General features: G+C 39.8%; 4 protein-coding genes across 5 annotated transcripts; 2 read left to right on the top strand and 2 right to left on the bottom strand.

Annotated features, from left to right (window-relative positions):
- Positions 1–20807: 20807 nt before the first annotated feature.
- Positions 20808–40336, bottom strand: wdr43 (WD repeat domain 43). Its single transcript, XM_085343092.1, has 18 exons — positions 40123–40336; positions 39090–39224; positions 38772–38893; positions 35285–35405; positions 34994–35112; positions 34781–34883; positions 34427–34491; positions 32705–32864; positions 30505–30591; positions 30226–30351; positions 28492–28638; positions 28140–28226; positions 27732–27763; positions 27042–27105; positions 26460–26573; positions 24594–24663; positions 22010–22068; positions 20808–21750 (listed from the first exon to the last, which is right to left on the bottom strand). Exons 1-18 carry the CDS (start codon positions 40327–40329, stop codon positions 21616–21618), a joined length of 1953 nt encoding a protein of 650 aa, XP_085199218.1. The 5' UTR covers positions 40330–40336; the 3' UTR covers positions 20808–21615.
- A 2286-nt stretch (positions 40337–42622) lies between these two features.
- trmt61b (tRNA methyltransferase 61B) lies at positions 42623–46197 on the top strand. Of its 2 annotated transcripts, none has more exons than XM_085343165.1 (8): positions 42623–42704; positions 42788–43611; positions 43707–43809; positions 44740–44930; positions 45053–45144; positions 45697–45899; positions 45973–46044; positions 46137–46197. In XM_085343165.1, exons 2-8 carry the CDS (start codon positions 42859–42861, stop codon positions 46169–46171), a joined length of 1449 nt encoding a protein of 482 aa, XP_085199291.1. In that variant the 5' UTR covers positions 42623–42704; positions 42788–42858; the 3' UTR covers positions 46172–46197. The 2 variants fall into 2 exon arrangements, with proteins under 2 accessions (XP_085199291.1, XP_085199292.1); XM_085343166.1 differs by having other exon boundaries at positions 45976–46044.
- Positions 46198–46823: 626 nt separating this feature from the next.
- Positions 46824–48767, bottom strand: spdya (speedy/RINGO cell cycle regulator family member A). Its single transcript, XM_085343297.1, has 6 exons — positions 48554–48767; positions 48405–48463; positions 48239–48324; positions 47924–48095; positions 47492–47702; positions 46824–46882 (listed from the first exon to the last, which is right to left on the bottom strand). Exons 1-6 carry the CDS (start codon positions 48765–48767, stop codon positions 46824–46826), a joined length of 801 nt encoding a protein of 266 aa, XP_085199423.1.
- A 1907-nt stretch (positions 48768–50674) lies between these two features.
- On the top strand, positions 50675–55100 carry pcare1 (photoreceptor cilium actin regulator 1). The gene is made up of 2 exons (XM_085343670.1): positions 50675–54030; positions 54977–55100. Exons 1-2 carry the CDS (start codon positions 50699–50701, stop codon positions 55098–55100), a joined length of 3456 nt encoding a protein of 1151 aa, XP_085199796.1. The 5' UTR covers positions 50675–50698.
- Positions 55101–72089: the final 16989 nt, after the last annotated feature.

The following is a 72089-nucleotide window of genomic DNA, read 5'->3' on the forward strand; positions in this document are numbered from 1 at the left end:
TGTGTGGGATCACGTACAAAGCAATTTTTTTCTGATCTTTTTCATTAAATTGCCTCATTTTTGACAGCAGAGGTGATGAAACACGAGGCAATTTGTTCCGTGCATAAACAGGAATGTGAAAATAGTCTAAAATGCTAATAATTACCTATCAAAATATAGAGCTACAGGTTTTATTGACTTACCTTACTACAAATTGATATCTACAGTCAGATGCTCTATAACATGGCACTTGTATCCATTTGTGGCTGGTGACACAAGTAGACCTACCCACAGAATTTCCAGCTAATGAGCTGCTGGGCAGACGAAGAAGAAAAAGCATATTGAAGAGAAAGCAAGCACAAGGAATTTTCAGTCACATATGGCGAACAATAATATTTTGAAGTACAAAAATATTATTATTATTGAAGTACAAATTTTATGTGTAACATATTTAAGCATATTTAAGCACCCGGCATTAGACAGCCTCTGATTTTTTTTTTAACGATACACTACAGTTAACACGAAGTACCAGGAAACATCATTCGAAGGAGATGTAATGTCTTTCACCAGGTATGGATGTTGGGTGAAATGTAGGGGTGAAGACCCAGATGCAGTATGGAAGAGGTTGTCTTACAATTAAAAAGGTGAGCTTTTAAGGTGGACATCTCATTCTTAATCCATAAGGTTTAATATGATGTCAGCCTACCCAAACTTAAAATCAACCGAACACATTTGAAACTTAAAGGGGTTTTTATGTCACAGGACGATAGTGTCAGGGAGATTTAATGTGTGATAGCTTAGTAAAGTTAGTAATATATTAATTGATCGGCTAGTGAGAGACCGTATTAATTGAGTTTATGAGAAACAGACTGTGATAGTTACATTATATTGCAGTGCATTTCACTGAATTACCAATGAAATGTTAATACAACAGAGGAAAATTAGCATTTTAAACACATTACATTCACAGCTTGCCATCTTTAACAATCTCACAGTTTTTTCTTGCTTTGTTGTTTGGGGGTTTCTCCAAATCATGTTGATGATCATAATTACTGTTTCACAAAACCTCACTTTGCCCATCTCTAACTGCGACAAGGACTGAGGGAAAAACTGAACTATTTATATACAGGGAACTGCTTAGGGAATAAGACACAGGAGAAAGTAACCACACACATGTTAAGATAATCAGGATAATTAGAGGTAGAGAGACATGAGACAGAACTATGCCATGACAATCCATCCATCCATCCTCAGGGTTGCAGAGGAGGGACCTATTCCACCTGCCAGAGGGTAAGGGGCGAGGTGCTCCCTGGACAGGTTTGTTTCAGAGAAAAGAAACCTACAAGAAAAATATTAAAGTGTCACGGTGACGGAGGGAGCGCGGACGGCAGAGGTGAATGTTTAACAAAAGGTGAGCCTTTACTGTTGATTGCAAAAACACTACAAAACACAAGGGAAACAGGGAACTGAGGAATACAAAGAAAACCCTAAACTGGAAACAGAACTGCAAAAAACCTGGAAAAGCAGGGGGGGGAGCTACACGGGGCTGATGACCAGAAGTAACACAGGGGAAACCACAGATGATCCGACGCAGGACAGGGGGAAACACACGCTATATATACATACACAAGGCAACGAGGGAAATGCACAACAGGAGGGAGACACAGCAGAACCTAATTAGACATGACGAGACACGGAGGAAGCAAAACAGAATACAATGACATAAGACACAGACTGTCAAAGTAAAACAGGAAACAACAGAGACGCAGATACCCGACAATTCTACTTAAGTACAGTAACAAAGTATTTTTTCTTCATTACCTCCCACCTCTGACCTTAGCACACAAGAACATCAAAAGATAAACATAAAGAACAAAATAAAACAGAACAAAATAATATACCTATCACCTGTCTATCAAATTTCCCTGTTTCATTTATAGTGTATGAGTTCACCACAAGTGCTCTCGAGGCACTTTATATTGCAAATTAAACCCCTTCAGCCTTAAAGAGAGAAATCCAGCAATTAGACATTTCCCTAAGAATAGCACTAGGCAATGGTGGGAACAGGAAGAGACTTCTGGCATAACGAGGCTCAGGAAACGGCAGTCAACGGCTGTGACTTGTTGGGGGGATACTGGGAAAAGATAGAAAAAAAGAGAACCTACAGAGTTAAAAAAAAAACAAAAAAAAAACAAATGAGCACAAAATACACAAGAGAGGAGATAAAAGTTAATGGCATTCAATAGCAGCATATAAACACAATTATAATGAAAATAGCTAAATGAAAAAAGTAATGTTCACTGCACTTTGGGAACTAGCAGATTGTTCAGGTTCACTAGATGCAGTCTTATCAAAAATTAAGGTTGTTTTCAAATTTTCAAAGTAGAGAGAGTCTGTGTCCTAAACCCAAACTAGGAGGTGGTGCAAAAGGAGAGGGGCTTGAAATCTTTGGAACCACCAGTAGGCCTGAAGTCTGATGGCTGAGTTCTCTATTAGGATAATATGGTACTATGAGGTCTTAAAGGTAAGGCTTCCTTGAGAAGGGCTTAAAAATTAGTTTCAAATTTAGCAGGGAGCCAGTGAAGAGACAGTGATATAGAATATGATGTCTCTTTCTAGTCCCTGTTAGTACTCTGTGATGTGAAATCTTAGGACAGTCTGTTAATAAGGAATTACAATATCCTAACATAGAAGTAGCAAACTGATGAACTAATTTTTCAGCATCACTCTAAAACAGAGTGTTTGTTTGAAAAGTAGCTTCAGGTTTCCACACACTAATGCTAAAAGCAAAGCCATTCAGAGTGTCTATCTAGTTAGTTTCTGATCCAATTACCTCACTTTTGTCAGAATTTAGAGGTAGAACATTTTAGGTCATTTAGGAATGGCTTTAAGACATTTCTGTAGTTTATCTAATTGATTTGTATCTTGCTTCATAGATAAATATTACTGAGCATCATCTGTATAGCAATGGAAATATATTCTGGGGTGTTTTTTTAGCAATACTGCATCAGGGAAGCAGGTATAAAGAGGAATATTGGTCATAGAACCTTGTGGAAATCTTTTGTGTGTCAGGAAGCAGAAATTAAACACAACCAAAATGAGTAATGGATTCAATATCGAATTATTAAGAAATTTAGTTTCCATCAAACCTATATATCAGCAGCTGCTGATTAAGAATTAGGCTATTGATTAAGATTATGAAAACAGGGCTTGTTATTTTTAATGCATCAGGACACTCTTTCTTGAACATTCAAATTGGAAAACGTAAAAACTGGATCTCAGCCGAATGAGGTTTTTACTGAAAGAATTTCTGACACCTGACAGTTCTGCCTTCAAGAAATATTTCTACAAGCTGTTTGTTTTCCTGGATGACACAATCGGCCCATCCTGTCTGTAAGAGCAAGTGAGATGGCAGTTCTTCTGTGTGGCATTTATCACACATACACATATTATAGTTCATATACACACACACACAAATACATACTGATGCAGTTCACTGAGTCTCTGTACATTTATTTGCACTCCTCCCTTCTCTGTCTTCTGTCCCTGTTCTCCTGTGGCAAGTTGAAGGGATCAACAAACAAATCAGACTACAAGATCGCACAGACCTTCAACCCATCCTCCTCTTTCCACCTGCATGCTACTAATTTGTTTTTGTTTTGTTTTTTTGCTTTACTCTTAGGACACAGTATTTTACACCAGTAAGTTTTCACTATGACTATGGCCACCTTAGCTAGTCAGCCAGGCAGCTAGCTAACCAACTTTTGTAGAGCAAGCTTCCATGTCAGTACAACGCAGTTGCAGTGTTTGAACTACACAGAGTTCAAAGTGTATGTAGCTGACATCAGTATTGTGACTTTGCCTGGCAGTTAGCGTTTCCACAATATAAAAGTTTTGGTTTGGGAACTGTCAAAATGAGATAACACTGCCACCACAAGCCCAAATTGTTAATTGCAACATTTAACTTTAACTTTGAGCACTCGTTTTTCAAGCATTCATTATAAAAATAAATAAATCAAAAGAAGCTCTTAAATATGAATTTCATGTCTACATACATCATGTTAAGACTGAAACAAGAGTTAAATGTTCGGGGTATGCAGAAAGCAAATTAAAGAAACTGCACTGGTTTTGCAATGCAGTGCAGACTAATTAGTCTTACTTTTTTTTAAGCTTGTATAATAAGCTTGGTGAGCTCAGACTCTTTCATTTTAATGTAACCTTGTGTGCATGTGGTTTCAGTATTATGTTTCTCTTCAGAAACAACTTGTATACACAAAATTCTCTTGTGTAACTTTGGCTTGAGGGCAAATTTCAATAAATTCAGTATAGTGCACTTTGTACACTACACCTAAACTTTTATACTAAACTAACGAGCGAGTGTTCTTGAGAGGAGTGAAGAAATGGTGAACTAGTCTGTCCTTTAAATATGTCAAAGCAAAAATCGCCTGCAGGTGCAATAGAATAAATCCATTATCTGACAAAAATAACAAAGTAAAAGTCATATCAGCATTTTCTGCTTAATTTCCACTCTATTGTTATTTTCCCATTAGCCTGACAAAGCACTGGAACTGAAAATTCTCTTTTCCTTTAACAAGAAAACAAGTCTTTTGCCCTCATTCGTCTCTCTGTGTGCATTTCACCCAGGTATCTGCACTAATTGGGATAAGACAAACATGAATTTGACATAATGAATATATTCATTTTGGTGACCCCGAGACCTTTAATGCAGTCCCATCATCTGTCCAAATGTACATGTCTTCATGCATTATTCATTCATCCCTGACCCATTCCTTTTAAATGAACAAAATTCTATGCACAGTCATGGCTGCAGAAAGACATTTTAAAAAGAAACATCAAACATTTCTGTCTCTTTGCAGGAATCAAAGATGATAAAGTCTGTTTTTTAGATTATTTACTTTTGAAAAATCCTTGGGGCATGAACAAGGACTTGTTGATGTACTTTTGATGGAGGTTCCTTACTATATTTAATGTGTGATATTACAGTGGTTTGGACTAATTATTTCTATTTTTGTATTATAGTTAACTCATTTTCCTTCTCTTCTTCTAATGTATATTTTGTAGTTTATTTTATATATATTTATTATATACATTTATTAAGGATGTGCATGACTAGTTGATTAGATGTTTAAACATTAACTCACTAAAATGTGTTGCAGCCATCCTCCATTAGGCAGGGCTGCAGTGCTGGCACACGCCCGCACCCCTGCAGCGTTCTCTCTCTCTGTGTGATGGAAAGTTGAACACAAAGACAAAGTGGAAAGTAAGACAGATTACAGCAGTAATGAACGATTGTATTTAGCCTTTGTCAGAGCAAACTGTTACATAGCCAGGCATGTGGACATGAACCTGCATAGGAAGAAGGGTGCTGGGACTAGCATTGCTAATGATAGGTTGTCAAAAAAAGAAACTACAACTGGGTTATTCAAGACTCTGACTGACAGTTTAAAATAGCCCTCAAATTTAAACACTTGCACAGTCTTTAAATTTACCCATTAGACTGCGCTCAACTAACTGTTTAGTTGTTGTTGTTAGATTAGCTTTTTTGAATTAAGTAGTATTAGTTGATAAGTAGAAGACAATGATTGGATGGATGGATGGATGGACGGATGAATGGGTCAATAGTGGTCCAAAACATGGGTTGCATGTGTGGTGATAAGTGTGTGCTATTTCCTCCACTGGTGTGAAGACATATCTCCCAGCTATTATTAACAGTCTCCATTGGCTGATACTCTTTATATGTATGGCTAGACTTGTTTAGTTGTTTTCTACTTCATACATTCACATTCATGATGTTGTTTGCTACATGTTTTATGATGACTACAACCAAAAACTCTGACTTAAGTTGGAGTGGAACCACAAGGCCACTATATGTGACTAACTATATAATTGTGTTCTCTGCTTGGATTAATGATGACATTACCAGCTGAGCGGCTGATTAGGCCTTGTCGGCAGTTAACCTACTACAAATTGCTTTCAAGCTAGCTTGATTTTAATGCAGTTATTTCAAGCAACAACAGCAAAGAGGATATGTAAAATATTTTTCAGCATTACTAGAAGGCTCTGAGGATCACAGCCATACATGGAGTGCAGAATTATTAGGCAAGTTGTATTTTTGAGGAATAATTTTATTATTGAACAACAACCATGTTCTCAATGAACCCAAAAAACTCATTAATATCAAAGCTGAATGTTTTTGGAAGTAGTTTTTAGTTTGTTTTTGGTTTTAGCTATTTTAGGGGGATATCTGTGTGTGCAGGTGACTATTACTGTGCATAATTATTAGGCAACTTAACAAAAAACAAATATATACCCATTTACATTATTTATTTTTACCAGTGAAACCAATATTACATCTCCACATTCACAAATATACATTTCTGACATTCAAAAACAAAACAAAACCAAATCAGCGACCAATATAGCCACCTTTCTTTGCAAGGACACTCAAAAGCCTGCCATCCATGGATTCTGTCAGTGTTTTGATCTGTTCACCATCAACATTGCGTGCAGCAGCAACCACAGCCTCCCAGACACTGTTCAGAGAGGTGTACTGTTTTCCCTCCTTGTAAATCTCACATTTGATGATGGACCACAGGTTCTCAATGGGGTTCAGATCAGGTGAACGAGGAGGCCATGTCATTAGTTTTTCTTCTTTTATGCCCTTTCTTGCCAGCCACGCTGTGGAGTACTTGGACGTGTGTGATGGAGCATTGTCCTCCATGGAAATCATGTTTTTCTTGAAGGATGTAGACTTCTTCCTGTACCACTGCTTGAAGAAGGTGTCTTCCAGAAACTGGCAGTAGGACTGGGAGTTGAGCTTGACTCCATCCTCAACCCGAAAAGGCCCCACAAGCTCATCTTTGATGATACCAGCCCAAACCAGTACTCCACCTCCACCTTGCTGGCGTCTGAGTCGGACTGGAGCTCTCTGCCCTTTACCAATCCAGCCACGGGCCCATCCATCTGGCCCATCAAGACTCACTCTCATTTCATCAGTCCATAAAACCTTAGAAAAACCAGCCTTGAGATATTTCTTGGCCCAGTCTTGACGTTTCAGCTTGTGTGTCTTGTTCAGTGGTGGTCGTCTTTCAGCCTTTCTTACCTTGGCCATGTCTCTGAGTATTGCACACCTTGTGCTTTTGGGCACTCCAGTGATGTTGCAGCTCTGAAATATGGCCAAACTGGTGGCAAGTGGCATCTTAGCAGCTGCACGCTTGACTTTTCTCAGTTCATGGGCAGTTATTTTGCGCCTTGGTTTTTTCACACGCTTCTTGCGACCCTGTTGACTATTTTGAATGAAACGCTTGATTGTTCGATGATCACGCTTCAGAAGCTTTGCAGATTTGAGACTGCTGCATCCCTCTGCAAGATATCTCACTATTTTTGACTTTTCTGAGCCTGCCAAGTCCTTCTTTTGACCCATTTTGCCAAAGGAAAGGACGTTGCCTAATAATTCTGCACACCTGATATAGGGTGTTGATGTCATTAGACCACACCCCTTCTCATTACAGAGATGCACATCACCTAATATGCTTAATTGGTAGTAGGCTTTCGAGCCTATACAGCTTGGAGTAAGACAACATGCATGAAGAGGATGATGTGGACAAAATACTCATTTGCTTAATAATTCTGCACTCCCTGTATTTAGTGTTCAGTGATAACCGCTGTCACCGGCCAAATAGAGGGCTACACCAAGAAAAGGCAAGGTTACTGAGCTCCAACAACTGACTCAAAAAAAAGACATGTGCGCACTCATCACACACATCAAAATACTGACGGTAGAGACATGTTGCTGTAGCTATCCTCGGGCAGCTCATGCAGAGAATCTTTCAATTCTGGTCACTCTGTAACTTGACCTTCTGCATTGTGGCAGCTGGCTTTATTTGAATGAAATGGCCCTGGGTATTCCAGTGCGACTGTCACATAATGCTGCAAACAATTCAAATTAATAAACAATATTCATTAAAACTGAGTAAAGTTCCAATCCCAGGGAATTATGCACGTTAAAAAACTAAACAATATTGACATCTAGTGGTTTAATTTTAATTAATTTACTGTCAATTGCAATTTAGAAAAGTCATTTATAATATAATTAGCACACAGTTTGGCCTGGATGTGATTGGAGAAAATTTAGGCAGGAAAAAAAACAAAAATATGATGTGTCAGAATAAAACCTTCATCCATCCATTTTCTTAATCACTTATTCAACCAGGGTTCAGTGGGACTGGAACACAGCTGACATTGGGCAAGTAGTGGAGCGCCCTTTGGACAAGTTGACAGCCCATGAAAAGGCTAACACAAGTATTTCTATTCATCCCAAATAGAGCTGTTTAAATATATGACAACTAAACAACAATTACTATTACACATAATTAAAATCTTCTACAGTAAAAATTACAGAAATTATGTTAGCTGACATCTGGCAGCATATCCTCCTTCTACTCATGTGATGTAAATGCATTTCTGCACACACATATCAAGTCTTTTACAGGAATGTAACTAACAGCTGAGGCTGATAGTAATACCACCAATTAAGTAAGAAAGCAATAAGTAAAGTTATTTTTGATAGTGTTTTTACACAGTAGTCACAAGGTGCTGTATAATCAAAAGATAAAAATGTAGGAATAATTACAATGCAATTAATAGAGAATTTAAATTCAGTTAGTAGCAATACAAAAAAAAAGTTAAAATACAGAACAATACAGAATATAATAAACCTGAAAACAGTTAACATCAGCAACAATCTAACAATCAATTTAACTGATTTTTAAATGAGTCAGCTAAGCGAGTGCTGGAGTGGGAAACTGTTGGTGCCACTGACTGAAAGGCTCTGCATCCCCAGTTCTCACTCTTGCATGAGGAACAACCAAATCAGAGGAGATAAATAGTCGGAAACTTTTCCATTTAGTGCTCTATATTTAAGTATAATAATTTTAAAACCAATTCCAAAATCTACTAAAAGAAAAGGAGTAATGTGAGCGTGCTTAGTATCATGTGTATGGGTCTTGCACCAGCATATTTTTATAGCTTGGAAACATAAGAGACGATCTAACTACACTGGTATATAGAGCATTACAGTAATCTAGGCGTGATGACACAAATGCATAAACAATTGTCGTCCGTTCAGCTGACTATAGCTGGCTGCTTAGAAATGTTCCAGAAGTTTGACTAATTCTAGATTGTAGTTCAGGAGGAACTACAAGACCAAGACAATACCAAGACCAGAGGGTATTGAGACCAAGACCAAGACAGACTGAGTCAAGACCAAGACAAAGTCGAGGCGAGACCAAGACTGAGACAAAAAAGTCTTTAAACTGCAGCCAGATGCTGCTTCGTTTAAGGGTGTCAGGCATATTTATGTGTTTTTGAATTATGTGTTTTCAAATTCGATACAACCTGAGTTGTTGACATTGTATCAAATTTGCATATAGACCAAGCCTACATTTGAATTCTGTTTTTATATTTCATCTTTACTTGCTATAGATTGTTTAAAACCACAGATGCTGCAGCTGAAAGATCGAAAAATCTTAATGAAATACTCGATTATAATCCATCCGAATCTCCCATGTCTTAATAATAGATTTGTGATATTGATCAGTCTGTTAACTCACACAATCTACATTTTGCCATTTCTTTTGTGCCTTCAAATAGACTAGACTTTATTATTACTCTGATTCTTGGCCATTCCAACAAGTTGATCCTGTTCATCTGGACGTAGTATTTTCAGTGGCAGAAATGTTTCTTCGCTCATCCAAGTCACTTCTTCACTCTCAGCTTATTGCCAGTTCTAGATCTTGGCCAGTTTTACTGACCAAAAGCGCTTAAAGTGCACACGCTTTCTTCCCATTATTAGATTATTCTGTTATTATATGTTACCTTATATATGTAATCAAAGTAGTTGAATTAGAATACTGCTGTAGATCACATTATACCCTTTAATATAGAGTGTGTGAGCTGTATGTAGTTTAGTTCTCATTATACTTTTGAGTTAACAGAACATATTCACATATTAGTTCATTAGATAAATGTGCATCATTCTGTATCCTTGATCGGCTGTGAATGTCTTATACTGTTTTCTTGACATGCTTTACTGCTGAATCATCAAAAGAAGGTTGTAAGCAGGAGACTTGGTGTCTAGGGAGATAGACAACATTCCATACCCCCACCTTTGCAGAGAGCAGAAGGAGCAAGGAGCCGAGGTCATAATTTAGGCGCCGTAAGAGAGAAAGAATGTGAATGTTTAGACTTTTACGACTAGGTGGGGGCCACTAGAGAGTATAAAAAGCTGAGTAACCCGTCACCATTTTGAGACATGTGCCTGACCCTCTGGTAGCATCTCTCCCGTCCGGACGTTGTAATGCTCTGACTGTTGAATTGTATGGAAATAAATGATTGTTGATTGAGCATTGATACACCGAGTATTGTCCTTCCTTCAGCCCAAAGATTCAAAGAATTGGGAGATTTCAACAACATACACACTCATGCTGCTGATTTCTCTGTAGCAGTTGTCTTACTTTTAGCCTGTATTATGCATTTATCCTAATACTTTCTAATATTATAAGTCAGTACACTTACCATTATTTGTGATTGCTCAGATCCTGTCATTGCCATCACATTCACAAGAACTGGAGGAAATCCGAGACTTTTGAAGTTGATTCAGCCACTGAAAAAATAAAATAAAAGTAAAAATCTTTGTTAGTACCGCTGCATGCTCCTCTAACCAATAGAATAAAACCTGAATCTTCTGGTTGAAGTAGTAATCACTGTTCCACCATGTTGCCCAAGCATGTGGGAACAACAGTTTTTACTGCCCAGAACTGCCTGAGTGAAAAGGCTCACCAAGCAACACACAATGAAAAATAACCTCACCAATACATTCATCCAATCACCAGCATGAGTTCCATTAATTCATTTAAAATGCTAAGTATGCACAGCACCTGCAAAAGGCTTACCAGACTGCAGCCATCGTTAGTGTTCAGTTAATCAGCTGTTCCTTTTCTTCTTTGACCTTGAAAAGGAATTCCCATTAGTTGACAGCTTCAGTTTAAATCTTAATAAATAAAGTTGATGATTTAAGGCACAGCTAATAAAATGCTTAGTTTGATTACCTTCTTTCTTTAAATATGAGATGATACATAATATGAACTGAAGTAAATAAGAGCAAAGGTCTCGATGTGAAGCGGGAAATGTATTATTTTTAGATATACAGCTTTATTAACATGACAGCACTTCCTCAACAGTGTTAGATTACTTTAAAAAGTAGTGTTAAATTCTACTATGGTATCTCAGTGTACAAATTAAGGCCTTGCACTGTACTAATTAATGGATTTTTAAAATGTCACTGTGACAAATACTGAAAAAGGATCGTGCCTTCAGAGTGGTTTGAAGTGTAAAATCACAGTAATTTCTGTGTCACCAAAATGCTTCAGCTCAAGCTGCCATCGCTGAAGATTTCCTTTAACATGCACAAACCTGCTGTGCGATGCTGTAAACACTTCTAAAAGCTAAGAAAGTGTTTACTGTTGCAGGAAATGACTTCGGGTGACATTTAGCACCTATAAAAAAAGCTAATAAATTGGACAGTTCTGAGTGAAAACCCAGAAGTACAGCATATTTGTAGGGATTTCAGACTAAAATGTAAAATATGGAATTAAAGGAGGACAATTATTCCTGCCCCTGACAGCGTAGAGTGATGTAAATAATAAGTGGGATGTTGAGATGTCAGACTGAAAGTAAATAATGTAACACCTTTCCTGTTTATGACTCTTGATGTTGACTGAATTACCTGAGAGATGCAATGAAATATGTAATATACTCTTGTCAAAATGTCTTCAAGCACTAGATGAGACATTTCTCAGGTAGCAGGAGGCTCTTTCTCACGTCACGCATAATTCCCTATGGATGGGGGTGGGGTAAGTTTGCTGCAGCCGCCATCGCTTGTCAAGACACTCAAGAGGCTATTTGTTATTCCTTGTCTGTGAGAGGGACTGACATTTCCCATTGGCAGTTGGAGCACATCTAGCAGCGCCCTCTGCCCCCTTCATCTCTTGTGGTTTGCTCAGCTGAAATGGGACGAAGCTTGCAGGGGCTTATAGAAATTCACCGGGGAACTCTGGCAGGACCACATCCATGGATTTCATGACAGATGTGCTTTGGTATTGTTGTGCTATGATCGCCTCCGGACACTAGTGGATCACCTTATTACATACATTTACACAGGAAATGGAAGCATGAAGATAATATTTGAGCCCAGCGAGCAAGTTAAAACTTCTCCATGCTTCCATTCCATGCATGGACAGAAGCTGGGAAAAAAGAGCAGTAGGTACAGTTTGGATATTGCTGTATGGATTGATGCTTTTCTGGGCTTTATTATTGAATGGGAACGTTCTCTAGTGGCATGATGTATTTCTTTTTTATTGTGTTACTGAATACCTATTTTACCTGTGTTACTTCAACAGATGTGTTAAGACTGATAGACCAAAAATAGAAAACATCAGGTAGAGCTAATCAGAATAAGCATAATGTATACATGCTAAGTGCACAAATGTACTTTTATGATTTTTTTAGTGGTTGCACTTGGCTCTCTCTCATTACAGTTATATTTTAGAAATTGTATCTGCTGTGGCAAAAAGTACATGAAGTGAAGTAGACCATGCATTCACATACAGACCAGGGGTTAGTAATACAGGAACCTACTGCAAAGATATGTGGGCTGCAGTTTTTGTATAGATGGAAGAAAGACCACTCAAGGCTACCAGAAAGCACCACTCTGCCAAACAGAAATTGAACAAATCACTACATTCATAAACAGCCTTCGAGTCAGTCGAAAGTTGTTGCGGTCACCGGAGGGAGTTTAGACATGCAGAGCGAGATATACAGCCTGATCTGCTAGATGCAAAATAAGAAGTTGCATGAATCTGACACACTTCAAGCATTAGCGTATGAGAACTGCAAGTTTAGTTTCCAGATAGGCACCGGGTGTGGTCTTCTGCTTCAAGGTCTTTGTCACACTTTCAGAGATCCTATTTTATATATCTTGATTGTAACAAGTATCATTTTTTTTATTATTTGAGTTACTGTTGCAATCAGGGTTTGCTGATTAATTATTTGCATTAACAAGCAGTTATTTATCTAATAAGCGTACCTAATAGAAGTAAGTGTAGACATTAGTCAGAAATAACAGGAACAATACATAAACCTCTATTAAATGATGGAGGCTTAAATCATGTAGCTTTTACTGTATGCAGACTAATCCTGCTCACTTCAGTGAGTCACCCCCGAAACACTCCATCTGAGCCAGGAAAAAACTCGGGCAGTAATGGAGCTGCAATACAAGCCTAAGTTTATATTTTTTCACATTCAGGAAAGCCAAATGTTCTATTCCTATTAAATACCATTAAACCAAAGGTGTCTTGGGAGGCCTGAGATTTCTCAATTAAAAAGAAAACAGAACACATATTTTCTCACTGAAGCGAAACTCCCTCAACAAATAAGGGAGCTAACAAAAACCTGTTGGCAACATTTTAATGATGTAATAGTTCTTCAGCCAGAGCAGGCGGAGTCAAAAGTAGTTAGAAGTGGGGTCACAGGCTAAAATTTAATTGATCCATTTTCTTTTAAAGTTTTAAAATTCCTCAAATCCGGTCAATCCCAATTCTCAGCAGACACCTCATACCTAACACAAACAATTTCATTATTTTCATGATATGAATTTCTTTAACAGACCAAATCTATGTTTTCCCACCGAGTTCTATTCAAAACCTTCTCCACATATTTCTACATAACATACAGGTCAGTTCAAGTGGTTGACCAACCTCTCTTCTCTTACCTTGGTGGAGCAGATGCAACACAGTGGGTGGACTGGTACTTTTGCTCTTTGATTCCTGCATACCATTTGCATCATGTCAAGAGCCCTGACTCCAGGTCAGCGCCCACGGTGCCTGTAAAAGCAGGTTTGTCGGTACACCTTTACCAAAGTCTGTAACAGTGGGAGATAATGAGATGACAAAACACTGGCTGCCTGGTTTTCATTGCTTAAAATGTTGCTGTGCTGTTAAAAAGTTTGAACTATTGTAGCTATGAATTATGCATGTTATTCATTATTAATGCACACTCATAAATACATTATTCAGTGTGCAGAAAGCCTAGTGTTCATTCACACAATTAAAGCATTAGTGGAACAATGACATTTTATATAACATTTCATGAATGGTTAACCACTAGTACTGATGACTCCGGGTAACCAGCAATCAACGATCACTGAGAGGAGGACGGGGTTTTCTCTTTCCCCAGCTGCAACCATCTACAGTTCAACCACAAGCTCTGTTAATGAGCTAACATCTCCTCTCTGAATTATCTACACTCTTATAGGCCTGAAGTGGTGTCAATACCACGACAGGAAGACGTCTCTCTTGGGAGCTTTTAATGAACAGACTGAACAGCTCTCCCACATCTTAGAGACCCTGCGGATAAAGCAGTGTGGCTACTAACCAGTAAATCTGGGGAAAAAAAGAATCACATGAACCCATGGTGACTTCCACCAAGATGGATTTTGCTTTAATGAGCAGAAAAAACTAAATTATAGTTAAAGTTCAGTATATTTTAAGAGATAAGAGAGATAAGATAGAACTTTATTAATCCCTCGGGTGGGTTCCTCTGGGAAATTCGACTTCCAAAAAAAGCACAGCAACGACCGAAGTTACAGTTACAGAATTGTTATATATATATATATATATATATATATATATATATATATATATATATATATATATATATATATACACACACACACACACACACACACACACACACACACACACATATATAAATACAGAGACAAATATAAATAAAATATACAAAGGGGATAAATAGAATAAATAGGAATAAAAAATAAAAATACAAGTGAATTGCACATTTCAAGTATTGAGTCTATTGCACTGTTGACTATTTACAAAAAGTATTGCACAAAAGGTATTGTACAGTGAGGTGAAGAGGCACTACAGCTTAGTTGTTCCCCCCTCCTTTGTCCTCCTGTTTCCCCTCCCTCTCCCCTCCAGAGAGGAGTTAAACAGTCTGATGGCGTGTGGGACAAAGGACTTTTTCAGTCTGTTAGTTCTTGTCTTGGGGAGAAGCAACCTGTCACTGAACAGACTCTTCTGATTGTTTATGGCCGTGTGCAGAGGATGCCCAGCATTGTTCATAATGTCCAGCAGTTTCTTTAATGTCCTTTTCTCTGCCACTGTCACCAGAGTGTCCAGCTTCATGCCGACCACAGAGCTAGCCCTCCTGATCAGTTTCTCCAGCCTGGATGAGTCCCTCTTTGCTGTGCTGCTCCCCCAGCACACCACAGCATAGAAAAGTACTCCAGCAACCACCGACTGGTAAAACATCCTCAGGAGCTTCCTGCAGATGTTAAAAGACCTCAGCCTCCTGAGGAAGTACAGTCGGCTTTGGGCTTTTTTATACAGGTGCTCTGTGTTGCATGACCAGTCCAGTTTATTGTCCACCCACAGCCCGAGGTACTTGTACTTGTTGACCACCTCCACCTCCTCCCCCTCTATCTGAACCGGCAGATTCTTTAACCCCATCTTTGTGACTATTATGGTTCCTTCCCAAAAACTCACCTTGGTTCCTCTTGCTCTTGGTTCCTCAGAGGACCCTGTGCTTTCTCTTGTGTTGCTCCTGGGTTCTAAAACAGTTCTCTCTAATAATGGCTGACAATGTTTTCAGTTTTAAATACACACATATTTTATAGGTTAATATTTTTGCTGTCAATATTTTTGTATTACTGTACACTTCTTGTGTTGATTTGTTTTTGTTTTCTAATTTATTTTGTTTTTTCTTTTCAAAATTCATTTTCAAACTGGAAATTTGCCCAATTACGCATGATGAGCCTAAGTGTAGAATGATGAATATAATGTTATTATTATACTATTATAACTACTGTATACACTCGCCAGACACTTCATTAGGTACATGCATTTAGTCACTCATTAACACAATTATCTGATCATGTTGCAACTACTTACTGCTGAAATACAAACTGAGATGAATGAGAAAGAAACACAACTAAGTCTTGATGCTTTCATGCTCAATCATCCAGGTTCATCTGTTCATCTGAATGTAGGCTGACCAGTCACAAGTTGGTCACCAGTATAGCAACCAGTTGCTGACCATATCCAACCCTTTATGACCAGAATGTACCCATCTTTTAATGGCTATTTCGAGCAGGATAACACACCATGACACAAAACTCAGATGATCTAAAACTGGTTTCTTGAACACAAAAATGAATAAACTGTTATCAAATAGCCTCCACTGTCCTCAGATCTCAATTCAGTTTGAGGGGACTAGAAATTCCCATCATGGATGTGCAGCCAAAAAATAAGGAGCAACTGCAGGATGCTATCATGTCAGTACATACAAACATCTGTTGTTTCCAGCACCTTGAATTTGTGTCAAAAAGAATTAGAGCAGTTCAGATGGCAAAAGCAGACCCAACCTTGTACTTGTACTAATGAAGTCACTGGTGAGTATAAATAAAAGTGTCTACCTGTAGTAAACATGTTATTCCACCTTTCCTTAGCTGGAAAGGTCATTTGCGGCAACAGAAAACACACATCTCAATAAATGAAAGAGCCCAAATAAATAAATGTGAAGGAGAAGGTGAATTTTTATTTTTTTAGAGGACTCTGGTAGATGGTCCATTGAGTTTTAAGATACATTTAATAATGTGATAAATCCAAATGTAATAATTCCAGACTAACAAGCACAAACCACCACCATGGCAGCTGACTCTCACTCAGTCTTTACTTTTAAGGGAAAAATATGATATTTTCTAAATATACATTTTGTTTTCTTTGTTCCTTTCAGACGTACTTTACGAGGTCTGTAGTGCAATAAAATAACACATTTTGGGATCAACTTTAACAAAAGGCATATTTTAAATGTCAAAGTGAGATCAGGTCAAATGTGACATAATATTTGGATGTAAATTATAGTGTGATATTTAGAATCCCATCTACCAGTATCATTCTTAAATGTTACCAGTACAAATAAAAGCAACAGAAGTCTGAGCAGAGTTTTAAAAACAAAAGACATTTTATGAAAGTTTGACCTTTTATTCTGAAAGACTTGATGCTGTTTCCCACAACCACTAGAAGCTGCTTAAAAATTAAGCATAATGGTGGATTATGGATTGTTAATGAGCTGCTAGTATAAACAATCTAATGGTGCCTTTTTCTTTTTTTTATTGAGAGGAGTCTTTACAACAGCAAGATTCTCTCTGCCTAATCAAAGGCTCCTTCACTGAAAGGATAAGACCTGACCTGTATCCAACAAAAGACATGGCTGCACTTTCTCATATTCGGTTTTGTGCTTATACAGGCTATATACAGTACAGTATGCAGCTCAAAGCCTGTTCACAGAAGAACTAAAAACACCAGGTGAATTTATGATGGATAGTCCTCCCGTGGTGTACAATATGACCAAGACAAAAGAGGCACTTTGGGGGACTTTCAGAGCATCCCACCTGTCTTGTCGGCTTAAATCACAAAGTGACTGCGGCAATAGAGAGCGTCCTCCACTTCAGACGTCATAAATTCACTCCATTTTCCAAATTAAACTCTGATATTGTACACAGTCTCTAAAAGGGAGGTACATTTAGAAGAAACAGAGAGATAAAACTTAGGAATAAAAAAGAAATAAGAGCAAAATGAAGGCCAACAAAAATGCAAAACAGGTACACGTATCCAAACCATGTGATCTGTCGGCTTATAAATATTTAAGATACCACTTTTTATTTCACCGTTGATTTATTTGATGTTATAATACAACCACGACAATAAATCGGAAGGTTTTTATGAGATTAAACCACTTCCTTCTTGCTTTCCCTGAAACTTCTTTGGACAACTGTTGTTCCTCCAGGCCTAATTTAATGAAACTTGCTGGAAAGGTAGAGCATGAGTAGGCCAAAGGAAGAAGCGGTTAAAGTCTGGCACAATCAGATGGCTCACTCTCTTTATTGTACCTTAGGGCCACAAGAGAAGACCACAGAGACCTCTTTCTGGTTGTTACTGTAAACCAATATAGCCAAACAAATAACAGACGTGCTTCTCAGCTGTCTCACTTTTACCAGAAGTAATCAGGAGGAACACTAACAGGTGGAGTAAATAATAATAATAGTAATGACAAATTAGTAATCTGAAATGAGTAAATGAGATTCTGTTTTTAAAAAATGCAGATTTACTCTTGAGTTTAAGTCAAACCTATTTTGAGTACACTATACATTATTTCCAGTGTTTTAAAGTAATAAGACACTTTGTTTAAGCCAACCTTTTTCCAGCTCCCCTCACAAACAGAAGTGCTTTGTGGCTAAAAGCACCATATTAATGATATCCTTAATATGGTGAGATCCCTATGACGTCATACAGACTGAAGAGAAGAAAAATTGGAAGTTGAGCACTCACAGTAGTTAGAAGTTTCCAGAGGTGAAAGTTATCCATTCTCATAAGGTTAGTTATGCTGTAGTAGTTTGGTTTTACCTGTCCAAATAGAGGAGAACCAGGATATCTTTATAGCCCTGATATTCCTTATTCCATTCATACTGCAAGGGGCCATGGTGATATGAACAGTACACTGTAAGTGTAAACATGTGACCCACTAAAACATCTCTATCTTTATAACACCTCAGGTTATATTAGGCCACTGTGAACAGGGCGGTGGAACTACCTCGGGGCAACTGTCAACTGTCATTCTTTCTTGAGAGAAGTAAAGATCTCCTTCAGATATTCACTTCAATGGATTAGCCAAAAAATATACCAGATCATGAAATTTTTTAAATATTTATAAAAGTATAAATACATCAATTTTGAAATTTTAGACAGGATAGGATGTTTCTCAACATCACATACTCCAACTGCGAACCACCGAGCTAAGGACTGGACATAAAGAGGATGTAGCCAGTGTGATGTCATTTGTTTGTGAAGTCTTGTTTTGTGGCCTCAAGCTCAGTATTATAGCCATCCTGTTGCTTTGAAAGCAGACCTCATAGGTCAGTTAGATGTGACTGAGGTGCTAAGAACACTAAACACACAGTAGTGTCTGTTCACAAAGTAACCACAGCATCTTGCTGATCATGATCTTAATGATCATAGTGTATGTATATATGCATTCTATCTCCTCTGTAATGGGTGGAGGGAGCTCAACAAAAATTAGCATCGTCACACATACTACAACTATTAACATTTTTTTTTTTAAACAAATCCCAAATCTTTAGATTTTCAGATGTATAGTAAATTGCATCATGCCTCTGCAAATGTGATGTTCTGCATTTGTTTCAGGTGTCATATTCATTGTCAGTCATCCACATGTACCTTTAGCACCACAAAAATTTCTATCCGCAAGAAGATCTTGAAAAAAAACACCACAGCCCTGCCAGTACAGACAAAACACACAAGAGCAGTAGTGGGGCAGGAGGTAGGGTACACCCTGGACAATCCACCAGCCTGTAGCACTTCCAAATCATTTATACTTTGTGACCATAAATAAAGGCATATCAACTTTCTCCAGTAAGTTTCTCATTACGTGGAAAAGCTTGAACTCCGCTGTCTATAATTGTGGTTTGCATTGTCAGACCTTGTTCTGCAGCATCTGTGAGCTACACATGAAACAGTTCTCCACCTGCTGCAGGTTCTGGAGTCACCCTCCAGTTCACAGTAGATCTCTCCACAACAGAAGAAACACCGTCATCAGCTGTAGGCCAGTGGTGTAGCTGAACTCTGTTACACGGCAGGGTAAGAGCCTTTGGGGATTTCTACGATAGTGACATAATCAGGATACCAGTAGTGAAATAGAGAAGGGGGAGGGGTTACTAGGTAATTAGTTGTGGGTGAGATTTTAAAATAAGGGCACAGGAATTTTCCAGTGGGAATTAAAATCTATCATGTACCATAGCTTTTAATGATGTAGGTTTGTAGTGATGGTATCACGTGTGATAGTTACTCTCACTGAGCGAAACCGATCTCAGGTGATTCATGATCCAGGCCTTTTTTTCCTTTTTCTTTTGAAGCACTTTTTTGGCAATCAAAATGAATTGCTTTGTCTTGTTTCTGCAGTCTGTGTCATGTTTCTATTTATTCAATGTGTAGCTCTTCATTTACTTTCTGGTCCTCTTAAAAAAAAAAAAGAAAAAAAAAACTGTCTATAACCCTGGCCTAACACATACTTGTGAATTCTTCTTTAAACTGGGAGAGTAAGCATGTACTGATGGTTTAAGTCTTTTCTGTAGCTGCTCTGGTTTGTGCGCCCCGGGCCATTTGCTGCTCGTCATTCCCTCACTTTCTTCCCACTTTCAAATAAATGTCAAACAAATGCCTTAAAAGGCAAAAATAAATTATGTTGTATTCAATAAGACTTGAAACTAGCGACTGAGACCGTAAACCCATCAGAAAATTTTTACTTGGGTCATAAATCAAGTGAGCTGTAGGACCGTTTTCTCTTAGACTTTTATAGAATCAGACAATTTTCTGTAACCGGAGCTGCTGCCCCCCCTCTAGGCTGGCCATTAGAAAAAAAATAAATAAATAAATGCAAGTTTAAGGCACTTCCATATTTGCTTCATTTTACAGAAATAGAGGCTACATCAATCTTTTCTTAATGAGTGTCTATAAAAGATACCCATCTCAACTCTGAAGCTGCCTACATTTCTAAAATATGTCCATGACCCTGGAAACCACAAGCCACTTTGAAAACCCATTTATTCACCCACTCGAGCAAAGTTCACAATTTCTTGTCCTCTGTTGCCCCTGTCACTATGGGTGGTAGGCAGTGGACATAAAGACATGTCCTGATATTAAACACAAAAAGAACACATTTAAAAACGAGAAGGCTGCAAATCTGAAACAAATCTGAAGGCGGTAAAAAAACAAAAAAGAAAAAATAAACAGCATTTAGGAGACTTTACAGGAGTTCATTTAATCCCAAGGTTTTCTGGGGGTGGCTGTAGAGGGAAGAGCTCATACAAACACTTCACTGTACATACAGATTTACATTGCGGGGGACATGATGTATGGTCCTGCCTGGCAATGCCACCTCTGGTATGCTGCACAAACACAGACCCCGGGATGGGGGGAGCTACATCCAAACTCCACTCCTGCTCCGTGTTTGCATTTCTGCAGGTGTTTCAAATAGCCTACAGAGTTGAGTTAAAATAAACCGATCGCACAGTGCTGTAAATGAAAAGTTGAACATGCATACTTATACCATTTTAACATTATGACATCAAATTTGGAATGCAGGTTCAAGAACGTAGGTCAACTAAACACAACCAAATTAGCCTGGCAGTCAATGCAAACACATCGGGGTGTAAAGTCGGAGTGCAGATGGACGAAATCAGTCGAGGAACTTTCAGTTTTTAGAGACAAGCTCGACAATTCCAAACCCACGGCTGAATTGAGCTGCAGCGAGGCAGGGGGGCCATCTGGCCTCGTTTCAATGTGTCCCTTGATTCTGCAAAATTGCATTCTACTCCAATAATAAAATCAAATGCATGAAAATAAAATGAAAGTATATGTAACTCTTTCAGGTCCGTTTTATGTTTGATTGGTGTTTGTGTTCTCATTCTTCTTCACTCTCGTTTTCATGCTCCATATCCTCCTCGCCGTTTGCTTTGGATTCTGTTCTGCTGCCGGGATCCTCGTCTTCCGATTCCTCCTGGTTGTCTTCTGTCATTGCCTCATCCTCCTCCCAGTGCTGAGGACACAAATATAAGACTTCAGCTTAACTCAGAAATGGACAGCCTGACAGCATGAGGGGTACTAATCTACTTGTTTTCCTTCCCAGCACCAGTGTTGCCTAATATCTGCAAAGCTTCTACAAAGTCATAGATGGCACTGGCTGATATTTGTTTGCTGTGTCTCATCAAATTTACACTGCCTTAATGTGCAAAAATAGCACGAGGAAGAGCTGGAAAAACAGTTCATTAAGAATGTAAATTTCTAGTCTAACTTACATCAGAGTCTTCATCGGGAAGACCTTCATCACCAGATGCCTCATCTTCATCAGATGACTCTGAAAAGCGCAGGCAAAGGAAAACAAATCATTCAGCTGACAAAGCCAAACAAGTTTTTATTCCACACAAACACAAACCTTCCACAAAGGTAATAAAGAAAGAAAGGAAGGAAAGAAGGAAGGAAGTGTTTCATGCTTCAGTTCTTTACATTTCATACAGAGTGAAGGAAGGTATTTGCATTTCAACACTACAGCAGGGCCATTTAGTTGTGACAACAATATGAACTTTATGATGCAGGAGTGTTGGAGGTCATTATGATTTGATGGTTCTATCGGTCCCATTATATCAGCCAGCCACTGTCTGCTGCCTGCACACTGACCAGCCAGGCTTGGTTACAGACCTCGCTAAACACTCTGCTGCTATATGTCATAACTGTAAATATGCTTACATGCTGTCCAACAGTAAAACCAGGCAGGAGTAATCACCGTGAATATATGGGACACTGCGAGGGCGACATCATAAAGAGGGTTGCTGCCTCATTTTAAAAAACAAAAATCGATGCTTTTTAAAGCCTCGGTAAGTAAAAATTACAACAGCACAATGTCAACATGGTTACATCAAGTTATATTCAGGATTTTATAAAATAAGCCATTAAATGCTTTTACAGTATGTAAGTGTTCAACAGCGCAAGACAGCATCTGACACTCTCCTGCAATTCACAATGCGATGAGATGAGATGCTGCACAGTTACACAGCAAAGTCTGCATTATTGAAGAATTTGATTAATGGTTTCAAATACCTTTGTTTAGCCCTCCATCAAAGGGTTCTCAAATGGGCAGCATACCCGACTTTATCCTCCTATTTGACTCAATTACCATATTTTAAAAGATAAACATTCCGTTTCATGAACTGAAATGAACAACTCAGACCATAAACTGGTCAGAAAAGATATCACTGAGGTCAGATTAAGTAAGATAAAGTTCAAGAGCCATTGTCCCCAGCTGCCCAGAACAAAGGGTTAAGGCAATTCAGTACTGCAGCATTTTTCTTAGCTTCATCCATCTTTTATGTACAGTCTAAAAGGCCAAGTAGTGAGAGAAGCTGGTCAGTTCTTCGGTAATGACGCCAGCTGACATTAAAGAAAGCTCCATTTTACAAACCATGTAAAGAAAAGTGGACACAAATTGAAGTGCACGATCATCCTTGTAAGATGCTCTTAGCCAACGGTCTCCAACCCCTGGGCCGTTTGGTACCGGGCCGCGAGAGTTGAGGCTCGGGTGTGAAATGTATGGTTTTCAGGGTTTTTATTGGTTTTTAGCGTTACTTTGTTATCGTTTTTTATCGTTAACTCTGTTTTCCTGGGTCTTTTCACGTGTGTTATGAATAAATCTTATTTTTTTCTGCACCAGTACTAGTTTTATTTTGTTGTATTTATCCGCGACACCTTAAAAGCCGGTCCATGAAAATATTGTCAGGCATAAACCGGTCCGTGGCGCAAAAAAGGTTGGAGACCGCTGCTCTTAGCCATTCTGTGAGCGTGTGTTTGGAGCCAGGGATAAAAAGTTGTTTTTTTTTTAAAGAGTTTTGCCACTTGTGAAAATGCAGATTTTATGTAACAAAATGACAAATACAATTTTCTAACTGGCAGTGTTATCTGCATCGTGCCTGGGACTAATCAATGTATAATTAATGTTACTCACACAAACAACAATTAACACAATTAGGTAGCAGAGAGATGGCTTAATCATTCCTGTTTCTGACTAGTCTGGCAGTTTAAAGCTTCCTGTCAGATTCCCAAGTTGGACCCATAATAAGCTCAGAGCACAGCATCATTCCTGACACTACGAACAAAGTTCTGCTTCCTGTTCAGCGGCTTCTTTTATGAACTTTTTTTTTTATTTTATTTGTTCAATGAACCTTCACATCCTGGACCACTGACGAGGATATTGGAACTCAAGGCGCAGGTTAATTATTTCATGAAAGCCAATTTTCTATGTGGCTCAATAAAGCGTTTTATACAGTACGGTAATGAGAAATGAGAGCGAACAGAGCGGGGCCTTGTTGTTCCCTCAAAGGGGAGGATCTGAACGCTGCCGGTCAGGTTGCCAGGCAACAGGAGTCATGTTTCCGTGCAATGCATTGCCAAGAGTGGCTGCATGATGGCCAACGCTGTTTTCATAAATCTTAACCGATTCAGCGCAGTCTTCAGCCAGAGTCCCAGATGAGTTGAGGTGAAATGACAAGATAATGAATGCCAGTCAAAATAATGAGAAGACAATAGCGTAGCAGTGCGGAGACTCAAGCAGGGCATCGATGTGACCTGTTGCACTCCATCACCTTCAAGAAGTCAATCCAGTCAATCACCCATTGAAAATGTACAAGAGATAGAGTACAGGCTGAAAAAACAATGATTATTTTAATACAGCTAGCTACCACACCCTCTGCTCGATGGACTGCATTATTCACAGGTAACAATGATCTGCATGAAATCTGAAGGAACTGATGCCACAAGAGAGGTAAGTTTGAGAGGAGAAAGGTGGGATTGGGGAGGTTAGTGAAACTAAACAGAAGAACAAACACTTACCGTCTTCATAGACCAGCTTAGCTGTGTGGTCAACATCTGAAACCACGTTGCTGCTGTCACTTGTCGCCATCTGGTGGTGAAAGGGAAAACAGTTTTAGATACAGCACAAGACTTTTTTTTTTCAACTCAACATTAAAAACATGACTAAAAATACATGGTTGAAACATGTTTTCTTGTTCTATCTGCAAGAAAAATGTTTTTTCACTTAAACAGTTTTCAATATCACATACTTATACAGCATTACTATGTGTGCAGTTTGTAATTACAACTAGACAAAAAAAAGGGGAGGGGGGGGGGGGGGGGGTTTATTGGTTTTACTAAAGAAACAAAACTAAAAGAACCAAACACACCCAGCACCAGAAACCTACAAACTAAACTCAAATCAGTGTGTGCACATGTTTTTGCCACATTGGGATTTATACCCTTCCATTTCAGCTCATAAAGAAACTGCCATAATGAGCAAACGTCATCTTATTACTGAAAGTGTACACTGCCAGAGTGCTCATTATATACTTTCAGGAGCTATTATGGATACAAATAGCATAAACTGTTCTGGTGTATCCAAGATCAGACTGCTTGATTGGCTGTGTCTGAGAGAAATGTCACACTGCTATGGATATATTTATCTCAACTATATGCAACCTATTCTTATACTACCTTACAGTTGGCTGATTATTTACTAGACTGTGAAAAATAGCCTTAAAGGATGCAATTTTTTCATATCTGCATAAAATTGTACATGCATAGTGTGACATCTGTTTGTTACAGTGTAGTTACACAGTCTAATCTGTCTGCTTTCTTATCTTGTTTGGGTAATTTAAGTTCCGGGATTTTTGGTTTGCATTTAAGGCTGCTGTGGCAAAATAATTTCTCCTGAGGGATAAATAGAGCACCTTTCACGATCAAACGCTGAACAATACAAAGCCGAGTTCAGTTTTACAAAACCGATCACCTGGAGCTCTCAAAGCAGTCACCAAATGTTTAGAAACAACATTCAAACTTTTCTGCCTGCGTCTTCACAGCCTCACAGCTCCCAGGTGTGTACGAGCAGAAGTGGGGAGAAGACAATGACATGCGTTCTTTGTGTGATAAAGAAAGCTCCTGTGAAGTCAGACTGTCGTCCTCAAACACTGATTTGAATGATGCGTCGCATTTCTAATGTATGTATAAGGAAAGACCCTTTGTTTTGGACAGCCTAGTCTCCATTTTATCATGTCATTTTTGTTACTACAGTTACATGTTTCCAATGTTTAAAGCTTCTTTACAAATCTACACACAAATGTTGTGCAGCTACTCAATAATAGGTTGAAACATAACACAATCATTCTGCATACATCGGCACATTTGTTATTTATACACAGCCTATTTAAAGAAGTCTTTCCCTCAAGGAGTAAGCTGTAATATTTACTAGTAAAATGGATCTTCATTATGTACACATTACTGGAAGAACATAATGTAAAACTGACATTGCCTACAGGAGCATAACTGCAGGAAGGGGGGAAAAAAAAAAAAAACACTCCATTCAAACTTTCCTCTCTAAATAAATCTAAACAGAAAAGCATTAGGCTTTTATTGTTTTGACACAATTCACTATATTCATCCTTTACTTGTCCTCAAATACAAACCATGCCTCTATCTCACACCGGATCCTGGATTTGATGTATTTCACAGTTAAACGTCAAACAAGAGTGAGCGGGGAGGACATTCTGCATTTTAAGGGTGCCGCTAAACACAGCAGCTTCGTGAGGGAAGCCATCCAAGTCGTCCCTGACACACGACTCACCCCTCGAACACTCAAAATCCAGTCATTTGAAAATACTTAAAGCTAATGATACTGTGCACAACACTGCATATGTTGGCACTTACCTGTGTCATTAGGAGATAAAGCTTCCCATCCAGCTTTGTTAGCTTGTGGAACATCTTCACTCTGCTCTCAATCATGTGATAAAGGACTCCCAGCTGGGTAACAAGGTCTGGCAGCTGTTGGATACACAGATAGATCAGCTGAAGGTAAAAACATTTCAGCAGACAACAAGAAAGCACCCAAAGTGGCTTCTGCCAAAGCTTTGTCTCCTCTGCTAACCATTCCTTTCAGGTGATATTTACATGAAGCATGCCAGGCTTCAGCTTACATTTAAAATTATAATGACATTCCAGCTGTTTTGTGGAAGCAGAAGGGTCAACAAAAAGCTAGTTTTCCTCTTGTTTAGAGTGGTATGAACAGCAGGTTGGAAAGCTGAATGTCAATCAAAGCACCTCCTGCTTGTGAGGATATTTTTAGTCAGAGCCACACTGATGGTCAGACAACACGAATCTACATCCCAATATGCATTCATTAAATATGAATGGCTGCTTTCTGGCCTTATGCATCAATAAGCACTGTTGGCGTGTGTCACTACACAAATGACAGTGCAGGAATTAAAGCGAGTGCAGGCAGAGTGAACTCACCGATGCTAGGTATGATGTGTGGTGCATAAGTACAGCCTTGAGCCACCGTACCATTAAGGCTGCCCTGTAAGAAAGAACAAATGTATATGCTGTCAAGCAAAGGGAGCAGGCCAGCTTCATACTCGGAGTGAGGCAGGGACAGTGATTTTTGTTCACCTTTCAGTTAGTTAGCAATTCTTCCACAAGCTCTGTGGGATATTAAGGTTTCACTTGAATATTTTGTTCAGCAGGATAATCTACAAACATTTTTGAAGCATAAATGTAAAATGCCAATGTTATGCTATAATCAAAATACTTCAACCTCCATATAACTCTCCCAACAGTTTTCCATAGTTTCATTTAGATGTTTGATAGCAAACACCTTTAATGTATTACACCTTAACTTTAAAATTCACATGGGAGGAATTTACTTGTGCATTCTGTGTATTGTAGCACAAAAGCAAAAATGTCTTAAGCTTGTGTTGATCATCTAATGAAATGTTTAATGAGACCAACACAGTTCCAAGATGTTAGCTCACTTCTTAGTTTTGGCCTCATTCTTGCAGCACTCACTATGATGCCATATGCCAGAGGCACGCAGAATAAAAAGCAGCAGTACAAATAACTGCATCAGTGACTAATGTCTGATGTGGACAAACACTGAACTCAAGCTAATTAAATGCCGAGCTGATCCGTCAAGCTTTCACTTACGTAAACGGGTGCCCTTGGAGCCTCTTCGTGAGCTGCAGAGGAGATACGGGGTTTATTAAAAACTCCAGTTAACATGAGTTTACTTACAAATCCTGACAACAGGACAAAACATAGATGCAGGTTAATGTAGCTTTGTAGTAGGAATGGGAAGTTCAAGACTCTTAGCTCTTAGATGCTACGGCACAAAGATTAAAAAAAAACAAAAAACTGAGAGCCAAAAACTTCTAATATGCCACACAGGTTGTGCAACATTTGTCTAGTTTTTGTATTTTGATTGTGGAGCCTAATATGTACTACCAGGTGCTGATATAAATGTTAAAAAGTTGATGAAAGCTGAAAAATCCTGACCATCCCATCCCTTCACAGGAACACAAAATGTTGCTTTTTGACCATAAAGGGGACACTTACTTCTTCCACTAATGGTAGAACTGCAGAGAGGGGTAACCGAGCCACCGTCTTCTTTATTACCATCTCTTTGCGAGTCTGGAAAACTTTCTTTAGGAGCAAAGGGGGGAAAAGAAGTTTGCACAGAACAAGTTAATGTAAAACCCAAGACGTGCCAGAAGAATTGGCTCCATTTATTTTCACCTCGCATTACTGTGGGAAGTTGATCAAAGTCAACACTTTCACAGATGGTTTCAAAGATTTTTTTGAAAGATGTTTTGGGGATTGATATTGAATTTTATCACCGGAATCAACTGAGATTGTTTTCAACCTCAAAGTTTTAAGCCTTTCATCAGACTCTGTAAGGAGAACTTACGTTCAGGATGCTAGCATCATTGCTCTCCAGGCCCTGCACCAGCAGAACTGCAAAATTGTCTGTCATTAACGAAGCCGTCCCTTTAGATGCTCCTTTCTCAGAGACTGTAGACAGATCAATTTCACCAAGTCGCTCTGCTATTGACATCTGCAGAGAAGCAGAGTTATCTTTTAGCCAGGGGGGTTGCAAACTTCAAAACAGAGTTTAGTACCAAAACTACATCAAAAACAGAAACATCTATAACACTTAAAATACCACATATGCATAAATTTTAGTGTGATTAATCTTTGAGAGAGTTTCTGAACCTTTCAAATGAATGAACAATGTCGAATGAGGAAGCAAAACTTTAAGAAAAAACAAAGAAACCCTCTACTGCAGAATGATAAATGATCAGATGCAAACAGGCTTTTGAGTGGGTTGGATGAGGATGTATGCACTTTCACTGTAACAATGTCCTTCTCATAATAAATCACCTGTTAACATATGGGCTCAAATTGTGGTCATAAATATTTTGTACTTGTGAATCAGGATTTGTATGTGTAAAAAGAATTTGTGTGTGCGTAAAAAAAAAAGATTTGTGTGTGGACTTAGCCAAAAAATACGTGTGAAACGTTGTTTCAAGTACAAATTTTGACACTATTTTTCTTCCTTTCTTCTGATTGGCCAATGTCATGTCAATCACAAATTTAACAATCCAATCAGAGAACAGATGGGTTTGGCTATTGGAGGGGTGCTTTATGGAGCTTCAGGTCCTGAGGGAATAAATGCCCTTTTACATCCCAGCCCAGCGTTTTCCTTCATCACCACGAAGGAAAACAGTCTGTGGTGGTCCGAGTTTTTATTTTTATTGAACATTTGAAGGTAAAAAAAAAAAACAAAAAAAAAACAAACCTCCCACAAACTCTTGTAGAGGACATAAAGTCAGAGATAGAAACGACAAGGAGCAGGTGCATGTAGTACAGGTAGCGCTGCCGCAAAAACCCACAGAGCCCAGCAGCCAGCGCAACAAATTCTGGATCCTTGGCTTTTAGTTAGCAGTTAGCATTAGCAGCACATGCTGCGTCCGATGTGAAAGTACCTTTATGCTGCGCACTGTGACTCACAGCAATGGTCGCGGGTCAGCCCTGACTTTGTGTTAAACTAATCCTAAAGTAATAATGGTATTTCTAACCACTGATATACCACAACTTTATCCTTTCAACAGCTACTGAAAGTTAGGGGACCTAGCTGCTATCGGATATTTATACAGAGATCATCCAGCTTCAAACTGTATTACCCTTCAAGGACCTGCAGTTCAAAAAAGCGCCCCATCGACAGCCAAACCCATCTGTTCTCTGATTGGACAGTTAAATTTGTGATTGACATGACATTGACCAATGTCAAAATTTGTACTTGTAACTTGAAACTTGAGAGCAGAGTTTCACACGTATGTTTTGGCTAAGTCCACACACAAATCTTTTTTATGCACACAAATTCTTTTTACACATACAAATCCTGATTCACAAGTACAAAACTGATTCACAAGTACAAAACTGATTTACAAGTACAAAATATTTATGACCACAATTTGAGCCCATATTAACAGCCTCTCTTGACTGATTGGTGTGTGACTAATCACTGAGCCAACAATGTGGTGGAGACATTTATGCTCATTTAGTCGTTTTGGGGCCGAAGCCAAAAAGCTGTCAGAATCAGAGAGACTGACAGATGCACTCATCCGGAGGCTGAGCCTACCTCTTTGGTGTCTGTGTCTTTTTTCCTCTTCTCTGATCCCTGTGAGGTTCCTTTAAGTGGGGCTTTGTGACCAGGAAGTCCTGGGACCAGCACTTTGCTCTTGGCATTCACAATTGGAGTTTTCACCTGGAAGAAGCAATTTCATAATTTTTTTTTTTCACCCTCCACTTCTGTGGCTCGAACTGTTGGGAGTTTATCTAGAGTGCACATGGACTGGCAAATAACCTGTCCAGACCAGTCTTCTTGACATAGTGAAGAAAATGAAGACTTGATTGTTACCTTGGAGACTGTGGTTTCCATGGAAAGGGACAAAGTGGTCTGAACATCCCGGGTCAAACACACATGTCTCTCTGCTGTGTTGATCTCCTGCACAGATGAGAGGAAAGAAGGTTGACAGGTAAGTGTGAGCAAACCTGATGAATATTACGGACAAAAACAACACTGTATTATTTATCAGCTGTACACTGTCAGGCGCTCATCACCTCCAAGTCCTTTTTTCAGACGTGAGATATGCAGTAATCTGTTAAATCAGTGGTCTGTCATTTATATGTTATCTCTTAATTAACAAAATGTGCCAGTGTATGAGGTACATGCTACCGGCAGCCTTATCAGCCTAAAGGACTTATAAACAAAGATAAAAGGCAATTACTTGGATTGTATTAAATCATTTGAACATCACATTTTAGAATGAAATGATAACCAGAGACATGTGTGCACCCGCCTATAATTACATCAAATGGTGATAGCAGCACATGAAATATTAATGAATAACTTATGGACTTCATGTCATGAACAAAAATAAACAATTCTAATCAATAAATCATTTTTTTATTTTAAATGAGAGAACACTGATCATCCAGCTTAATGTTGCCATAACTAATACTTTCATTGGACCCTAGAGCCGGACGAGATGTGCCTTGCTGCCTTTTTGCAAAGTTTACTCCAGCTGTTTGGCCAGCCTTTTTAAGAGAACGCAGCCACACAGATGTTCTCTTTGAAGATGACGGCGTTTGTAATTTGAGCTCACTACTTAAGAATTAACATTCTCTATTTGTAGAAAGACGCAATGAAATTCTGTTTGGAGAGGATCAACCAACAGCAAAGGATAAAAGTAGTTCTAAAAGAAACAAAAAATGGTAATAAGAAAAGCAACTATAAAATCACGACAAAAAGCTCTCTACTGTGCTCCTAAAGAAATTCACCCGGTGAGTGCACAGCCTGATGCAGCTTCCTCAGAGAGAACAGTTGGATGTAAACACACAAATATTTGATAAATGATGAAGAGGTGAAAATCGTGTTATGTAAAGTGTGGATTTTGTGGCCTTTGCAGATCTTAAGGGCACAATGACATATTTAGTCTTAGGGCTATTCAGCATAAGTTTATCTTTCACTACACTACTCTGTGAGACATTTAACCTCCTCGTCGTTGGACAAATGTGTAGTAAATGTTCAAATGAACCAAATCAGCCCTAGCAGTCTCCTGTTGATGGACAAAGTCCAAATCTGTTTCCACAGGTGCTCCGTTCTTGTGCTGCCAAAGAATTATTGACCAACCCTGTAAGGCTAATGATGCCATGCTTTTCTTGTTCTGAAACTAATCCTAGTGATTGTCTGACCAATGAGAATTTGGCCAATCTTGAGACTACGGCTTTAGAAGGTATAGACACCAAGCTTGACCTACCCATGTCCCTCACATACACTTTATGAAAGTGAAGGACCAAACTTGGAATTAATGAAATGCATCACAGTGCAAATTAGAAACAGAGCTGTCAACATATAATGGTATTTGTAGAGGTTATTGGTCTTAATGGCCCTATTCAAAACAAGCACCGTTTTTAGTGTTAAAGAAACTTTGTTGTAGAGACACTAGGCAGGTACTGACATGTGTGTATCTGTTAATTCTAGTACATGTATTCATACTGATGTAGTCTTTAAAGTAATATTTTAATATAGTTTAATGGGGTCCAATAAGAATGCTACCATGACTCTTGTTCAAGTGATCAAGGTGCTCATTAAAACATGCAGCTCCTATCAGGTTACTGGTAGCCCACGCATGACTGTGGTGTTAATGTGAGCATGAATTCCACTTCAGATGTTTTGCCAGTTTCTGTATAGTGGTTTACGTGTTTGCCTAATAAACGAGAGATCCCCAACTTGATCCTTAGAGGAGACACAAATCTCTTTGGGGCTGTGCCAGGAAGGGCACCCAGTGTAGATTTAAAAAAAAAAAAAAAAAAAGTATATTTTATTAATTATACTGTACAAGATGATATACCAGGACATCAACTTACTTCATTAAATTTCCCAGATTAAATAAAGACTGTAAATTAGTTGAAATTTTTCCTGTATAAGAGGAAAGAACTGTCCTATTGGCTATTAAAACAAACAAACAAAAAACACACACAAAAAGAAAACACATGACTGTCCAGGTTACTTATTATATAACATTGTGTATTTCGGTTTCCTTCAGAAGACTCACCACTTTCTCCATTACTGGCTGCAGGTGGTTGCCGTACGCCAGCATCACAGTTCGAGTATCCGCTCCAAGCACCGCTGCTAGCAGTGGGATTGGGATCGGGGACTCCTTTGTGTCTGACATCTGCACCGTACATGATGGTGACAAGGGCTTCTTACAGGGGCTGAGGGGACAAACCAACCATTAGCATAGACAGCATACAAAATTGCTGAACATGTACTTGGTGGTATTTAATATATACAACCTGAAATCCATGTGACATACATTTTAAATTTTGTAGTACTGCGATTAGATTTTTTTGTGAACTCTCCCGACTCATTGAGGGGTGCCAATGACCAACCAATCGGTGGCGTGCTGTCTGACGACGTCACATTTTAGTACCTGCTCAGGTCACTTGGAACCCTGGCCGAGCAGGTACTATTTTAGTACCTGGTACAGGTATTATGACCTAATGGAAAACCCTGAAAACCTTGGCAAGTAGGTACTAATGGAAAAGGGGCTCCTCAGCTACAAATGCACCAATTTTCAGGGTTCTAGACTAATTTTTCAAAAGGATGGCACTGGTGCCACAAAGTCTAGATAAAGTGGAACAGCAGTCTGTTTTCTATTGAAAGGGCCATTTAGGCAGTCTGGCTTGCTTGCTGTAGGATCTCTTTTAGATGTGGTCCTTTTGAGGGACCTTGAAAAACTGCAGGGTGGAGATTGACGCTGACGGGTGTAACTGAACAATTAGCAACAGAAGTTACACAAAGTCCTCTGTGAGCCAGTCTTCTCTCAAACATCACAACCAATGACTTGGACAAAAACAAGCTGCAAGAAAGCAACCGGCTTTTGGAGGGTTACTTGGACACTTAATGTTGAGATTACAGTAAATCCATTCATTGTTGTGCTCGTTTTAGTGAACAATAAAAGCTCTTGTAAAACTGACACCTTGTGGGCTGGTGGATCCTTGATAGATCCTTGAAAGTAAAAGTCAAGTTCATCCACCACGGAGTGACTAACTGCTTTTTTGATGACTATTAGCAGAAAGGGGGCCGAGACAATGTGAGCTCTCCTGTGATGGCCAGAAGGAAAAACTGAACAAATGTATGTATTGTATCGTTTAAGAATTTCTGATCGGAAACATTTAAAACACATCTTTCTAAAGAGTAGAATTTAATGTTTTTTATGCTTAAATTTTGCTTGGCAGCTCTCCAGTTTGCACTATTTGTGCAGTGCAACTCATTCTTCTCTTTATTGCTTTCAGCCAAGGACACTCTGCTACCTGCTCGTGTCAAACACACATTTATTTATTAATTTTTCATGCTGCCCTTCCGTTTCACCCTGTTCTCTCTTGCTTTCTCTGCATCATTTTGGATCATTTTATTTTTGGCTGTCTCACTTTTACTAGCTTTTTAATCTCAGTGCTAGTGTTAATGCACATGCAAATGTTGGTCTTATTACGCTGCAGTCAGTCCATACTTTCCTGCCTACCCATGGCTCTACTGCAGTCTATGGTTTGATAAATGCAGTCAGGATTTTTTTTTAACCTGTCCACTTTGCATTTGTATAAGATCAAAGATTGTAGGAAGCCACTTGGATGTAATAAACAATGTTATAAACAATGAAAAGTGCAACACAGCCTCTCTTGAGCAGAAGATGAATGCTTATTGCCGAAATATTTCATCCCATTACCCTGCACTGCCGTACATTGTCTTGTATAAAACTAGTGTTTTAGAAACCTACCCATTTAAAAAGTGCTCAAAGAGGTGCAACTGCCCATCCTTACACACCACTGCCAGCCTCACTGCCTGTAAAACACACAAAAAAGCCCAAAATGTTCACACACGAGAACTAACATGAAAAAATATTTAAGAACAAAAGTTCTAACAGAAACGCAGTACAGAAGACACGTTTTAGCAAATGCTTTGAATCATTAAATTCTAAGCGTTTGCTAAAAAAAACGTATGAATATTTTCTCATTTCCTAATTAAGAAAATTATCAACATAGAGCCTACGACTCTGTTTCAAGTTATTATCTTTTACCCTGTTAAAGACCGACTGCAAGTAATTTAACATACAGGAGAAGTAATGCATTACCTCTTCCTTGCTGTTGGATGTAACGAGGTCAATGTGCTGCGGCTCATCCGTCAGTGTGAAGGACACCACTGAGTTCTTGTCTTTTCCATCTTCTCGTACTTGCCTTCAGTAAGATAGCTTTGAATTAAGTCATGCAAATCTGACTGCAGTGCATTTTCATACATGCACTTAATTACACAACATCAAACATACTAAAATCAACTCTGCACTTACCATACACTGAGCAGTCGATCATGGGCAGCACCTGACAGAAAGTAGAGGCCATTGCTGTCAGGGGGTCGTGTGGTGGCAAAGCGCAGGGTCGTCACAGCCGTGGAGTGGCCTGTGAACTTCTGCAAGGAAAAAGACAAAAACAAAAAAAACAGCTGAGTTCAGGTCTAAGTAAAGCACTACTGACTCTTCTGGAGTGTGACTAACATATCTGCATTAAAACCAAGTTTATTAGGTGACTTATGTCTAATAATAATTTTTTTTTTTTTTTAAAGAATCTGGAATTTAGCTCACCCTGTAAACTTCCTTGGTGTCCAAGTCCCACATCTTTATTATGTGTCCAGCTGACAGCAGCAGTTTACCATCAGGGCTCACACACAAACTGGTCACCGCTGCATGGTCTGCCTTCCACTTACTGTGAGAGAGACGATGACAATTTTAGGTTCACTACTAGCTTTTCCCATAAAACAACTTAATCGGGGCAGGCTTCCATGATATATTAACATCTACCACACACATCTAGTGGCTCATTTTGGCACTCCCCCCTCCATTTCTTAGACTTTTTGTTTTGTAGCTGTCCTCATTCAGCTGCTTCTCCAGAGAGAATCTTGTCCTGCAGTCATACATATTTCAAGTCCCGTATTTAGGACTACATCTTCTAGTTCTCAATCCACTCTGGAGAGCCACTGTGAGCAAGGCCACTAACCAGAACCTGCATGAGGCAGAGTACTGTCATGTGTGAGTATGTGAAGCTCGCTGAAGAGAAGAACAAGACCAACTGCAGTCCAAGGCAGTGAAGCTTGAGCTCATCTGCAGGGTGAAAGACTCATTGGAGAGGCAGCTGACTACATCTCCTAAGTTTAAGTTTTTTTCATGCTTTCTTTTTGATGTCATAGAAACCACATTAAAGCACTTTCCTCTCCTCTTTCCTCGTGATCAGCTTTAAATATCAGCAGCCCATTCAACCTTTTAAAAACAGCAAGAAAAAAACAACAACACCCTTTTCTTATCCCTTAAATCACAAACTGCTCTAGTGAGCACAGAGTGAAAAACCATTTAAGTCTGAATGAAATTGAAGTCTTTTTAAGGTTAGCAAAGATCGATGTGGAAAGCTGGACCTGAATGGCACTTGCACCACTTTGACAACCTTCAGACAGCTGGCCACACAACAACCAAAGTAGAGATGGCACGATACCACTTTTTTATGTCCGATACCGATACCGATATCATAAATTTGGATATCTGCCGATACCGATATGAATCCGATATAGTGTTTTTTAATCAACAAAACTGTTTTTTAAAATATCTTGCTGCATTTTGCAAGTCTGCAAGTTCATACTCAAGTTTAAAACAACAACTACACTAAAGCTATTCTGTTATACCTGTATACAAAAAAAATATTTCATAGTTCAGCAATACTGATCAATCTAATAAACTTAGACCTACACCATCCTCCCTATTCTGGTATTTTAAAGAGTACTTAGCGTAAATATTAAGCAACCTAACTAATAGGGCTCCAACTCCCAGCAACAACAAAAATAAATAAAGAAAAAATAGGGAACCACCCCTCACGCTCCACCTCATGATGCTTAATCAACGTAATCAACCTTAATTTGATGCAGTGTGAAAAAAAATGCACAGAAATCAATTATTTTTCAAGAAATATTAAATAGATTCAACATCTTTCTTCAGCAAAATTGCAGACTGCACAGATGGTACCTTCCCAAAGGAAAATGTACTATAGCTTACTAGGGTATATATATTAGACTTAATAGTCACTATATACAGTAATTGACTTCTATTCATTTTACATCAAATTAAAACTTTGGGTGTCAGATAATTATTTATTAAAAGCTCGACATTTTAAATGAGAATAAGAAAGAAAAGTATGTCTTTGTGCCCCCTTTTCCCAGTTAATGCCCTATCGGCCCCCCTGGCTAAACTTTGCTAGATCCGCCCCTGCACAGTTACCAGCCGTCAGCTACGTAGAAAAAGATCCTGGTGTAGAAAGTAATATTAAATAAATTGTAACAACAGCTTATCAAGCTTAAACGTGCTGCTGTTGTTCAGCCGCTGGTTTCCTCTTTCTGGTGCAAAGTGGACCAAAAACAAACGAGAGACAGACTCGCGACAGAAAAGCCGATCAGCTGATCATTAAGCAGTTTCACGATTGAAGTAGCAGCCGGAGAGCGAGAGGCAGTCGCTCGTTAAGCTTAACGTGGGAATGCTTTACAAACATTCAGAGATGGACTTACACACTTGCTTTACTTCTCTCGGGGATAACTTTGTCGGAGATGAAATGCCAGGTTGCTAGCGAAGCTCCAAATGCTATCCAGACCACCGACAGGTCCCGCATGCCACAGCTGCTCTATCACGTGATGCATACTGCTCCGACATGCTAACGTTCTGAGGTGAGTTACGGCGTGTTGCAAGTTTTGTGAGGTGCTTTCGTGATATTTAATGGATCGGATTACATTTTTTATTTTTCTCCGATATCCGATCCAGTAATTTAGGTCAGTATCGGACCGATACCGATACGTAATATCGGATCGGTCCATCTCTAAACCAAAGTAGAACTCGTTTGGTTGATGCAAGCAGTTAAACGAAATGCTCCACTAACTGCACCAACAAAAAGAAGATAATGACTTGTGAAGTGTGATGTGTGAGAAACACCTTGGTGTTTTCTATCACTGCATTATTCTTTCTCCTACTGAAGTGATGAACCTAAAAAGTTTATGGCCAACAGCATACTATTTACTGGTGCTCTCTCCTAATAACAGCAAGAAACAAACACTCTCCAACCCACTTTGTGCACCTCGAATGGGCTTTACTGAGCATCAAGTGAAGATTCATGGTGGCATTAGTGCTCATGATTGTTGCTGCTGACTGTGCCTGTGTAGCTAATATATCTGTCACCAGACAAGAGGCTTTCATGATGAAATATAGTGATAGTAAATGTCTGATGGTATAACGTTCAATGATGCTGGTGTATTTTAGGCCTTGGTGGGTCTGTGAAAGACAGGCATGCTTAAGCTGGAACCACATTCTTACTTTTCTCATCACCAGTGTTGTTTCTACAGGTAGAAAAACAAGAAAACAATGTCCTTTTGGAAACAGTGCAATTTTAAGAGGTAATATTACAATATACGCTCTATGTGAAGGATAGTTTAGTGTCAAAAATATAAACACTTTAAGAAGGACATGATTTATACCCAGAATGTGACATCCTTTTTGAAAAACAGATTTTCAGGTGTGAACTCTTCAAGTGTTTCTCACAAACAAACTTGCAATGTCACATAGATGTATTTAGAACTTCTCTTAACATTCAAGTGTTTACAGATGTCTTTTTATGCTTCTAAAGTACTGTCTTGTTTAAATGTAGGAAGCACTTCAAGTCCAAATGTGTTAAAGAAGCCTGTGACAGTGAGCATGACACCGTCCACCACCGTGTTGGACTGTTCTTTTCTAACAGTTCTGGCTGCACAAAGACAATTTCTGACAAATACATTACTAGATAACATTGTGTGACTTTAAAGGGATATCTATTAAACAACCTAAAACAGGTTTTTATAAAACAATGGCAACTAATTGTATTATAGCTGAAAAAACTGTGTTGCAGCATGAACAAATAAAGAGAGCCTAAATAGCAAATATCAGAAATAATTTTCAGGCTAACAAACCAGTTTTTAACCAGTTATCATTACAGGAAATGTATTGATCAGTGATTGGTCATTTGTTCTTGGTTTAAACAAACTATCCCAAAGAGAAAGTAGTTACTGACCTTCTTGTCTTGCCAGTCTGCAAGTCCCACTCTACAATGTTTGTGTCATCTGAACCACTGTATAATAAGCTTTCTTCAGGGTGCCACTGGACACAGTTCACTCCTCCACTGTGGGCTCCATCCTGGCACACAAATTGCACAGTTAGCAACTGTAAACAACTAGTCCTATTATATTGGGGAAAAAAAGTGAGTGTAACACTAAAAAAAATATTAACTCTGACAAAAGACAAAAATACAAAGAAAAACATAACATTTTTCATCCTGCATAAGGTTGCAAAGAAGCGATTCTTTGCAAACCATGTAAGGTCCCAAACTTACCAGGGTGCAATGCAATGCTCCCTTTGCTGTACTATAGATGAGCACAGTTCCAGCTGCTGTGCCCATGGCCAACAGGTCTGCCTTCTCCTCCACCTGCACCGCCTCCGATTTCCTCTTCTTCCTCTGAGGCCCCTCCTGACACAAAGCATATTTAAGGTGATGATATTATACATAATGTAAAGCAATTAGAATTAATAGAATTTCTTTCAGGTCCTGGTATCAAGTCAACACTAACATATAATCAAAGCCAGGAATCTGTATGGGGACTGAAAACAGGACCAGTGCATCACTGAATACGGCGGCATTAGTGCCTAGTATTAACGTTCCATATATTAAACCAATTCTACGGCAGCACAGTGACTGCTAAAAGAATAACTGCAAACAATTTCTCGTCTTAATGACATTTAAAAGAATCATAAAACTGAATCCGAGAACAGAAAACTAGTTTTCTAATCTCAGTTATCATCCGTGGATTTAAAACTGCAGTACTTTCAGCGCCCAATTTATGTTTACTTTGGCCTCGTAACAAACTTTTAACAAACTACCCCTCGATAAACTGAGGTACAGCTAGCGGACCCTGCTTCTAGAAGTGTCATGGTGGCACGCTCCGCTGAGCTGATGCTAACTTCAATAACTCGTTAATTCACCATAATAACCATTTAAAAACAAAGAAAAACATCTTTTTTAGTTAAAGTCGCCACTTTCAGAGTTTTTCAGACTAACTTCGCCATAATATACGAAATTAAGACATGTTCGTCATTTGCTTGGACCACCATGTGGGACTAACATGTGCGTTCTTCGCAGCTGTGGAAAACTAGCGAGCTGCTAACGTGGCTCCGCCGCTAACCACGTCTGTCAGCTCCGTAAAGCATTTCAAACGGCAAACGCCAGGGCCTTCCGCGCTGAGTAAAAACTTCACTCTTTGAAAAGTAACACTTCTCTCGATTTAACAACTGCTCCTTTATATCACGTTGTCAAATGCGGCTTTATTCGGGCCTCGCTAGCTACTGACGCTAACAACAGCCTCACGTACCTTGACTGTCCGGCATGGTCCCCAGGCTATGCACGTACAGGTGGCACTCAGATGAGCTGAAGGCACGTATTCCTGGTGAAGTGTTTTACTATCTGTGTTCCAAATTCGAAGTCTGCCATCCTGGGCACACAGCGCTAAGAACTGTCGTGATTTAGGTGAAAAAACGCAGGGTAGCTGCAGCGAAGAACTGCCACCGTCAGCCGCCATTTCTGAAGCGCTACTTGCGTCTGCGTGCGTGCGCCGTGGTGTACACAACCCACGTGTGGCCCTCTGAGCACATGCGCACTTTGTCCCAGCACCTCCCACTCGCTTCGTATTACGTTCTTCTTTGGGTTTTCCCGGCAGCAGGTAACATTTCAGGTTGCGTTACTGCCTCCTAGTCGTCAATAACTAACTGTTCACACTTTATGATTTCTTACAGTGCAGCAATTAGCCCGAAAAAACACTTCTCATCAGCCGAGTCTCCACAGTCAAGTAGACCTTTAACCCTGTTCTTATCGACCTAATCTTTGCAGCTAACCACTGCTCTGTTCAACAGTCATTTCTCTTGCCAAATATCAGTGCAAGAGCCAGCAATAGTCAGGATCTATCCGCTAGAATTCCTTGCTGTTTCGTGTCGGTTTCCTGTTTCCTCTTACTACTCTTTATTTTGTATTTCATGTGTCTTAGTGGTACTAATCAAGTATTTTTTTTCGATTTCGTGCGTATAAAATGATCAAAGATAAAACAGAAATGTTGCTGTGAGACAAACCACGGTAGCATTGTGCTGTATTATTAATACAGCATGTTCAACATTAAAAAAAGTGACATATATATACACTGGGATAACTATTTTGTTTCAGTTTATAATTAAAAAAAGAATATATCTCTTCCTTTTTTAATCAATGGTAAATAGAATAAAAATGAATTAAATGTATGATTTTAAATAATAGCTCTTTCTTTTTTTTAGCCACCACATATCTGTAGGGCAGCGTAAATACAGAAATCTTGTTCCTTCCAGACAACAAGCAGGTTGATTTATGCTGTGTTCATGTTTCCCTCCAAAGCAAGCATATCCTTAGTTGTAAATATCAGCCTTTACAATCGGTCAATGCATTTACTTGTACTGACAAAATAGGTCGTAACTTGGGTGTTCCCATTTATTTTACAACTACCTATAAATAACACAATTTGTAGGGTACTTATCTCTGTATCATCCTATAGGATCTTCATATCCCCACACTGTAAATTTCTCCCAAGGCTCTTGAATGCATCACCAACAAATGAACTCATCCAGTGTACATGTCCACATTCAGGTTTATATATGCAAGTTCATAAATAATAATAATGATACAGCTTTTTTGCTGTAAATAACATAAACTCAACACAAATTTTCAAAATATTAATATCATATGAAATTAAATGTCAAGAAGACAGAAATTTTCCTTTTAGACGTGTTACTGTTTGAAGTTATTTTCACCTTAAAAGTTGTTCCAAATTTGCAAATTCTACAACTGACAGCTCTCAAGCACTCAGTTTTATATTCTCAGCTGTAGAACAGGCTGTCCAATGATGTTAATGTTTTAGGTTATTACTTAAAACATTAAATTACTAACTTACATCTTTTAATTTTTTCTTATGAGTACTAAAATACTAAAGTCAAGCGTTGTATTTTCATTAAATAATTATTTTAAGTTTCATTGTTTGCCCATTTTTCCTCCTTTTATTGTGCTGAACATCATGTGTATTCAAAAATTAACAACAAATGGCAGATTATTTCGCACCGACCAATAACACAGGCTAATATATAATAAGTAAATTCAAAGATAAAAACCCAAAATAGATTCAACTTGTACAAAGCAATAAACCAGTAAAAGGGGTCAGAGCTAAACTAAAAATACATTTTTAATTCGTTTTTAAGAGAATAATTTGTGGGATGCTTCATTTTAGACTAAACAGCTTTAAATAACTTATCAAGTAGTGCTGATCACGCATCTGTGTGACTTATAAACTTGAAATTTTGAGATACCCAACTCCAAATATCAAGTTATGGATTGCATCCCCTCGTGGCAGAAACAAATTTCCATACTATACACATCATTGACAAACCTACATTTGTGAATTATTTTTTTTCCAAATAAAACAAAATTGTTAACCTAAGTTCAACTTTTCTATTCATTAAAATGATTCTCGTTCTCCATTTAAATAAATCTCCTGTTGTTGAAAACATTTTTATTGTGAAATTTAGTGTGAAATTAATTATGCTTGTAAAGTAGAGCGAAAACTGTCGATGGAAACGGTTTGAAAGATAATCCAAAGAGTTCAAAGTCACACCGTAATAAAAAGTCTATTCATCGAAAAGTTTGGAATATTAAATTAGGCGTGATAATACAAAATTACATTTTATTTTACATTTTTAAATCATAGTTGAATGAGGCATATAAGTTACAACATCGCCCTCTGCCGGTAGATTTTAATCATTACAGCAGTCGCCTAATTGTGACGTTGTACACATGTCAGTGTCCAGCATGGTGTCCTCCTTGAGTCTGTAAACAGCCTGGTTATCGAGAAACGGATGTAAACTGATTGAAAGCTTTTACAGCGTAAGTTCCATTTAAGCAGCCTTTAATGTTTCTTTGCTCTGGCTTTTAATCCGCAGGTCTACACGCTGTTTGTGTCATTCTAGGTTTTTCTGCTTTCTTTACTGGATGGGATCGACACCACAGCTTCCACCTTGTCACTTTTTTGAATGTCGCAATGGCTTTGAAAGTCGCGCTCCACAGACTTGTGTTTACGCACAGAACGCTGACAATTTGGGCATCCAGTCAGAGACACAGCCGGCACAGGGATTTACTTGTGAATCTCAGTGAAAGTGTCAGAGACACAAGAACTTTTTCAGGTGCTGCTGTGAAGCGTAACGATAATAAGGAGGGCACCTCCGACTATTCACGCCTGAGTACCAAGGTGACATCCAGGAAGAGGAGACCTCTGTCCCCGCTGGAGAGGATCAGTGGCCTGCTGCCCCAGGACGCATTGAGCCCTGAGGTGATGCAGCTGAGAGAGCAGGAGTCAGATAAGGGGGCAGAGATCCAAGGATCAGTCCCAAATCGCACGCAGGTAGAAGTTGGGGATGAGGATATCGTTAAAAAGTCTGAACATGAGGCTCACAGTCCACCTGTTGGAGCAGAAGAGTTGGACACCGGCTCAGTTCATCACCGGGAAAAGCAAGTGTGGGCGGCTCTGCCCGGGGAAAGGTTGCTTACCTGTGGAGAGCTGCTTGTTGCAGAGTATCGCAGAAAGAAGCGCGTGGAATTCAGGAAGATGTTCCAGCTGCAGACAGGGGCCCGTCTGGAGAGCAGCTGGGGGGTCATACTGCACAATGACATTGCAGGGCAGCCAGCAGGGCTGTTTCTGAAGACCCACCGGGGGGTCCCCATCTTTATAAGGCGAGCTAGTTTGGAGGATTATGTGCTGTGTATGAAGCGGGGACCTGCAATTGCCTACCCTAAGGTAGAGAGCAGTAAATGAATGATATATGTACACAGTTGCCTTTCAGCTTCAGCGTTTTCTGACAGATAATCTATTGAATGTTTTTCTTTCCTCAGGATGCAGCTTCTATGTTAATGATGATGGACGTCACAGAGGGAGACTGTGTCCTGGAGTCAGGATCTGGATCGGGGGCCATGTCTCTATTCCTGTCAAAAGCAGGTTTGAACTCGTATATGGAAGCACGATCACCAGTTTCGCTACACACAGAAGTTGATAGCAGATTGTTTTTCTCTTCCATTTGACATATCTGGATATGCAGGCAGGTGATAAAATGAAAGAATTTCACTCAATTTCACTAGCCGGGACCACACCCTCAAATATGATTGGGCAAAATTTTTTGAAAGAGAATGGAAGTTGGAGTGAGCAAAGAACTCAGTGAGGGTCTGGTTCCGATAAGAGAAGGTGAAAACTAAGAAAGGCGTGGGGAGGGTGGGATTTGGAAATGAAAGCAAACCGGAATGTGAATTAATGATCTCCCAAAAGTGTCTGTTTTTATAAATTCAAAGTGGCTTTACTTAAAATAAATCAACAACATAAGCTACAGTTATTATTCGAATTCTTTTATCCCCCCCACATAAACAGACTAAATGTTCAAATGGTTAAATAATTTAGCTACATCTCAAATTTAAGCAAAATAAGCCCATTCATTACACTAATCACAAGAGGATATAAACTGTACATTTCTGCTCAAAACCCCAAAATAAAAAAAATTAAAAAAAAAAGTAGAAAAAAAGTAAACACAATGGCCTTGTGCTTCCATAAGGTAAAAATTAATAGATTTACAGCAGACTGACACATTAAATGAACACAAAGCACATATTAAATGAACAGTTTTATGTGAACTGATTTTATAATAAGGCAAAGATGAAGGGTGACAGCGTGGATCAAATTTCCATTTGAACTGCTGTCCAGGGAACGACTCAACTTCTCAAGTGCTGACTGTCCTCATTAATCTTTATGAAAACCAATAAAAGTCAAATCTGTGATGTGAAGGAAAGTGGTGGATGTCACATTTCCTCAGGGAAAAAATCATTTAGACAAAGTGTAACTGCTTGCTGTGGAGCCTGATTATGTTTTTGTTTTCCCCAGTCGGCTCTAAGGGCAGCGTGCTGAGCGTAGAAGTCAGGGAGGATCATCACAGGAGAGCTGTGCTTAACTACAACCGCTGGAGGACATCATGGAGTCTGCGACGAGGGGAGGAGTGGCCCGATAACGTCCAGTTTCACAAGGCTGACCTCTGCACAGCCTCTTCGCTCCTTGCTGGTCGGGGATTTCATGCGGTCAGTGTCGGGTTGAAATGTTCATTTGTAACATTTTTTGTCCTTCTATCAGTACAACACCACCTGAACACATCATTGGTTAGACGTAGATCTGATTATCAAGTGGATAATTTCTACTGCAGGTTGCTCTTGATCTGATCAACCCTCACCTGGTTTTACCCACTGTGATTCCACATCTCCACCCCGGAGCTGTGTGTGCCGTCTACCTCGCCAAGTATGAAGCTCGACCGTGTCATTTTCTACTTATAAACTAAATGTAGTTTATTCCTCTCACCCCAGCAGATTTAGACATTTTTTTTCGTCACTATGTAATATTACCTGCTTGGTTACATTTTCTAGAGAAGTGGAAAACTTGCAAAAGAAGAAAAATTTGTTGTAGATCCAGATTTCTATAGTTTAGCTGTGAAACTGGCCTTAGCACAAGAAGGGCCCATTGGAAACAGCTATTTGCTTTCTGAAGCGAAACACTTTTCTCTTGGCTGAAATTAGATGAAGACAATACTACTATTGTTATATCGGTATGTTTCATATCAAGTCAGAACCAGGAGAATGTTAGCTTGGCACAAAGAATAGACACAGGAGAAAACAGCCCGCCTTGATCTGTCTGAAGGTACCAAAGCTAACCTGCTAGTATTTCCAGCACACATTAGCTAATTTATTGGAGACCAAATACGCTACAGCTTCTGTGCCATGAGGAAAAAATAACCTTTCAGAAATTAAAAATATTGGTCTTTTCTGCTCTGTTAACTGTGTCTATATACCACAGCATAACTCAAGTCACCGACCTGCTGGAAGGAGTTCGATGTTCAACACTCCCTTTACTGTGTGAACGCGTCATAGAGCTTCCACTCCGGGAATGGGTGGTGGCTCCAGCCCTTCAGAAGGATGGACGATACTGCAACAAGAAAGCCCAAATCCTGGATGAAAACCTAAGTCAGGACGGCGAGGCATCGGAGGAGAGTGACAAAGGTGATTAAAAGTAACACGGCAGTCTCACAGAGTCCCCTTGAGTATTTCCACTCAAGTTTGATTGTCATTTCAGAAGACCCCGACCCACCTTTTGGGAGTATCCCTTACATTGCTCGACCTCACCCTGAACAAATGAGCCACACAGGTCAGATGTTACCACGCATCTAGTCCCAGTATCAGTTATTGTATGATGATATAATTAAAAATATTAAATGTGTAATTTTTGCCTTTTTTCAGCTTTCCTGGTGAAACTGAGGAAGTGTGTGCAGTAACATTTCTACCTGTGGGGAAACCCTGAACACAGATTGTTACACATCAAATAAACTGTCTTAAAGAAGATAATAAAAAGTCAAAACTGATTTGTCCTTTAATGCAAAATTTGCCTTCTTAGTGAAAATGGCTCTGTGGCATAGTGAATATACAGAATCTGTGTGTGAGTAAAGAGCAACAGAACAGTTTAGTGTACTGAAGCAGGTTGCAATGAAGACTATGAAAATTCAAAAGTCTTGGATCATCAAACAGCACACTGGCAACACAACACCAATACAAACTACAAACAAACCCTTCTGTGTAACTGACAGCATCCAGTGCTTAACTCATTTACATCTGTGAAAAATAGTATGTGACAGAGTCCACAAATAAGTTAAATAAATAAATAAATACCAACAACATTTTAAGCAAATCTAGGTTTCACACTAACAATCTTTTGGGGTTTTGTGCCCACAAACAGCCAACTTGCTTGTTTTAAATGACATAAGCTCATCGTTGTCACTTGTACTTCAAATATCTTGTGAGTACCTTGTTAACGTTTGAGGCGACTGACAAACTGGGGATTCAGACTTTTACTTCAGAGTAAAGTGCTATTAAATCCAGTAAAGGAAGCATTAACTGCTTGGTTGATTTAAACAGGAAGTCGCTGATGCTCTACTCATTAATCCAGTCCATGAAGGTGTTCAATGTCGACTTGCAGGAAGAGTCATTCCCTAAGAAAAAAAGATGGAAACATGTAGTTAGGTATGAGTTTAAATCTTAACTGCAGAGCTTTATCTGTATACATACGAGCACTGTAAATACGTGTCCTGTGTTCCTTATATTGTGGCTGAGTTGCTGTCGTTCCCAGTCGTTTCCACTTTGTTATAAAGCCACTAAAAGTTGACTATATAATATTTAGTAGCGAGGAAACTTCACAGCTGGACTTGTTGCACAGGTGGCATCCTATCACAGTACTACTTCACTGAGCTCCTGAGAGTGACCCATTCTTTCACAAATGTTTATAGAAGCAGTCTGCATGCCTGGGGCTATTGATTTTATGCAGCTGTAGCAATAGAAGTGATTGGAACATCTGAATTCAGTTATTTGGATGAGTGAGTGAATGATCCCACTAATCCACTTAGTGGGACAATAGGTTCAAGTGCAAAAAATACTAACATTATGCGTTTTTGTTGAAGAGGAAATTATTTCTGCAGTTTGGATTGCAGGGCTTCTTGAACGTTGGTTTTAAACTTAACTGGGCATCCTATACTGACCAGCTCTTTACACTATAAACCACACAGTAAACAGAGACACCAGCATTAGTTATATATACTTGGTACCTCCTTTGGGATTTGCACAGCTGAGCCTCTGGAGGGAGGAGGTGTGGCCTATTCTGGTGTCACGCTTACATAGGGAACAGGACACAGGTGAGGCATAGGGCCCACGGGGAAAACGGACACGGTCGCCATCATTATACTGCCGCTGGGCACCGCCATGGTGATCGGAACGCTGCCGCTGCCACACGAAATGAGAGGACACAATGGCCATCACCTGGAAGACAGGTCGAAGAAATAAATACAGCTCAAACAGAAAAAAATAACAAAATAAATAAATCACATCACTGCAAAACACACTCACAGACACTAGAGATGGAATGTCTGGCATTAAACCCAAGCAATAAAAATGGCACTGCGCAGCAAAAACAAGACCCTTAAAAATTCCCAGAGAAGCACCATTTATCAGTCTCCTCAGGCAATTATACTTGTGTGTACCTCTTCACAGCAGCGCCTGCTGACAGCAGCTCTGTACTCTATGCGAGCCCACAGCTTGTCTCGCTGCTCAAGGAAGCGGGGAAACAGTTTTTTCCAGTTCTTGCCCAGTGCCCACGGAAAAATTTCATACTTGCTCTCCTCCTCATCCTCCTCCATGGTGTTGGCAAGATACCTACAGGAGGAGAGCGAAAGCCGAGTTCAGGGCTGTAGGTTTGCCAAGAAATATCACATATAAAAGCAGAAGCAAACAAAGTTTCCTTTTCATGACAGAATATAATACAGAAGCAGGATTTTCAGGCTTTTCTCTGAACTTACAGTGCAATGAAAAAATTCTTTCTGGTGTATTCAGTACTAGTGAAGCAGGCCCTTTTGAAGTACACAAAGGTCATGGCTAGGAGGTACTGATGAAATAGAGGGAAAAGATGGTGTCACTTTAAAGCATAACAAAGTTTTGTAGCTTTCATCAAAGTAATAACTTTACCTTGTCTGTCAATTTATAGCAACCATCCAGCCTTAGAAAGTCTTTTATCAGGTCATCCTCTGTAGACAAAGAGATGTTAATATATGAGAATTTAAACCAAATTTCACATTTTCTTGAGCGCATCCTGCTTTCTTGTTAGATCTATCTACCAAAAAGATGGAAATATGCTGCCATTTCCTGCCGCTGGACAACAGTTGACTGAGGCACTTTGGTAAAATACAGGTCACCCTGGTTTGACTGGATACTCCACACCACACCCCGGGTGTTCTGACCACGGTGTCTGCTGAGGCTGAGGTTTCTTCTGATTGGGCGAACATTTTTGCGTTTGACCCGAAGGGTAACAGAGGGAGGAGTTTTCATCATGCTTCAGCTTGAATCATCTGCAGAAAGGAGTCCTCTGGTATGTTATCACTGCAAATGAGAGAAAAAGTATGAGCAGTGAGCATCATCACTATAGACTGTCACTTTTTTTGGAGGGGGGGTCAAAGGGGTCCACTAAATTGTGCCAAATTCGAGTTTCTTACCATCATTTGCCCTCAAGACACATTTAAAGAGCTAAATGTTTCTCTCTTTTCAGACATTTTTCAAGAGGCAATGTAAAAATTAAATTATCTCAAAAATTACTTTAACTAAGGCCTTGGGGAGGGGTCTGCTATAGTGTCTCTATCAATACGAACTTTCACGAGCGTGACTAAAGCAAAACTAGAATGACACGTATGCTTAATTTCCCTAAATGATTTGGATTACCGCGTAGAAAAATGGGAACATTATTTAATAATGAATTTTTCCGAATAAGTTTAAAGAGTTTAAAGTGTTTAAAGTTAGGCAGGTTATCTGTACGTCATTAACAATAGGTAGTAAAAGAAAGAGAAAGCCCGCAGCTCTTCAGCAACACGAGCTATCAGCTAGCTAGAAAACTGACTAAAAAAAAAAAAAAATCACTCAATTTAAGTGACGACTGTTTTTAGCGGCACAAAGAGACGCTAAAAAATTAAATAAGTATTGTTCTTATGAGAAGCTTAACTCTCATACTAACCAGCAACACGTTTTATAGGATGAAAGTGAGTATAAAGCAGTCGCTTCAGGACGCTGACCAGACGAGATAGTAGTTTGCTGTTGGCAGCTCTGGCAGTTTCTGGAGCGCGCTTCGAGATCTGTGCCAGCGGTGCACCTGCGCGCGAGGACGAGCACGCACTGGCGCCACGTTTTCTTTGCTTATGGCGATCTCTGTGTGGAGTTATTATTAACAAGCCAAACAATTTAAATATGAAGAATACTATATTAAAAACACACCAAGCACTTAGAGTGTAAAAATCACATATCAGTTTCTAATGACTTTTTCTCTTAATGAGATATTTGTTTTGTTATATTTCATTTTATTTTGTTGAAATAGACAACAAAGGCTACCAATCTACTTATTTATGCTATTTTTCTGTGTATTGTGGTTGTTTATTGTGTTTGAGTTACATTCAAGGTGCTGTAACAAATGATTATTTTACGTTGGGGATAACTGATCTTATATAAGGGAAACTTTTGCAAGTTAATTTGTAGGAGGCAAAATCACAAAGGAGTAAATCATGAACTTTATTTACTCTTACTTTATTTATTTAGTGTAGTAGTTAGTTTTGGTGGTTTGTTCTCACTTCATTTGATTGTTTAAGAAAGTGGCTGAAGGAAAGATGTGTAATACGCAACTATATTTGATTTAATGTTGTCAAATGTGGATAAAATAGAATCAGTGTAGCACATTTTCTAATTCTGATGAAAACAAAATGCTGTGTTTTTCTTTCTGTTTTTTTCTATTGGCTAAGTTAGGATGTATTGTTTTGCAGGCTATAAAAAACCCACCTGAAGCCAGCCTTCATTACCCAAATGAGCTTAAGTTCTTAGAAGTAGGTGAGTTTTATATGACTTAACGTGACATATGTGCAGGCTGAGGAGTTCACTGAAAGACTCACTAATCCTTTCAGCTGCTTGTCCTTCATAAGGTGCAGAGGGATGTTTTTTTTCCGAACATGCTCCAAGGAAATTTTATTAAACATGGCCACCAAACTGTGGATTTATTCTGTCTGTCTGTGACAGTTGGAAGCAATTCGTAAAATGGATTTATCCACGTTTTGTTTTGGCAGTCTACTTGCGGAAAGGGATCTTACTCAACGAGTCAACGACATTAGCCATCTGAAAATGACAGCTGGTGGCTAAGAATCTTTGCTATTTTTTTACACAATTGACTGCACTGTCTGTATTAGTGTTATCTAGGGAGAAGAGAGAAAAAAACACCCTGTACAGCAGAAATGGGTTGCTCACCATCTAAAGGTAACAATTTTGGCACTCTGGGTGCTATGAGGAAGGGGAGAATGCTACCCCCTGCACCTCAAGACAACCCCAGAGATCCACAGTTTGAAGATGAGGAAAATCATGTTTCATCTGGAGCTACAAATGGAGCTACAAAGGAAAAGAAGACAGGTGGACAAACCCAGGTACTTCAGAAAGAGTCACACATGACACCACAGAAAAAGAGGCTTGATACTGAGCAAGTGAATATGGAAGCAGTTAACATAGATAAGCTGGGGAATCAAGCAACAGAAAAAAGCACAGTATCACAGAGGAAAGAGAAACACAATGACAAACAGGATGTGGCAGACAAAAGGCTTAACAGGAAACCAAAGAAAAATGCCAAAGGTGCAAAAGTTCTTAAAAAGAAGGACAAAGACAAGCTATCTGAAGAGCACAAAGTGGACTTTCCAGAACCCTTGGTAAAAGCTCACCAAGCTGCGTATGCCTTTTTGAATCCTAGCATAAACAAATATGATGTTTTGCTTGGACTCTTAGAACAAGCAGCTGAAACTCAGGTTTCTGTTCAGCCTATGGTTGCCTTCATGGCTCTACGTTACGAGGAAATAATTCAGGGACTAGAAGACATGGTGGAGGAGGGAGAAAATTTTTTAAAAGAAAATGGCGAACATCTTGCTTGGCCAAGCCAAATGAAAAATCTCTCATCCTCTACCCCTCTGAAGTCTGGCTCTCCCAATATCGAACCCCCACCGGATTTGTTGCAGCAGCTGCTTCAGTACACCACACAGAGAATGAGAAATGTGAGCCAGACTGTTGGAAGAATTGGGGACTGTGCTTTAGAAGAGGCAGTGGAGTATTTTGCCTCCGTTTCAGAGCTTTTAGAGGAGAAACTTAAAGTCAAACGTGCAACAGAGAGTAGGTTAATGCAACTCTTATCCCGCATTGAAATGGCCTCTCTGCACAAGCCTGGCCCAGAGGATTCAGCTCTCTTTAGTGAGGACAGTGGAATTGGGGCTGAGAATGAATCCCTTGCTGGATCTGAGAGACGCCAAAGACGAGAGAGTTGTGAGTCTACCGGGACAAATAGAGCTACTCCTGTCAGTCCTCTGCGAAGAGTGTCAAGGAGAAAGCTTCGGGGTCAAATAAGTCCTAGTGTGTCCCTTACCTCACTCAACTCACTAGGTTCTACATGTACCATAATGGCTAATGACCAAAGAGACTCATTGCTCGGATCTGTCTCCACAGAGTACGGGGAAGAGGATGTCAATGATTATGATGAGGTGGACAGAGATATAGGAGATATCCAAGAAGCAGTTCAAAAGCAATTTAATTGTTCTCCTGTAGACTGTAAGCTACAAGAACCTCGACGTTTACCCCCAAAGAGGATAGAAAATCCTCAAAATCTAGAAATGACTATGAAAATGAAAAATGCAATAAGTGGTAGGATACAGTTTGTATCGTCACAAAACCCTAGTTCTAAAACAAAGGCATCAACGAGCACAAAAACTAGCACACAGGATTGGACAGATGATGAGGTACGATCTCCAAGGAGGCCTCAAACAGCAGCAGCTGTACGAAAGGCACAAGTGAAAAAGACCCCGGTGAACAGGGGTCAGCGTTCCCGGTCAGCAGATTCCCTTCGGAGCAAAGGGGAAGATCCTACTCTTCTTGAACTAGAAAGGACCCAGAAAGATTTAAACCGGAGATTGCAGAGCATAAATAAAAGCAAAGAAGAAAGAAAAACAAGGACTGATCCTTTAAAACGAAACCAAGGAAACTCACCAGCACAATCTCCAGCAATAAATCAGAGACAGCCTTCATTAGAAAAGAAAAACAACCCCCAACCACCTAAAGACAAGGCAAGTCCTACAAAGTCCAATAGTAAAAAACAGGAGGCAACCAGTGAAGTTGATGATGATAAACAAAAAGACAAGAATATACCCAAGGGTCTTATAAAAGCCACTCCACCTCCTAGCCCCCCTTTATCACCCCAACCATCTTCTGGCCTTCACAGAGGTAGGAATTCAGTCAAAAAACTGATTGATACATTCAGTCAAGGAATAGAGGAACTAGAAGGTCCCAAAGTCCTGGGGCCTCTCAAAGGTGTGCGAAAATGTGGTGTTCCAGTGTTACCCGGTTTAGGAAATGTAGAAGCTGTGCTGACTGCTGGGATAACTAGCTGTAGGTCTGAATCTACAACATGTGAGAAAACAGATTTAGACCTGGATAGTCTTCCTCCACCAGCAATGGAAGTATTATTGGACAATTCCTTTGAAAGCGCTCAGAGTACATCAACTAGTGTAGCAGCAGATGGTGCAACAAAAGTAGGAAGATCACCTTTGTTGAAAAGGGGTTTAATATCACAACGATTGAAGGCCTCAGTTCAGTCAGTGACGGTACTGCCAAGCAAAGGAGGCTTACCACAAACCTCCAAACACATTTCCCCTGTTAGAGTGGAACAACAAGAGACATTTCCTCTGTCTAAGGTCAATCAACCAGATTCGGAAATCAAAAAGGATTCCTTATATCAGCAACTCAGAAAGAACATACAACTAAAACCCTCTTCAAACTCTCAGTCAGAGAAATTGTCAACAAGTTACGTAGGACCGTGTGTCACTCAAACAGAATTGAGAGACATACAAGATGGTGGTAACATTTCAGTGCCTGGATTCAACACCACAGCATCTTCTGTGCCTGCTTCGGTAGAGACTAGCCAAACACCTGCCACCCCACCTGTGTCTAGAGGGCGAATGTTGCCTTCCACACCTTCTACTCCAAGCAGCTTACATCGAAGACTTCCCAGTCCCCACAATTTCAAAAATCAGCCTACTCCACCCTCTTCATCTAGCCCCTCTCTTAACAGAACACTTCCTACACCACCTGCTCTTCAGAGGAGACTCCCCAGCCCACCCGTATCAAAGCAGAACATTTCGAGCTCAAACTCAGTCGCTTCATACCCTTTCAAAGCACCATCTCCCCCAGCTTCGCCAAAAGTACAAAGATGGTCAAGGGAAAATAGCAGTGAAGACTCATCAAGTGCTAGGACAATTAGTAATGCACGTTCAGTCTTCTGTCCCGTTTCTCTGTCCATGTTTGAAGCCCAGCCTTGTTCAGTAAGCAAGCCCCCGCAAGCATGGACCTCAACCAAAGTTTCATTCCTCTTACATACTTTTGAGACACGTGGGAGGACTCCTGCATCTGTCCATGGGCCACGACCCTTTATCAGACGTAGCCATTCAGACCGGAGGCAGAGTCTAAGTCTACCACAACAATCACAACGCATCTCAGTGGCTGAGACTTGTGGGAGTGAACCAGCGATATATTCACAGGGGTGAGATTTTACCACATTTGTACTTCTCTTAAATGATTATTCATGACTTTTGTTTGTTTTTTTGTTTGTTTTTTTACCTTAAATTTATATAACGTTCTGAGAGAAATTCTGGACAAATGCCCCTCTTTGGTAGGAGCTACCCTATTTTATTTTAAAAACACCTACTTGGTTATGGTTTTGGAAAGAAAACAGTATTAATAACATACATAACAATTAAGTGGCATGGGGTCCACTTGGGAAGCAATTAAAAGATTTTTGAATATCACAATATAATAAAAGCAGGGTGACAAGATTTCCTTGCACAGGATTTCTTTTCTTTGTCCTCCTGTCCCACACCTTGAAACAATGTTCCCTATTTTGAATGTTTTTGGAGGATATGCACTTTTCTAAATCATGGCTTTTACCTAATCCATGTAAAGGGACAGCTTTTTATTCAAGTTAAATGATGGTCTGTCTAATTCTGTAACCGTCAGGAAAAGTTAGACATGACCAAAGATTCACAAGCGTTGCAGATTTTGGTGATTCAGATAGAAACTGCTACAAAGAAAATTAAGCAGCAACATAAATAATGACAGAGTTTTTGTCTTTTTTGGTAGACTTATTTTTCAGTTCATAGAGATTTTCTGATATGAAGTGATGCCACTCTTAGGCCACATTATCACTTAAAGAGTAATTATATTAAATATAAAAAATGCTTACATTGTAGGTGTCTCTCAAACAGAAGCTCATTCTCACAATACATTATGCAACAAATAACTCTCTGTACTTAATGCTACGCTCCAACCTCCCACTGATTTTCCCCTGCTGTTATTACTGTATTACGTTAGATTTATATAAAACATTTAATCTCTCGTACTTCACGAGTCAGTATTGCACCAAGTGACTCGGACTCACCTGGCCCAGTTACCTAATTGCTAATGACAACATTTTCTGTTCTTTCTTTTAGGCTAAACTATGAACCAACCAGAGATGATGACTCATGGGGTAGCCAATCAGACCTCAGAACGACAACACGCTCTGCATCACACCCAGACCTGTGTGTTGTTGGACGTGCCTTGCACAAGGACTAAAGGGGCCAATGCAGAGCCAGGAGGATTATGGATTAGCAGGCCTTACTGAGGATTTAAGTCGATGCTGTTTATTCCACTTGGAAGAGAGGAAGAGCTAATTCTATCCACTCTTCTGCTGTAACACACCTCCACAGTGTTTATAATTATATGTATTTCAGGTTTTATTAGTTGTAATTCTTTCATTGGTGTTTTTCACTGCATTCATGTCTGCACTGTATCTGAAAAAAAAAAACATGCTCCTGAGCTTCATGTTTACATCACAATTTAGTCTTCCTCTTTTTTTATAGATTGTCTTCCCACTAATGACTAAGTTTTTGGTATTTAATCACAAAGTATTCACAAATTGACCTTAAGTTCATTTCGGCATCAAAATTCATAAATAAAAAGTATGTTCATGTTTTTTTTAAACTGTAGTATTATTATTCTGTCTTTTATTTTTTATTGTTTTGTAATAAAAATAATTCCATCCCAACTTTGCATGTACTATCAATAACAACTGTCATAATGCTGCATTTAGGTGTTTCATGATCCCTGAAAATGACTTAGGATACTGTATTTCTTGCTAACATCATTATGCTATTATGCTCACAGTGGTGATGCCAGCATTTTATCTTTAGGGGGCAAATTATGTTTATGTGTAATTTGAAATTAATGTCCTGTAATTAATGGAAAAGTAGAAGTTGCGACCTGGTGAACTTAATGGGAATGCAACTAAGAATAAGAGAAATGGTTGGACCTAACGTTACAGCGTCTTACACTCTCGGCATCTATTACATTAATCCTCACTGTATTCAGAAAAGATCAACAAGTTACAAATCTTTTCTTATAGTTATGAATTACTTTCTAATTATAAGGAGATTTCAAGGTTCCAGTTTCATATTTTTATTATTAAAGAATGTTAAATCAAGTTCTCAAAATAATGAGAAAAAAGATAAATCAAATGCTACATATTTCTTCCCCAGTAACTATATACTAAATATACATTGTAGTTACATTGTAACTACAATGTATATTTAGTTTTTCTTCTATGTATGTTAACACTTTAGAAAACTAAAAATGCCAAATTAGCTATTAAAAATGTCCTATTTTCCCCTACACGTTTTTCTCTTTTTCCATAATCCTGGCTAGAAATGGAACATATACCTTTACTGAAAAAAATCCTCTGTTTTCTTAACTGATAATTAAGTAAAGCTTTCATGTAAGGATAAAAGAAAAGAGAATAGGGAAAGAATACTTTTTGTATACTTTTGTAATCATATCTCATCAGGAAAAAAACAGCCTATTTTAATGTTGAGGGAAAAAACACAGATGGGAACCACAAGAAAAAAAATGTATAGACATTTATTTTTCCATCCATGAGTCAGAAGGGTTTTTTTGTTGTTTTTTCTTTCATTGCAACACGTTCATTTCATTTACATTTAGCATACAAGCATCCTGTAGAAATGGTCTTTTAATGATCTTTTAAGAAAATATTGTCCTTGTTGTATTTGTGTGCTTCATCCAGCCTCCACAATCTAACTGGACTGAAACAAGCATGAGCAAAGTGCAACAAGGGAAAGTAATCCAGGTAATGACCTCATGAATCTGGTTAAAATAATGTCACGATTTTCTTAAAACCAACCTCAAGTGAAACTGTGACTTCTTTCAGAAATCTTTCTTTTTTTCAATATGTTTTCTTATTTAGGCTTTGTTATCTTCAGTGTTGATTTGCAATGCTATACACAGTAAACAGGCTTGACTTGTACAGCACAGCATAAAATTGCTAAAATGTAAGTAGAGATGGTATAAAAGTTACATACTGTATATGTATGTAATGTATATGTATATATGTCAGTATGTACCCAAGAAAACTGATCTTGCTTTGAGTTCAGCGAGGGGGAGAAATGCCTTGTAAATTAAAGTAGAGGAGGCAGTAGTTCAAATAACCACTCACTGCAATCAAGGTATATGGAAGAGCATCTCTGAATGCACAATACATCGAACAGCTTAGAACAGAAAATTGAGGTTGAGATGTTTTCTTTATTATATTATATAATATTATATTATATTATATTATATTATATTATATTATATCCTTAGTACCAACTGAGCATTGTTTAAACACCATAGCTTTCCCAAGTATTGTTGTTGCACATCCGATCATGATTACCACAGTGATGGGTGTTTATAGCAGGATATTGCAGCATGTCACAAAGCTCAGATATTCTCAAGCTGTTTTCTTCAACATGACAATGAGCTCACTGTACTCAAATGGCCTCACCAGATCTCAATATAACAGAGCAACCTTAGAATGTGGTGGAAACTCATGGATGTGCAGCCAGCAAATCAGCAGAATGTCTCCGGTCTCTTGGTGATTTTATGCCACAAAGAACTGAGACCAAAAAAGGGTTTAATCAGGACTTAACTAATGAAATGGCTGTTGAGTGCAATTCCATGTATGTTTTTTTTTCATGATTGAAACATTTTAAGATTTTTACAATTTTCTGATAAGACTTTGAAGGGGTGTAACGTGGGGTCATGTCAACAATCCATTAATATTCATCTTACATCCACGAAGGTCTTCAAGGCTAACGTAATGACTTGTTTGTTTGAAAATTGGCAAAAAGCGTAAACGAATGGTTACAGGGTGAGTGGGGAATATACATTAGAGACGTTTGATTTTACAGCACAGTATAAAATAGAATATCTATAAAATTGAATTACTGTATTATAATATATTGCTATATTACTAAGATCAATTATTCTCAAACATTGTTATAGGATGTACATTTTTTTTACTGTTTTATAAAATCTTGGGCAGTAACACAAAATCTACAATTCTGTTTTTTCTTTAGTAGATATAGAAAATAACTGATGTAAAATATCCAAATTAAAGTTATGTTTAAACAGTACAAAGGGCCACTGCATATGTCTGTGTAATAATCATTTTCTTTACACTTTACTAAAGGAAATGTTCTCTTTAACGAGCTGCAGTAATCTGATTGGTGGATTAGTAGCGCTCTGTCCTCTCACTTGCTATCAAGGACAGGCTACATGAAGTCATGCCTGCAATGACATCTGTTCTCCACCAGAGGAGCATCTCGCCTCACAATCTGTCTCCCATCAGGCTGCACTTCCTGTGCAATCAAGTGGAAACTGGTTATGATTCAAAGACACAGATGGAAGCATAATCTCCCCATTGTTTGTTTTGCTTAGATTATGAGTTATCAGTGAATGCTCTAATGTGTTAGACAATACAATGAATGACTTATACAGTCTCTGAAGCATAATTTCCCAGTAGAGAAAATATACAGAGAACACAGAGGACTGTGATAAATGTGCTACATCCAATTCATTCCCGCCTCTCTGAAGGAACTTGAATACAAACTTGCAGATTATACCAAAGGATATAGACTAAATAAAACAATCTTCATGTTGATAAGCAAACACTGACATAAGAATAGTTGATTTATTCATAATGGTGTTGTTTATATCCTCTTAGTCTTCATTGTCCTACTCCAATGAATCTTTCAGTAATCCCTCAGAAAGTGAGACACAGTGCTTTTAGATATATGCTGTGTTACTCTTTTATGTAAGATTTATTTCAAATAATGTAGCAATGCACCCACCAGCTTTGTGTATAAATGATGCCTAATAATACAAATAAACTAATATCCGATAAGACAATAGGGATCAGTGAAAATATGGTATAGTTTAATACTGCTGTTGATTTGATGTATACTATTGTGTATTCCCTGGCTTTTACATTTTACATGGCTTTTACAGTGAAGCATTGTCATAAAACGACCTCATGTGGCCTTGACTTATTGCTTATTGCCAAAAAATAATGCTGAAGGAGGATGATATAAAACAAGTGGTGGGAGTCTAACTGTCCTAATGTCTGTGTGAATTATGAATAATAATCCCACTCTGATTTGTCTTTCTTTAAAGACAGCTTTTGAAATCAACATGCAAAATGAATAAATCTCCTCATGCAACCAAGACACCCACTTTCCTTAAAACTACTATCAGGAACTCTGTGAACATACTCTGTATATAAAAAAAATCTAAAATACCATTCAGTGGTTTGTAGATCCACTCTGTACACCTTGTGTTGAATGTTTTTGCTGTCTTGGGTGAATCTGGCTGAGAAACACTGAACGCTCAGTCAGTAGGGCTTTGGGGCGTGATGTCACGGGGGGTGGGCGTGGAAAGGATTTTGGCCCGATCCGCCATTTTGGGGGTCTAGCGCAAGTGAAAAGGGAGCGAAGTCACACACAACACCGGCAAGAGAATAAGGTTGAAAATGGTTTATCTTTTCATTCTTTCCCAACCTGGAAGCAACATGAGGCAGCTCGTGTATCGATGTTACCAAACGAAGGCGTCTAGCCTGGATAGCAGCTGTGAGACGAGCTGACGTGCAGTTCTCTTCCATCTCCAAATATCTGTTGGTGCTCCAGACATTTTCATTCCGGTAAGTTCTAAATATGTTCATATCACTCTTTATAGCCTATTAGTTTTATTTTCGATGCGCTCTGAGGTCATAGCAAATTAGAACAAACATCCTACTGAGTGATTTTGCAGAACTACCTTCTATCTATACAGATGCTAATTATTTGGCATTATTGCAGCAAACCAGCCTATGAAATGGATGAAACATCGTGACTGGGTTCCAGCGCTACACGAGGGACCTGCTTCAAACATACCACCATGCCAATCAGATTACTTCTGCCATGTGAGGGGGAAGAGGTGACCCTTCTGGATAAGATGGTGAAGGTTTGCTGCGTTTAGTGAACAGTGTGGTAGTAAAACCAGGGAAGAATGAAACCTGCTCCTGTTAAATATTCTTAAGTATTGTGCTGTTAAAATAGCTGTATTTTTTCAAAAGATACAGTAAATAATGTTAGTAGTGGGTGATGTCATGTAAACACTCATGATTTTGTGTAAACATTTTGTCATTTGTAAACTATAAATGACATGGATTCTACATTGTAACTGATGTGATGTTCTATAAGGTGGTTTCAATAAAAAAAAAGAGGCAAAAATTAGTTTGTTTCTTTATTCAACTTTTGAACAGTGGGACTCAGTCAGTATATATTCAGTAAATGCAAATTATTTACATGACAGTGCACTACAGGCATAAATCTAGACCCCTAGATAAAACATTATGGGTCATTCCCACAACCCACAGCTTTACTGTGTTCCAGCAAAGTATCCAATAGCAGTGACAACTCCTCCACAGTAGCAGGTGGGATTTTTCTGTTTTGAGGACCCCTCCTTTTACCTGTCACTACAGATGGTCTGTTTATGTTTTGATCAAGAGCCTTTTTTTTTGGGCAGCTGAAGAGAAGTCGTCTATCTTATGGCCAACCTCTGGCTGTATCTTGGTAATATTACCCAGCAAAACCCAGTATGCAGGTTCATCTGTAACAGTCCTTGTGCCACAGATCAACACTGTTGCTTCTACATTAAACAGAAGAGCAGCGACATGGCTGCAGGTCTCTGCGACTCCGGCCATGCAGGTGCAGTGGGCGGCTTCAACCTTCCCTGTGATGCTCACAGTGACCCATGGCTGCAATGCTGGTTCATTCAGTCTTTGAGAGTGCAGGACCTGAAACACACACAGACAAAGTTCATTTAAAGACAAGAACTAATGAGCCAAGGCCGACGTAAATGTGTTTTATCTACTTTATCATAAATGTAACAAAGTGTTTAGAAAGTTAGCACATACATGTAATTTTTCATTTTTTTTATGTATCCATCTATAGAACGCTGCATGTTATATTCTAAATCTGCCTGTTCTCTGTCAGAAACCTGCCTGCAGAAAATGAACCTAAAGGATGTAATGCAAGGATGTCATCACTTTAGAGATGGAGAAAGCATAAAGTGACAATTATGAATCACTTAATATGATAAGGAGATTCTGCAGGTCATTGATCAATATATAAAATTAAAATAAAATGTATTTTTAGTGACACAAGATACAAACATGGAAGCAAGATGTATAATAAGGATTATTTATAATAAACATTAATAAATTAGTGCAATTTCTTTAACCATAAAGAATAACAATCCTTCAGGACAGTGTCACATCAGTGCACTGAACTCATTATGTTATCCACCTAACAGCCTCCACATGTTCTCACTGTCATTTCCCCTCATGAATGAATTTATGCTGCACTAATCTGAATGTTTGCAGGGAAATCAAACGCATTTCACTCGCAGTACTCAAGCTGACTTACCTTTGCTTGAATGACGACTTGTACGCGCTGACTCCACAGACAAGGTACGAGAATATGTCAGGCTACGTCAATAGCGGTTGGTCTTCAGGGTTTCTACTCCACGGCCTTATTTCATACGGGTCCACATTTCCAATGCACGCTATTTTCTGCAAGTACCGCCGCTTCGCCTCTGAATGAAATCGGTCTCTATACAGTCCATTCTCTTTTGAGCTGCTTTTAAGCATCTTTCTTGTAGTCGTCGTTCCAACACAGTGTGTTTGGTTTGATTCGTAGACCCCGAAAATGGCGCTGCGCTCCCATAATGCATTGCGGTGTGACGTCAACTCCAAAGCCCTGTAGTTACTCCTTTAGATTCTAAAAGAAATCAGAATTTACATAATAAACACCATTTTGCATTCAATAAGATTTAAAACTAGTGACTAAAAATATAAACTAACCAGATGTTTCTGCTAAGGTCTTTAGGTCATTTTGTCATCCAGCGGCTTCTTTTCGCAGAGTCATTGCCTTCTGCTGCGCATAAAAATGAATGTAGATTTAAGGAAATGGCAACGCAGTGGTGCAGTGGTTAGCACTTTTAGCTCACAGCAAGGTCCTTAGTTTGACTGCACTACTTGTCCAGAGCCTTTCTATGTGGAATTTGCATGTTCTTCCAGTGTCTGCCCAGGTTGTCTTCACGTACTCTAGCTTCCTCCCACAGTCCACAGTGCACTTAATGGGGATATGTTAATTGGTGATTCCAAAATGCCCATAGGTGTGAATGGTTGTCTGTCTCTCGCCCTATAATAGCTGGGATAAGCTTCAGGCTATACCTGATTAGCTGGTTCCAGACTCTCAGGATGGTGTTATATCAGTTGATATGATACATTTTAACAATTCCTAAATAGTATCTCAAAGTCAAGAGATGAAGAATACACTAGACCTTTAAGAAACCCTGGTAAATTTTCTTTAAACACAGTAAATTTACCATTTAAGTTCATGTCAGGGATACAAAATGAAGTTTATTAATTTCCTTATAGCTTTTGAACAGTATAAATGTAAATAATGAAGCCGTAGCTAAACAGCATCCATTAAAAGCATAATTATTAGTTATGGAAAAATAACAAATGCTGCCATTGTGTAAGAACACAACTTAGGAAAACTCACAAGTTTGGAGTCTTCACACACCCCCGTTCTCTGCGGCCTGCTGGAGCGGGGCTGGGAGGAGAAGTTGGCCGAATGGGGTCTGGAATGTGGGGCCTCCCTGCTGCTGCCGAGTCAGGGCGGTCTGCTTCTCTCTTAGAGTACGCTTGGGGAGTGTGATTGTGTGTACAGTGTCTCTTTATGTCTGTCTCCGCGTTGGGAGAGTGTTGAGTAATTGCATATGAGAGCACGAGGGTGGGAATGGATGTTTGTATCTGTGTGTGCTTGTATGTCTGTGTCTATATGTCAGTTTGGGTGTCAGACGCCACCTCTCTAGGGACATCTCAGGCCCTCCAAGGTTTGGAGGCCTATCTCCCCCACCACTTCCCCTGCCGGTGGTTCTTTGTGTCCGGGGATGGGCGTCCAGGTACACACCGGCTCACTCCTTGGTGGCTGCTTATCGGGGCCTGGAGCCTGGGGCTCGCTCGGGCCACTTTGGGGGTGGGATGCCCTCGGCCTCTCGGCCTGGGGCTCGGTCACTCTGGCACAGCTGGCTGCCAGAGTGACCGAGCCGGCAGAGCTCACTGGCCTCTGCTCCGCGGCCACTGAGTGACCCCTCATCTGGGGCTCTCCTCAGCTCTTTCTGGGACAGTGGCGCGGCTGCCCCTCTGTTGGTCTTCCTTGGTCTCTTGTGTTCTGGGGGCCTCTGGATGTCTGGAGTTTTGATCTCCTCCATACCTGCTTCATGCCCTGGAGGACGGGGCAGTGGCTCCCCCACACCCTCTAGCAGATCATTACATGAAGGAACCTTTTAAATACAAGTGCGCTCATGCTCACAGGTGTACACACGGGGACTCACACACACAAACTACACCCTTTTTGGCTCCTACCTCAAACCACACTGCGCTGTCGATCTTACGTGCTGCACAATAATGTTTAATATTTAGCATTTACTGTTACATTCCCATAGATCATCGTGATGTTGTTTATTATCTTGCTCTTTTTTTTCTTTCGTCTGCTTGTTTTCTTTTTTCTTTCTCAACAGGTGATCCAGGTGATTGATATATGTATTTTTTGTCTGCTTATTTTGCTGTTTTTTTTGTTTTTTGCCCTTTATCCCCGTCCCTCTTCTCCGCTGTTTTTCTTTCCCTCTTTCTTTCTCCCCTTTCTTTTCCACAGTCTGTCCCGTATTTAACAAGTAAAAATTTGGTAAAGCAAATACGTTGGGCATCTTTCTTCGCCTTTAGACAATAATTCTGATGTCAAAAGAGCCAAACGGGACAGGCAAAAAAACCAAAAAACTCACAAGAGAACTAACAATATCTAGACCAGTACAATGTGAACATCAAGAATCCATAAGTTGATTGAAAGGAGTATCCATTTTGTTTCATGGCTTATGAATACAGAAGAAGGGAAGTTACTTACTGGGACAGTGGGCCTATATGCAAGAACCTGAAATGACAGGTCAAAGTAAAAGTGCAACACTTTCTTTAACAACAAGTCTTAAAGAACATGTTGACTCACCATAGTTACAGTCATGGGACAGATTTTCATGTAGAAATACAGTTAACAATGGGAGAACTATTTTGTTTGTTTCCACTCAGCTGGCTTATATTAGTTACAGTTCAGCAGCATAATTCAAACTCATGTCTCTCTCACTCGTTATCTTAGATTCTGAGTTTTACAATACAACAACAGACATTGCAAATTTGCTTAGAGCACAAATGATTTGGTGTGTGCCATGATTCATGTTTCAGGGATTTCCATATAGAAGTGAACATAAAGATAGAAGGGACTAGCATAGCTTTGTTACAGAAAGTTCAATAATCTTGCACACGTTCAGCAACATTAAGTTTGCCAAGCAATTGTTGTAAAATAACTAGCAAAAAAATAGTATTTGGTAATAGTAAAAAAATAAGTAAATATTATAAAATGTGTTAGCTCTTGTACACTGTGGTATAATGATAACAGTGTTTGTCACTGTGTTATAGATCTAGATATTGAGACGAGTTGAGAATTCATACCATAGAACTACTGTGATGCTGTAGTAAACATGTGTCTATGAAGTAAGCTGTCCTCAGTATAGTTACAGGAGTAGTAGCTCATGTGTGGTAGTTTCTAGACTGAAACAGTGTTGGTAGACTGCGTGAGACCCTGTGAGATGTGTTAGGCATTCTCTTTACACTGTCTCTTCTGACGAAAAGGCCTTCTCTGACATTCTATAGTTAATATAAGCCACTTGGCATTTGTTTTAATAAAGAACATGTTGTTCTCCAAGCACCAGCTCTTCATGTTCTGTACCTCCGCTCTGTAGGCTGACTCATTTATGTTGGACATAAGCCCAGTTACTGTTGCATCACCTGCAAAGTTAACAATGGTTAATGTAAATGTAGGGACAAAAACAACTGTTCTGCGAAGAAGCCAGGCATAGAGTATGAATTTGTCAAAATCAAATACACTCACTGGCCACTTTGTTAGTTACACCTCGCTTGTAGTCCCTCTTTTGCCTTCACAAGTGCCTTAAGTCTTCATGGCATAGATTCAACAAGACGCTGGAGATGGTGTTCAGAAGCCCCAATGCAGGTCTTCTGTTGCTTTCAAGGTTAAGCATGCTGTGTTTCAAGAGACTCCTTTCTTCATACCTTAGTTATAATGAGTGGTTATTTCAGTTGCCATTGGCTTCCTATCAGCTCAAAACAGTCTGGCTATTCTCCTCTAATCAACAAGACATTTTTAATCACTGGCTTTAATTTGTGCTATGAATTTTTTATTTTAACTGATTTTAACTTTTTATTAGAGAAAATTACCTCCCCCCAACAATCGATGAAGGCATGGGTTGATGTATAATTTTCACCAGCATCAAATTGATTGCTTCATGCACATAGATTTACAGTAAGAGTACAGTAAGTACATTCCACCTGCATGCAGTGAAACTTGTTTTAAATAACATATTGTATACACAATGAGCTCCAGTGTTGTAACTATAAATTAAAGTTATATAGAATATTAGAAATCCATCCATCCATTCGCTTCCGCTTATCCTTTTCAGGGTCGCGGGGGGCGCTGGAGCCTATCCCAGCTGTCATAGGGCGAGAGGCAGGGTACATCCTGGACAGGTCGCCAGTCTGTCGCAGGGCTAACACATAGGGACAGACAACCATTCACACTCACATTCACTCGCACATTCACACCTAGTGGCAATTTGGATTATCCAATTAACCTATCCCCACAAGTTTAGAAATCATATATAAATAAATATACTGTAGACAAAGTGGATTTGCATTCTGTTCACGTGCTATCACACGTAATGAGAAAATCCATGACAACAAATGTCACAGCAGTATATTTAGCAAATAGGCAATGCGCTGTTACAAAGCTGTTCTTTTTAGCTAGCCTGGAAGACTCAAATGAGCACCTGAATGTTTAACAGTTCTTATCACTGTCACGGTCTGGCTGGGGCAGACCGTATGTGTTGCAGAGGAGGACTCAAACGCAGACCAAAACGTAGTGTGGATAAACAAAACAAGCCGTTTATTGAGGCTAGCAATGAGGGTAAAAATAATCGGGCATCGGTGAAAACTAAACAATAACCTAAACTGGGTGAACTAATAACAAAACATGAAAAAGCTTAACCATAGTGAACTGACATGGGTACCTGGGGATGAGACATGGATGAGCAGACGACCTGACAATGGCATGCAGAAAACAAAGGGCTTAAATACATACATGAGGTGATCAGGGGAGGTGGAGACACATGGGGGGAAACAGCTGACAGACATAAACCTAATGACAGGACCAGGAGAGGAAAGCTAAATACAATAAACAAAGAACACATGACATTGTCAGAATAAAACAGGAAATACTAAAACTAAAACATGACAACACAACTTAACAGACCTAATATGTGATGAATAAATACAAAACCCCAAAACATAGAAAACCCAGGAACAATAACTGCCTAAACTAAAGGCAGATAGGAAATAACACAAACTAAATCACATAACAAAATGAGACAAATACAAACATGAACTCAGAGCGCTGGGTCAGAGACCCAGCCTGTGACAGAGCCCCCCCCTCAAGGGCGGATTCCAGACGCCCAAAACCTCGAAAAACAAAACCAAAAACAACCCACCAAGGGCGGGCGGTGGGGGTCCAGGACGGAGGGCCAGAAACAAGGCCAAAAAAACCAAAATGTCCATCAAAATCACAGGAGCACAGGGAACAGTTCATGACTCCTCAGGGGGCCGACCCGGAGGGTGACGGTCCAGAAAATCATAGTTCATGTGATCAGGGGGCCGGCCCGGAGGCCGACGGCACAGAAGTCCATGGTCGAACAGTTCCGGGGGCCGTCCGTGCGGACGGCAATGGTGGCGACATGGAAACCGTTCAGGGGGCCGACCGTGCGGACGGCAACGGCGTAGAAACAGTTCAGGTGGCCGACCTCGACGGCGGTGACGTCCAGCAGGTGGCCGAAGATTCCCAGGTGCAGAGCGAGGCTTGGGCGGCGGCATAACAGCCGTAGGACCAGGCGACGCTGAAGCAGAGGCTGGACCAGGCGTAGCAGAGGCCGGACCAGGCGAGGCAGAAGCCGAGGAAGACTCGGATGAGGCCGAACCAGGTGAGGCAGAAGCAGGAGCAGAGGCCGAAGCCGCACCAGGCTCTGACGAAGACTCTGACGAAGCCGCGCCAGGCGAAGACGAAGGCTCTGACGAAGCCGCGCCAGGCGAAGACGAAGGCTCTGACGAAGCCGCGCCAGGCGAAGACGAAGGCTCTGACGAAGCCGGGCCAGACGAGGACGAAGACTCTGACGAGGCCGGACCAGGCGAGGACGAAGACTCTGAGGCTGAAGCCGAGGCCGGACCAGGCGAGGACGAAGACTCTGAGGCTGAAGCCGAGGCCGGACCAGGTGGAGCAGGAGCAGCTGATGCAGAAGCCGGACCAGGCGAGGACGAAGGCTCTGAGGCTGCGGCTGACGAAGCACAGGCTGGAGCTGCGGCTGACGAAGCACAGGCTGGAGCTGGTCCTGGCGTAGCAGAGGCAGAACCAGGTGACAGTGAGGCAGCCACAGGTGGTGAAGCAGAAGGTGGCCAGACGGGCTCCTCAGGCCCTCCAGCTGACGAAGCATGAGGCTGAACGGGCTCCTCGGGCCCGCCAGCAGACGTGGCGTGAGGCTGGACGGGCTCCTCGGGCCCGCCAGCAGACGTGGCGTGAGGCTGGACGGGCTCCTCGGGCCCCCCAGCTGACGTGGCGTGAGGCTGGACGGGCTCCTCGGGCCCTCCAGCTGACGCTGAAATAGGCTGCACAAACTCCAACTCAGCCCCTGGCTCCAACCTGGCCTGGATCTCGGTCCCACAGTGGCTTAGCTGAGCCTCATGGCTAGCACTTCCAGTGCAAAATGTCTTATAATTTGGCTTCTTGGAAGCAAAGTTCATAGCATGATCAATACACTGGGATGCTAGGTAGTTGTGCAGAGGGATAAGATATTCCGTGGAAGACTTGGCTGGTGATTTTTCAGTCTTAGTCATTTCATAAACATGCCCATGAACCTTTAAGGCAGTGTTTGTTCCAATATTGTCCTTAGAAAAAACGCGTGGATTCAGAATACAATCACCCACCTCATGTTGCTGTGAGCCGTGGTGACGACCTGGACGCCGCCTCCTCCTGGAAGCGGTGGTTGTGGAGGCCGGCGCCGCTACAGCTGAGGTGAATGTAGCACTGGAAGCAGCCACCGGTTGAGGTGAGGGAAACGCAGCACTTCTCTGCTGCAGTGGCGACATGGACATGGAGACAGGTGAGAGACTGAATAAGCCGACTCTTACTCCTGTAGCCGGTGAAGGAAGAGCTGCATCACCGCAGGGCTGGTGTGATTCAGCCTGCACACTGGGCACCTGCTCAGACGATGATGGTGAGGCAGAGGAGATCGTGGCTGTAGCAAACTTCTTTAAATCTGCAGGCAGGCAGTCCATAAAACCTGGGTTAGCCGTGGCTATCCGGGTCAACTGAGCCCGAATAGCCTCCTTCTCCTCCCCCTGCTTCCCTGCACAGGAGATAATCCAAAGTCCACGAAGCTGTGTAACACGAATCTTGAATTCAAAAAAGTCACTGAAATAAATGTCCGCTGGGTCCAGCATGGTCAGGTCGTTCTGTCACGGTCTGGCTGGGGCAGACCGTATGTGTTGCAGAGGAGGACTCAAACGCAGACCAAAACGTAGTGTGGATAAACAAAACAAGCCGTTTATTGAGGCTAGCAATGAGGGTAAAAATAATCGGGCATCGGTGAAAACTAAACAATAACCTAAACTGGGTGAACTAATAACAAAACATGAAAAAGCTTAACCATAGTGAACTGACATGGGTACCTGGGGATGAGACATGGATGAGCAGACGACCTGACAATGGCATGCAGAAAACAAAGGGCTTAAATACATACATGAGGTGATCAGGGGAGGTGGAGACACATGGGGGGAAACAGCTGACAGACATAAACCTAATGACAGGACCAGGAGAGGAAAGCTAAATACAATAAACAAAGAACACATGACATTGTCAGAATAAAACAGGAAATACTAAAACTAAAACATGACAACACAACTTAACAGACCTAATATGTGATGAATAAATACAAAACCCCAAAACATAGAAAACCCAGGAACAATAACTGCCTAAACTAAAGGCAGATAGGAAATAACACAAACTAAATCACATAACAAAATGAGACAAATACAAACATGAACTCAGAGCGCTGGGTCAGAGACCCAGCCTGTGACAATCTCTTGTGGGCGATGACAGAGAGGGGATGTTAAACACACACTGCCAGTGCACCCGGTGTTTTCTAGATCTGAAAATAAATGTGTGGGCAGCTTTCCTCTGCTGAGAAAACCAGGTACAGACAGTACCTTTTGTTGCTGAAGCTGCTGTGTTGAAAGACCGACACGCCGGTTCTCCTTCCAGCGCAAAAACAATGTGGAATCTGGCAAGTTAAGCACTGGAGGTTAATGATGAGTTAAACAATCTATTAATGTTGTTCAACATTGTGGTTTATTCCTCTGTTAATGAGATGGAGCTAAAGTGATATTTACTGAATGAGTTCCCATCATAATTACCTACTCCATATTGTTATTGCATGTTTGCTCAGCCCGTCAGGAAGGGAAATCAACATTTGCCCTGCTCTCCAGCTCTTCAGTGGGTGTCACGGTTCCAGCAATGGCATTTGATGTCTTCATCTGACTGGCTCACATCACCTCACATAGGGCTGCACCCACGCTGGCTAAACAAGTAGAGGACAGACAGTAAGTAGACACACTCAGAAATATCCATTAATGATGTCATCTAGCTGAAAATTAATTCTGATAGTTGTAGAACTAAACAGTTATACAATTAATATGTAAAACAAGAAAGCTGTTGGGGGATTAAATGCCTTCTGGCAACCATTGTGTAAGATGGTTCATGAATGTAAATGGCTAATAAGGTGCAGTTCTACTGAATCCATCATGAGAATGAGCCCTCCAACCTAAACAATAAGTCTATTACTACTTTGCAAAATGACCTCTATGACCTCTTCCAGTGCTATTCTTCATTCTTCAACTGATTGAATTTCAAATGACTGCTTTTAGCAAAAGTTTAGAAAAATAAATTGTATCTTTAATGTTTGATGTATCTCTGAACAGCACATACACAGCTTTGATTAAGATAATCAATTATTAACACCATTAACATGCTGTAGTTGGTTCATTTTAAATTAGCATGCGATGCAGCTCAAAGCACCTTTCCAGGCCTATAAGTATTAGAACACATTATATGCAAGCACAGTTTTTTCTTATCATCTCTGTTATGCATACAGCACCCAGATCTATGTCCCACTGGAAAACAGTGATTAAAGCAACCTCCAGGAGCTAATGTCTGCTCTTTCAGAAATCAAGTACTAGATGTCCCACAGCTCCCTCCAGCAAAATGGAAATAAATCTGATACAATTATTTCCTGCCCTCTGCCCATATCCTCTCTGCAAAACAACTCGGGTCCCTGTCTATAAAATCTCAGCCCAGCAGCCAAAAGGCTAGGTGTGTTTGAGGACAGCGATGTCTCTTTTAGCTAGAGGTGAGCAGGCTTTTTTCAGTCAGTGCCCATCAGCTCTGAAACTTTCTTCTTCATCATTTGCAACTTCTTAAAATATAACATAAAACTTATGTTTAAAATGAGGCACATTACTTTTCTTTGCTCTCCAATATGCTGCATCTTTTCTAATTGATTATTTAACCATCTGTCTGTGAACTTTACAATCTATGCTGAGTTTTATTTCCCCTCCTTACGTTCAGGTACCTGAATTAAAAATCACTTCATATTAAAGATAATTGGTGGGTGCAGCTTCATAGTTCCCCTAAGATGGAAAAGTACAACCTTGCCTGAGGTTATTCTTGGTTAATTACTTTACATACAGGCACCACACAATTAAAGTAGTTTTATAAAACATATCCATCCATCCATCCCCTTAGCTGTTTATTCAATTCAGGGTCACTAGGTGATGGAGAAGCTTTATATCTTTATAAAATGTACATTTCGATAAATAAACTCAGTATAATTATGGACAAGTTTTTCAGAGAGGTTTTTGCACATGCAGATATCTGGAAGTCCTGCCCTCTTTATCAGTTGGCAATCCAAGTCTTTTCATGGCGGCTGTGTTCTAGGAGGTAGAATGTGTTGTCTAATATTAACGACGACAACAACAACAACAACAACAACAACAATAATAATAATAATAATAATAATAATAATAATAATGACAAAGTAACAAGTCAAAGCCCCAAAGCTTGAATAACTATTATTTCAACTACTTTTTGGAAAATGTCCACAGATCGAGTTCTGGTGATCTCAGAGGAAAGCCTTTTCTAGAGAGTCAGGACAACAGCACTGACATCTTTGTCCCCCAAAATTTAATGTGAGGGATGGAGAGTCAGTCTTTATCTGTGGAATAGAGAATCTGGGATGGGGATTAGGGAGGAGAACAGTAAAAAATACTGGAGAGCAAGAGAATGAAGGAACTGTGAGAAGATGAGACCGTCAGTATTTTGATCCCTGTTTCCTCCTCTGCCAGAGGTCTGGGAGTTTGCAGTGTCTTAGCTGTTCCTAGGACTGCACTCTTCTGGACAGAGTTCTCGGATGTTGTTCCTGGAACCTGCTGGAGTCACTCTACCAGTTCAGCCCCGAGGGCTCCAATTATTACTGTTGGCTTCCCCTTTCGTATCCTTTCTAGCTCCTCCACCCACCCTTGGTATTTCTAATTTTACATTACTTAATGGCTTGATGCCTAAAAATATTAGATTAAATATTAAATATCAAATATTATACATGATTAAAATATTAGTCTTTAGTTTATATAATAGTTTTTTTTTTTTTTTTTGGTAATTTTTATATCAGTTAACAGTTTTTGCAATAGTGAAAATAGCCATGAGTGTTATAAGACAGGACTTGCAGTATCCGTCGAATGTCTGGTCACATGGGCGAGCAGGTCCATTTTCTGACTGTTACAGTAGTTGTAGTTTCAACCTGAATATTTACAGACTGCACATTTTTTTAATATCGTTTGCTTGCTTTCAGCAGCTTTGATCGAGCATAAAAGTTCTAAAAAAAACCCATCAGTGCCAGTTGCCAAAC

This window comes from Diplotaxodon limnothrissa, linkage group LG19 (assembly GCF_057381915.1).
Source record: "Diplotaxodon limnothrissa isolate DT_005_m linkage group LG19, D_limnothrissa_male_GT1.1, whole genome shotgun sequence".
Taxonomy (NCBI): Eukaryota; Metazoa; Chordata; class Actinopteri; order Cichliformes; family Cichlidae; genus Diplotaxodon; species Diplotaxodon limnothrissa.

Coding starts and splice junctions, on each gene's coding strand:
- spdya (XM_085343297.1), bottom strand. CDS start 48,767: ATGATGAAAACTCCTCCCTCTGTTACCCTTCGGGTCAAACGCAAAAAT. Junction 48,325..48,404: donor GCTATAAATTGACAGACAAG/GTAAAGTTATTA, acceptor CTATTTCATCAG/TACCTCCTAGCCATGACCTT. Junction 48,096..48,238: donor AAGAATTTTTTCATTGCACT/GTAAGTTCAGAG, acceptor CTCCTCCTGTAG/GTATCTTGCCAACACCATGG.
- trmt61b (XM_085343165.1), top strand. CDS start 42,859: ATGGCTTTGAAAGTCGCGCTCCACAGACTTGTGTTTACGCACAGAACG. Junction 45,145..45,696: donor TGTGCCGTCTACCTCGCCAA/GTATGAAGCTCG, acceptor TATATACCACAG/CATAACTCAAGTCACCGACC. Junction 46,045..46,136: donor TGAACAAATGAGCCACACAG/GTCAGATGTTAC, acceptor GCCTTTTTTCAG/CTTTCCTGGTGAAACTGAGG.
- pcare1 (XM_085343670.1), top strand. CDS start 50,699: ATGGGTTGCTCACCATCTAAAGGTAACAATTTTGGCACTCTGGGTGCT. Junction 54,031..54,976: donor CCAGCGATATATTCACAGGG/GTGAGATTTTAC, acceptor TCTTTCTTTTAG/GCTAAACTATGAACCAACCA.
- wdr43 (XM_085343092.1), bottom strand. CDS start 40,329: ATGGCGGCTGACGGTGGCAGTTCTTCGCTGCAGCTACCCTGCGTTTTT. Junction 35,113..35,284: donor ACACCAAGGAAGTTTACAGG/GTGAGCTAAATT, acceptor TTTTCCTTGCAG/AAGTTCACAGGCCACTCCAC. Junction 24,664..26,459: donor TTTATCTCCTAATGACACAG/GTAAGTGCCAAC, acceptor TTTCACCACCAG/ATGGCGACAAGTGACAGCAG.